This window comes from Zingiber officinale, chromosome 10B (assembly GCF_018446385.1).
Source record: "Zingiber officinale cultivar Zhangliang chromosome 10B, Zo_v1.1, whole genome shotgun sequence".
NCBI classification, from domain to species: Eukaryota; Viridiplantae; Streptophyta; class Magnoliopsida; order Zingiberales; family Zingiberaceae; genus Zingiber; species Zingiber officinale.
The window spans coordinates 9,467,764-9,537,542 of NC_056005.1; the positions used below are offsets into that span (position 1 = coordinate 9,467,764).

The 69,779-nt window shown below is 37.0% G+C and overlaps 7 protein-coding genes and 2 pseudogenes across 12 annotated transcripts; 6 read left to right on the plus strand and 3 right to left on the minus strand.

Moving 5' to 3' along the window:
* Window positions 1-4,665: 4,665 nt before the first annotated feature.
* On the plus strand, window positions 4,666-5,882 carry LOC122028929 (mitogen-activated protein kinase 4-like). The gene is made up of 2 exons (XM_042587902.1): window positions 4,666-5,094; window positions 5,202-5,882. Exons 1-2 carry the CDS (start codon window positions 4,666-4,668, stop codon window positions 5,880-5,882), a joined length of 1,110 nt encoding a protein of 369 aa, XP_042443836.1.
* Window positions 5,883-6,041: 159 nt separating this feature from the next.
* On the minus strand, window positions 6,042-11,044 carry LOC122029327 (AP-1 complex subunit mu-2). Its single transcript, XM_042588270.1, has 12 exons — window positions 10,898-11,044; window positions 10,578-10,773; window positions 10,301-10,447; window positions 10,152-10,214; window positions 9,899-10,075; window positions 9,697-9,800; window positions 7,364-7,471; window positions 7,120-7,216; window positions 6,912-7,009; window positions 6,644-6,785; window positions 6,411-6,533; window positions 6,042-6,333 (listed from the first exon to the last, which is right to left on the minus strand). Exons 2-12 carry the CDS (start codon window positions 10,704-10,706, stop codon window positions 6,235-6,237), a joined length of 1,287 nt encoding a protein of 428 aa, XP_042444204.1. The 5' UTR covers window positions 10,707-10,773; window positions 10,898-11,044; the 3' UTR covers window positions 6,042-6,234.
* A 313-nt stretch (window positions 11,045-11,357) lies between these two features.
* LOC122029326 (DNA replication licensing factor MCM4-like) lies at window positions 11,358-17,675 on the plus strand. The gene is made up of 18 exons (XM_042588269.1): window positions 11,358-11,489; window positions 11,600-12,301; window positions 12,396-12,524; window positions 13,992-14,073; window positions 14,167-14,299; window positions 14,381-14,452; window positions 14,581-14,709; window positions 14,824-14,937; window positions 15,045-15,257; window positions 15,325-15,423; window positions 15,554-15,714; window positions 15,791-15,887; window positions 16,052-16,213; window positions 16,632-16,712; window positions 16,793-16,871; window positions 16,965-17,101; window positions 17,175-17,225; window positions 17,340-17,675. The coding sequence occupies exons 1-18, from the start codon at window positions 11,462-11,464 to the stop codon at window positions 17,412-17,414; spliced, it is 2,544 nt and encodes an 847-aa protein (XP_042444203.1). The 5' UTR covers window positions 11,358-11,461; the 3' UTR covers window positions 17,415-17,675.
* Window positions 17,676-18,207: 532 nt separating this feature from the next.
* On the plus strand, window positions 18,208-19,759 carry LOC122029328 (annotated as a pseudogene).
* Window positions 19,760-20,025: 266 nt separating this feature from the next.
* On the minus strand, window positions 20,026-31,020 carry LOC122028886. Of its 3 annotated transcripts, none has more exons than XM_042587840.1 (12): window positions 29,339-31,020; window positions 29,096-29,227; window positions 28,895-28,967; window positions 28,581-28,620; window positions 28,060-28,132; window positions 25,817-25,882; window positions 23,526-23,603; window positions 21,955-22,127; window positions 21,352-21,398; window positions 21,016-21,250; window positions 20,531-20,931; window positions 20,026-20,405 (listed from the first exon to the last, which is right to left on the minus strand). In XM_042587840.1, exons 1-11 carry the CDS (start codon window positions 31,003-31,005, stop codon window positions 20,615-20,617), a joined length of 2,901 nt encoding a protein of 966 aa, XP_042443774.1. In that variant the 5' UTR covers window positions 31,006-31,020; the 3' UTR covers window positions 20,026-20,405; window positions 20,531-20,614. The 3 variants fall into 3 exon arrangements, with proteins under 3 accessions (XP_042443774.1, XP_042443772.1, XP_042443773.1); XM_042587838.1 differs by having other exon boundaries at window positions 29,096-29,230; XM_042587839.1 differs by having other exon boundaries at window positions 20,026-20,415; window positions 29,096-29,230.
* A 1,168-nt stretch (window positions 31,021-32,188) lies between these two features.
* On the plus strand, window positions 32,189-35,915 carry LOC122030541 (DNA replication licensing factor MCM4-like). Its single transcript, XM_042589752.1, has 15 exons — window positions 32,189-32,313; window positions 32,407-32,539; window positions 32,621-32,692; window positions 32,821-32,949; window positions 33,064-33,177; window positions 33,285-33,497; window positions 33,565-33,663; window positions 33,794-33,954; window positions 34,031-34,127; window positions 34,292-34,453; window positions 34,872-34,952; window positions 35,033-35,111; window positions 35,205-35,341; window positions 35,415-35,465; window positions 35,580-35,915. The coding sequence occupies exons 1-15, from the start codon at window positions 32,204-32,206 to the stop codon at window positions 35,652-35,654; spliced, it is 1,713 nt and encodes a 570-aa protein (XP_042445686.1). The 5' UTR covers window positions 32,189-32,203; the 3' UTR covers window positions 35,655-35,915.
* A 532-nt stretch (window positions 35,916-36,447) lies between these two features.
* Window positions 36,448-37,998, plus strand: LOC122030542 (annotated as a pseudogene).
* Window positions 37,999-38,628: 630 nt separating this feature from the next.
* LOC122028749 lies at window positions 38,629-54,838 on the minus strand. Of its 4 annotated transcripts, none has more exons than XM_042587617.1 (16): window positions 54,287-54,838; window positions 53,082-53,196; window positions 52,940-52,977; window positions 51,180-51,282; window positions 47,471-49,098; window positions 47,228-47,359; window positions 47,027-47,099; window positions 46,713-46,752; window positions 46,192-46,264; window positions 44,059-44,124; window positions 41,768-41,845; window positions 40,197-40,369; window positions 39,594-39,640; window positions 39,258-39,492; window positions 38,773-39,173; window positions 38,629-38,647 (listed from the first exon to the last, which is right to left on the minus strand). In XM_042587617.1, exons 1-15 carry the CDS (start codon window positions 54,529-54,531, stop codon window positions 38,857-38,859), a joined length of 3,363 nt encoding a protein of 1,120 aa, XP_042443551.1. In that variant the 5' UTR covers window positions 54,532-54,838; the 3' UTR covers window positions 38,629-38,647; window positions 38,773-38,856. The 4 variants fall into 4 exon arrangements, with proteins under 4 accessions (XP_042443551.1, XP_042443549.1, XP_042443552.1 ...); XM_042587615.1 differs by having other exon boundaries at window positions 47,228-47,362; XM_042587616.1 differs by having other exon boundaries at window positions 38,641-38,657; window positions 47,228-47,362.
* Window positions 54,839-59,146: 4,308 nt separating this feature from the next.
* On the plus strand, window positions 59,147-60,042 carry LOC122030330 (glutathione S-transferase U17-like). The gene is made up of 2 exons (XM_042589537.1): window positions 59,147-59,489; window positions 59,609-60,042. The coding sequence occupies exons 1-2, from the start codon at window positions 59,172-59,174 to the stop codon at window positions 59,990-59,992; spliced, it is 702 nt and encodes a 233-aa protein (XP_042445471.1). The 5' UTR covers window positions 59,147-59,171; the 3' UTR covers window positions 59,993-60,042.
* Window positions 60,043-69,779: the final 9,737 nt, after the last annotated feature.

Consider the following 69,779-nt stretch of genomic DNA (forward strand, 5'->3'; position numbering starts at 1 on the left):
CATTACTTATGCTCCTAAATGGGTTTAGGGCATTGCCAACGTTACAAGAACCTATAGGGTCACACACTAAGGACAATTAGATGAAGATTAGGTTCATATGATGAACCAAGAGAATTAGATTCATTTGATGAATCAAATTAGATTAAGAGTAATCCTAATTGGGCTAACTTGAGTTGGACTCAAGTGGATTCATGTATTCAATGAGTCTAATTTAGATTATGACTCATTAAATCAACTTAATTTAATGAATTAGATTCATTATATTAAGTTGGCTTAAATCAAATGGTTAGATTAGATCAACCATGGAAGAGATTTGGTCAAGTTTGACTTGACTTGAGAGGAAGATTAAAAATCAAGTTTGACTTGACTTTATGTCATCTCATTGGTGAGTTGGCGTTGATGTGGACCAATGATGTTACTCCACATCATCATGGGTGCCACCTCATGGAAGTTACAAAGCCATTTTCTTTAATAGCTTCACATTAATTGCACTTAATGTAATTTTTGGGAGTTACACTTTGAATATGGCCGGCCACTTTTGAATGGGAATGGAATTGATTTTCCTCATTCAAGTGCATTATTCCTTCTTCTTCCTCTTGGAGCTCTCTTCCTCTCCCTCTCCTCCTCAACTTGCCCGAACCACACATAGGTGCTAGCACACCTCTTTGTGTGTTTTTTCTCCACCTACGAGTCCGTGTGGATACTTCTAGAGGAGTATCTATCTTGATACTCTTGAGATCCGGCACTGTTTGGACGAGCGGGAACGCGAAGGGCTTCGTTTCAAAAGTATAACTCGTTTCATGTAGATCTAGGAGTAGATCTAAGTAGGAACTCGTACTTGTAATTTTGTTTTGAAATCTTTTCTTCGCACGAGATCCATTGGCTAGGGTGATTCGGGGTTTCCGCGACGCCAAAAAACGGTTTTCGCGGCCCAAAAAACCCAACAGTAGTTGCTGCTGGAAACCTTAGTCGGAGCAACGATGAAGCTACTGCCCTCTATGTAATTTATCCACAGTCAAAAGTTAGTATAGCTCATATCCTTAAACTGAATGTTGAATGTTGGAGATAATTCGTTACCTCAAATATGACAGTCGATATTTGGATACCCCGGTGATCAGTGCTCCTTGGAGGCCCAACGCTTGTGACGAGGATGACAGTACCCAATGCCCAGGATCGTCGGCTAGGGCTCTGCTCAGCAGTGCCTGTGGACAGCCGACGTGTCGACCGACTCCTGGTGAGACCGGCCGGGAAGATTTAGGCAGAGGGTTCAGGTTCGATGGCCGACCGTAGCTCAATCGTGAGAAGGGCCAGAGAGGATAAAGGCTCCCCACCACGAGAGGGAGAGGGAGGATGTAGTGGCATTAGCACTGCTCCGTGCGGACATGGCCGAAGCAAAAAGGGGAGCCGACGGATCGGGAGTCGGTAGTGGCATCTGATGCCGCGAGAGAGAAGACGGGGCAAGGGAGAGGGCGACGACTGCGGCGTCGTTGCCCAACCTTCGCGAAAGCAAGAGAGGTGGCGGCTAAGGAAAATCGGGAGAGAAGATGAGAAGGCGGTCGGCGCTCCACACCGAGTGAGGGAGAGGTGATCAGGTTCAGCGAGGGGAAGAGGAAGCGGCGTCGAAGCTAGAGCAGAGGAGGCGGAGACGGTGCGAGATTAGGGCATGGGAGAAACGAAGGAAAAGAAAAAAAAAAGAAAAGAAATAAAGAAATTAAATATTTTCTCGTTCAAATAGGGTAGCTTAAATAGATTTTTTCCTGTCCAATAATTTATCCTCTTAACATACTTCTTACAAGCACTGATTAAATCTTAAAAAATTATATAAATAATAGAATCATACACTAATATCAAAGATACTATATAGATTAAAGCATATACTATCTACCTCAATAGCTGTTCGTCCTATCTTCAAATCTACATCAAACTTAAATCCTACAATCCTACAAGTATCAGAAACAAAGCTCAAACTAAGTACCAGAGTATTTCTATAATAAAGTCAAATTGGTTTACCAACGTGTTGATTAACTCATTATTAATCCACTTAATTAATTGATTTACTAATTAATTCATATTAATAATTCAATATTAATCATAATGTTTTCTAATTAGTCAATTACCAACCTTTATATCAATTAATTAACCAATATAATAGTACATCAATTAGTTCTGATTAATTAATTAATTATTAACCTATTAATTCGGATTAATATAAATTACTTATTCAGTTATTAAACCAATTAATTAATTAAACATTAACAACATAGCTAAGTAATTACTTACCAACTAATTAAATATATTGAGCAATAACCTGAATTTATCTATTAATCAATCCATCTCTTAATTTAATCTAACAATAAATTAATCTATTGGTTAATCATTAATTAGTCCAGAATACTCAAATTAAATCACTCGTCACATATGTAATTAATCACTATTAATTACATAACGTTACTTAATCATCAAGCTAAGTGAATAAATTCATAATCAATTATTTACTTAATCCCATTAATTAAATCTGCTAATAATTTTATTGGACAATTAATCAATAATCTATACTTGTTAATAACCAACTGATTCATTAATTAATCCACTACTAATTAATTATCAACCCTTAAACATGTTCTAAAACTAATTATCAGAATAATTGCCTATCATGAAACTAATTAATCAAATACACAATTAATTTAATTACCTTAATAATCGTGACAGCGGTGAGGCCACAGGTCGGTGGCGACGAAAACAAAAGGGAAGAGAGTCCACGCGAATGAGGAGCGACGGCTACGGCGTGAGCACGCGAGGACAACAGGAGCATCTGCTCACGATGGCTTGTAGGGATTTCTAGCGTCTCCAGTGGAGGCGGAGGCCAACGCGATGACAATGCATCCCTACTCTTCGTGTGGGCAAAGAGTTGCGCCGATGATCAACATCACCAGCACCAACCCAACAGAGAAACAAAGGTTTAGAAGTCCGACCAAGGATCAGTTGAACGTTTATAGATAGTGATCCGACGGTAACGTTGGGGTAGTCAGGTCGTTTGTTTGGATGGCAGATCTGAGACCGACTACAGTAGGCCTTCTCGATCTACTTTAAGGTCAGCTTTGCACCTTCTTTGTCAGAAGGTAGGCACAGAACGACATAGTGGTCAGTGACCTCATAATAAAACTAAGGGCGGAGGGAGGGTGGAGGCAGCGGCGTGGTGGGGCGCGGAGAATTGGTCGGTGGGTCGGCGGTGGGGAGCGATGGCCGAGGTGAGGCGGGGTCTCGAAAGAACGGAGACAACCGTGTTGGCTCGGTGGAGCTCCGCGGTGTGGGGAGCTCATATTCGTTGATGGGTTACCATGACGAAATTTCAAACCTTGAGAAAATGTTAAAAGTGTAGAGGGAAAAGTGGTTTAACTTATTCAAATTTATTATTTCAATATTATAAATTTTTTGGTGACTTATCACGAAGTAAAATGTGATTCAAAATTAAAATTGAAATCATGTTTTTTTAACATATGAAGTTTAAAATAATATTGAATGTGTCAATTTTATTATAAAAATTAATTATCATATTACTTCATAATTAATAACAGTCCATATCAATAAAATTCACATATATTAATTTTTTATTATTCAATTGCAAATTTAGCATTGATTCTCATTACGAGTTATTCATCCATAATATAGGGTTATAAATATTGTTTTTATTAAAAATAATTAAAATTTTATAGTTTGAATTTGCATTATAAAATATAAAAAAAATTAGAGTAATTAAATGAATTTGAATCTCTACTAATATATAGCTTATAAAACTATTTAATTTACAATCGTTAACAAAGGAAAGGCGCGCCGTAATTTTAAACCTCAAATCCTACATTAAAGTAAATAATAATAATTTTTTAATCAAACTAAATTTAACAGAACCAAATCAATAAAAAAAACTTAATTATTTAATTAAGTATTTCATATAAAAATGATGACCCTAAAAACTCATTTAAAAAAATTCATTTTATAATCTCCTAAATTTATCCATGTAATTTTTTAAAATTTTAATAAAAAAAATTAAAAGTACAAAAAAAAAGTTAATAAAAAAATTATAAAATTTAAAAAATGTCGCGGTCACTGAAAGTGGAGTTCGGAAACGAAGCCTATTTAAACACATGCAATCGAATCCATATTTTACCCACCTTCGACTCCATTCGACTCCATCGCCGCCGCCGCCGCCGTTCCACTTGTCTTCCTGCCCACGGTCGGACCATCCCGACGACTCACAGCCGCCGTAACCAGTAAGTCGACTATTCGCCTTGCCATGAGACAGATGTGTGTGCGTTAATAGTTAAAGAAACATGCGATTTGACCGTTTCAATCGTATTCTTGATCCTCCCCATCATCGAACATGTTTCTTGTTCCGTTCTTTGCAAAGGCATATGTAAAAAGAGATCCAGAGAACGCAACGAATGTAAAAAAGAAAAGAATAATCCAGTTCTTGAATCATCACGTGTTCTTGTTCTGTTATTTCTTGGTGTTCTTGGTATATATTCTTGAAAACCCTAGTCGTTAGACTTTAATTATATCTATGACTTGAATTAAAGTCGTTCGACTTTAATTATATATATTCTTGAAAACCCTAATCTCTGTCTTAATTTCTGCTAATATTTTGTTGTTTTAATTGGATTACAGGTCATGGCTATGCTATCAAATAATCCCCCCGCCGATTTCGGGAACAAAGAAGAAATGAGATCTTACACCATCTCAAACACACTTTTCGAGATCGATGCCAAGTATGCGCCTATGAAGCTCCTTGGAGAAGGCGCTTATGGCGTCGTTTGCTCATCCATCAACCGCGAAACAAGCGAGAACGTCGCCATTAAGAAAATAAGGAATGTCTTCGAAGATCGCATCGATGCGCTGAGGACTCTTCGGGAGATGAAGCTTTTGGGGAAAATCAAGCACGAAAACGTCATTGAGATGAAGGATATCATGCTGCCTTCCACCAAGAGATCATTCGTCGACGTTTATCTTGTCTTTGAGCTCATGGATACTGATCTGGGGCAAATCATCAGATCACCTCAGCCACTTTCCGACGAGCAGTGTCAATGCTTCATTTTTCAGGTATGAATTATATAACAACGAAATTAAAGTAGAAGAATCACATTCAATATTAATTACATGCATGTTGCCTAAGGTACAATGAATTTAATTATTATTTGTGCATGCAGCTGCTTCGAGGATTGAAGTATCTCCACTCGGCGAACGTAATTCACAGGGACTTGAAGCCAGGGAACCTTCTGGTCAACAGTGATTGTGAACTTAAGATTGGCGATTTCGGACTGGCTCGCACTAAAAGTCCGAGGGGTGAAGGAATGAACGGCTACGTCGTCACGCGTTGGTATCGTGCGCCGGAGTTGCTCGTTTGCTCTGATAGCTACGACGCTGCCATTGATATGTGGTCAGTTGGATGCATCTTCGCTGCGATACTCGGCCGCAAACCTCTCTTTCCGGGCACTGACAGTGCCCACCAGCTCGAGCTCATTCTCAACACTCTCGGCGTTAACCATGATGCTGCTGATTTCGACTTCGTCACTTACCAGCCAATTCGAGACTACATCGACTCGCTCCCGGATAGTCCAGGCGTTCCCTTCGCCAGTATGTTCCCCGATGCCAATCCACTGGCCGTCGACTTGCTGAAGAAGCTGCTCGTTTTTAATCCGGCAAAGAGAATCAATGCTACGGAGGCATTAGAGCACCCTTATATGGCTCAGTTGTATGACCCTCTGCTCGACCCCGCTGCCAAGGTCCCCATTGATCTTGGCTTCGATGATGATCTCGGGGAAGACAAGATCAGAGAGATGATATGGGAGGAGACGCTCTGCTATCGCCCAGGAAAAGCTGCTCTCTGACTCTGACCGTTTGCATGTCTTGACAGAAGGGAAGACTTTGAGGCTAGCTGTTTTATGTATGTATTTAGCACACAGCTGTGCCACAACGTAGTTTTTGTGGCTACCTTTTTTCTTTCCTTTTCTTTTGACATGAACTTGTTGAACAATTGTAAAAAGAGATAGTCGAATACAAGAACATTTTATTTACTGACATGAAGGGAAAGGAAATTGGGAATAATTGTAATCAAGCTATCAATACATTCTCTGAAAAAAAAAATGAACAGAGAGCATTTTGAACAAGCTTTTAATCCTTACAAAAAAGCTTGAAATCTTGAATGCAAGTGCCGAACGGCAAGCAGTTGGGCGTTCTTAATTAGATGAGCCTCAGTTCATATTCTCCCGCCATTGTGATGTATCTCACCCAAGGTAGAGCTTGGTATCCACTCTTCTCGATGATTTTAAGGTAACGAACCTAAACAATCGATGACAATGATGCATTAACCGTAGGTTAACATAATCCAATAAAGTTATTGTGAAGGAGAAAAGTACCTGTATACCAGAGACGGTGAAATATGGGATCTCAAACTTCACACGTATAGGAGCTTTTTTCTCTGGAGTCGCCTCTTCCGCAGTGATACTGGGAAGACTAAATTCTGCCCTACACATGTATTCCTAAGTACAGAGGAGTTTACCAGTGTGGTCATGAAAACATGTACATGAACTTCACAGTAATTAGAGGCATCATTAACTTTATCCAGAAAAAAAAAAAAATTGCGTCAAACCTTGCCACCAGGAAAAGATTTTACTTTCCAGACCAATGCATCATTTTCTGGAGCATATGAAGCAGAACCCATGGATGTCCGAATGTTGGGATTGGTGGCATCTGAAGGCACAGGCAACTCAATTTCCACATTTGTGGCAGTGCTGTATGGCAAGGAAGTGGTGATCGAAATTTCTCAAAAATGAACACGATGAACTCTCATATGTAAAATGCAGAATAGAAGGTGTGATCATCTATATGATAATTCACAAAGGTCAGTGAGCCAGCACCTTCTTTCCTTGAACTGACTTCTTGCCTTAATTGTGATCTCCACGCGACTTCTTGAGTGCCTCTCAACTTGAGCCTCAACCCAGATTGGAGGTTTTACCTGAATGATCAGGACAACACCCACACAGGTAAAATAAATAATCTATAAATACAGGGAAGCCTAAACTTTCACAATTTTCTTTCCGAGTAAAAGAAACAATCCACGATAACCTGAGTGCTGAGTCTGTATGTCATTAGGTCAAAAGACCCATCAGGTGGTATGAAGGATATTGTCCTGTCATTCTCAAAACGTGCCAATCGCACACACCTTAAATGATAGTATAAAATCCTCAGTACTTAGACAAATAATGTCTCTATAATCAGAAGAGCAGTCGAATGGTCCTCTCAAATTTTCTTTCAAGAAAAACGGTAATAGAGACAGGGATAGAAAAAAGAAGGTTTCAAGACCGCTTACTGGTGAAACTTGATATCATCTAAATCTATAGCTTTTCCCTTGGTTGTCCTCCCTTGAGCTTCCAATAGTACTCGGTCATTCAGCCCAAGTTTACATTCAGGCATGCCACTGTAAAAATGGTGTGATCTGTTACTTTGAAACTTGATAATCAAAAAATAATTTCATACAAGAAAACCAAGCAAAAACACACATTCAAACAACTATTCAATCAAGTTAGCCAGATACGAATATCTTCAAGAGCTTCAATTGTGACATATGGCAAAGAAGCTAGCACCAAACTTTCATCTTGAATGAAACTAGTAGAGATTTGTATACAAGAAAAAAGTGCAATTATGATTTCAAAGGACAATGTTGAAAACGGATTCTGAGTCAAGTGGAAAACAAAAAACCATACTATGATGTTTGACATGTTTCTAAACACATGATTGATATAAATATCTGGTGTCACCTCGGCCAAAGTACAAAAGGTATCTGGAAGAAGATAAAGTCTTCTAGTAAAGGGGGATTGCTACAGGAAATAGGGATAATAAAATATGTTGATACAGAAACATTTAGGCCAATAAGGCCACTTACGAGGCAATGAGATAGCTAGCTGTATTGCTTACCTTGAAAGAACCAACATAAGAAAAATAGGGCTAGAAAGCCAGAGAGAAAGATGGAGAAAGTGAGTTACATAACCAAGATCCACAAATATCCTGCTACTGGTCAAGACACAGAAAAAAGATAAAGAATACTTTCATTTTTTAATCTTAGGAATTGCTAACATCTACTTTATAAAAATTACAACATTATGATTCCATTTAAATGGTTTCAAAGCATTAAAAGTTTTCAACAGTACAATTGCCGTATTTAAGTGAGAATATTATTGTTGCACATACATAATTTTATACACGTACAATTTCCATATCAAGGAGAGTTTAGATAAACCAACCAATCAAAGAAGCCTTTAATGGAAATTCTATACTGATTTTGTAAATTGGGTTTAAATGAACTTATAAACTCTGTAACCAATCAAATTATAAACAGTGATGACTGGATCCCACAGAAAGCCTACCAGCTACTTTTATTTTTAGGAGGATTCCTGGTCTGAATGACCACACACCACTGATGATTCCCTTCTTTAGATGCACTAGTGTTATTAAGAAAACTGGATACAGAACACAATCAATAGATTATTCATTTTCCAGATTCAAAGTTAAACCTCAAACACACGGAAAGAAAAAGACGATTGTAGAATGAGAATATTGATTCGACATAATAGATGCATATAGCCTATATTCACAAAATTCCATGTTTATCAACTCAAATAGAATGATAGCTCACCACACGACATTACTACCCTTTTTTGTGCAAACTAGTTATTTTGACAACTGAAACAGGACATGATCAATGCGTATATCTGGGAATATAATTTGGGAGATCTAAACCGAAAACCAAAACATAAAAATACAAGAATATAGAATCAGAAATTTCACTTAAATAATCAAATTTGTTTTTCATGTTCTTCACTTGAGCCACAAGTTAATTGGATAAATACATCCTATATTTAAGAAATTCTATGTTTATCAACCTAAAATACAATGATCACATCCCATGTGGCATACCTTCCCTCATGTAAATTACAGTTATTTTGACAACTGAACAAGGGGGAATCAATGCAAAGTCACTTGTGTAAACTCACATAAAGAAATAAAACCAATTATGAAGTCTGACACAGTTAATCAGAGATTTAGCCGTTCTATGAAAGAGAAAATTCAACAACTTGAGATCCAATATGAGATGAACTTTGACAAGCAGAATCTTGAGTTAAACTTCAATTATGGATGCAATGCTTGCAACTCTTAGTAGATCATTTTGCATCTGAAGTAGACAAGTCACAGGGCGGTGTACTATCTCTATGTATTCTCTTTGATAAAAAATGACATACGACATGCATTAGGTATGAAAATCATAGAAAAAACAGGGATGGTATCAAGCTGGGAACATATTTCGTTAACAGTCAGCATCTAAGAACAGTAAGCAAATTAGTCAATAAAATATATTGAATCTATAAAATAAAAGAATTAGGATTCAAAAACAAAGGACTAAAATAACACTCATCTAAACATATTCACATAAGTTTATAGTTCAGTTCTTTGATATAGTTTTTAATATTTGAGAGATTCACTAGTGTAGAATGTTGAATTCAAGAAAAAAAAATCAATTACATGTAACAAAAAAGTGAAAACAATAACAAAAACAACATTAGTGTGAACTTATGAATGACGATCTCAGAATAACAGAACCTAGAGCGGGCAATTAAAGGAGATCAGAGAAGCAAGACATTAGTTCACCTCAAGTATGTTCTCATCTTCAACGCCCCAATAACATCAGAACGGATAATCTGTCCATTGCTGTTGACAAGAATATTTACACTTTCAACAACATCCAAGAACACCTGACAAAAAAAAAAAACAAAAATGTCCACTCCTTTACACAAGGTCAATTTAATGTATAGTGATGAACAGAACCTGCAATGAAGGAACAATGATTTACTTCATTTTTCTTGTAACGAATGCCTTCACTGCGCCATGATACTGCATTTGTGACAGCCATTGGAGGCCTCTGTACGACTTCCATCCTATACGCATCCGTCTTAATGAATTCACTCAGAATCTTAGCTTCAGTGTATTGAGGGAAACCAAAGTCCATCATCTCATCAAGCAACTCATACTGTTCATAACACAGTTTGGTAACACGCGAACAAGACCAAGTCAGAAAATAATAATAAAAAAAGATTTTCCCTTACCACAACTACAAAATTGTCTCTCAAGGATTCTTCCTCCAGCTCCTCGAAATAATGTTTAAACACCTGCATCGATAAGAATTCAAGGAAAAATACATGAACATAATTCGTATGAGGAACCGAAAGTTATATCACTACAAAGGAATCCTCACATCAATGACGCGATGTAGGAAGAGAAGGATGCTAGCAGCATTACAATTCTGCCTCGCAGCGGTCATTAGGAAGACATTATTGTGTTGGACGAACATATAACTGATCCCACCATCGAACACCACAGGCGACTGCGACTCCGAGTCCCCCTATAACGCCAAAGCAGGTGCTCAAGTTTTCAACTTTGAGCCAAATAAACGAACAGCGCGAGCCAAATCCGGAATTTGGAAACGGATGTAGATGGGAGCGGAGAGAAATAGGGTATGGAAAGGGTGTCACCTCCTTTTCGATGAGCTTGGTGAAGAAGCGTTCGGCCTGTACTGCAGATACGTCCCCGCGGTAATCCCGCCATATGAGGACACGGCCCTTGATGTCGAGGAGGAACAGCGCCGAGACGGCGCCCGCCATCGAAGCACGGCGACACGAGATCTCTTCGGATCAGAATCGGATCGGAAGCAGCGTCGGGTATACAGATCTGGCGTCACATCACATCACCGAGACCATTGAAACCTCCCGATCAAGCAATCGAAGCAGCGATCGATCGAAGAAAAAGAAGAAGAAGATAATTGATCAATGAAAGAAGATCAGGGAAACCAGACCAGAGAAAAACGGATTGAGAAGTCGTCGAATCGCTCGCTTCCTCTTGCTCATCTACTTTTGAGTCCGTGAGATGGGAAATTGACGACGAAGTGGTAACGTTACTCGACCGCAAATTAATCGAACCGGAACTCGAATTCGACCTAGTTTCTGCCGCGAGATACAGTGAGGAAAATATTAAATACCAGGAATTTATTTATAAACGTTTGCAAAATCTTTAATTCCCCCTTAATTTATAATTTAACGCTTCATTTACAATGTCCTCCACGGTTTTTTTTTCTTCGGAAATTGATTTTTAATTGACACGTGGAGGATTAATATTTTTCTTTTAAAATTCAATATGTGAATGCCGATATTTAAATCGCTATTGAAACGGGTGACTTAGCAATGCCCAGTCCAGTTGCGGATCGCACCCGATCCGATATGTAGTATTGGATAGCAGTTCGGGTTAACGGAGACCGCGGGGTCTTTTTGGCGGGACAGTGTGTTTTTTCCCGCCATAACCACTCTACTTTTCCCCACTTCACAATTCTCCCGCCTCATCTCCGCGTCGAGAATCAACCGCCATGGCTTCCTCCGATTTCTCACCCTCCGGTGAACTCTCTCTCTCTCTCTCATCTGTGATTTGTGCGTTTTGCATCGATGTCTGGTCGTCTCGATTGTGTTTGTCTTCTGAAAAGTTAATTCGATTTGCTTCGTTGCAGGAGCTTCGTCCCCCGATGGCCGGTCGAGTCCAATCGCGAACACTAATTCCTCCCCTGCTCTTGGACCCGCCGGGCGTAGCAGCCGGCGACGGCGTCGTACCCCCTCCACCACACCCTCCCCCTCCCCCGGTGCCCTACTGACCCCATCCGCCACGCCGTCCGCTAGCGGCCCTCCCTCTTCTACCCCTTCCAGCCTCCGCCGCCGGTGGACACGCCGTCACCCCGCAACCCCCTCCACCCCTATGTCCGCCGACGAGAACCTTCCTCCCTCGTCAGACGCCGGGGATGACGACGCGGTCGACCACGATGACGCCGATTCCGCTCCCGTGTTTGTCTGGGGTACCAACATCAGCGTGCAGGACGTGAATGCCGCCATTCTCCGGTTCCTCCGCCACTTTCGTGACCCGAGGGAGGCTAGCAGGGGGAACGGCCTGCTGGACGATGGAAAGTACATGCGGTCCGTCCACCGCATCATGGAGCTTGAAGGTGGGGAGTCTTTGGACATCGACGCCCATGACGTGTTCGACTACGATCCTGATCTCTATACCAAGATGGTTAGGTACCCGCTGGAGGTCCTGGCCATCTTTGACATTGTGGTCATGGATTTGGTCGCTCGAATCGATCCACTGTTTGAGAAACACATCCAAACTCGAATCTATAATCTCAAATCCTCCGTCTGCATGAGGAATCTCAATCCTTCTGGTATATCCGAACTGCTCACGTGCTTTACCAATCTCTTAACTTTAGTATCTAATGAATGATTTAATTATTCAAATTTGCGTTTCTGTTGATCCAGACATTGAAAAGATGGTGTCTGTGAAAGGGATGATCATCCGTTGCAGCTCTGTCATACCAGACGTCAAAGAGGCTACATTTCGTTGTCTAGTCTGTGGTCATTACTCAGATCCCATTCTTGTTGACAGAGGTAAATACATTTGGCGTGCTACTGGTATACTTTAATTCTATTGTTGTCTCATTTCTATTGTCAGCCATAATCATACCATCAGTAGTCGTCATTGGAGATTAGATGACGTGTTTCATGTGTTTTAAATCTAGGGGATCAAAATCCTATGGTCATGCGTTCTTGCCAGTTTTTGAAATGCCATAGTGATCCGTGATATTGGCTTGCAAAGTGAGCCGTCTCACATTTTTTTTGTATTCAATAGTAGTTTAAATATGAACATGTTTTACTATATTTATACAATCTGTGCTCTGGAAAATATGTGTCCAATCTTCCTTCGATTTTGCTATCTCACAGTGATCATAAATGCATGGATATGAGCTTTAAGCAGTTTCTAGATGTTTTCTTCTCCACTCTGTGAGGATCACCCTTTTTTTTACAATGTGCTATTGTAGGTAGGCTGTGGTTGCCATTTATCACCATTTCATCTACAAATTTAAGTTTTATTGATCCAAAGTTCAAACTTATGGTTATAGGCATCTTGCACCAGATTGCAAGAGGTTGGTTGGTGTAAGGCTCAACACTGTTCCACCAGGTCAAGTACAGCTCATGTGCTAGGCCAAGCACAGTCTATTGCAAGCCTATCACTGCCCATATTCTATTTTTTTATTATCCTTTCTTGTCAAAAAAATAATTTCAATACTAACTTTTCTTAATTTTTTATGAATATCATTGTATCATTATTTTTATTTATTTATTGGAAATTAAATTTGTTTTATAAAGTTTTTATTGTTAAAATTTTGTCCTGATGGGTCGATCACCTAGCTCGGCCTTAATTGTGCTTAGGCTCATGCTAGGCCTAGGCAAAGACCATCTTGGTGATGCCTAGCAAGGCTTGTTTGGAGTTGATGCTATACTGGCCATGGGTGGACTAGGCCAGGCCCTCTTGTCCTGAGCTTTCCATGCTGTACTGACATCATTATGCTAGAGATATATTGTAGCGGATTCACATTTATTTTTTTGATTGAGTTTATTCAGAATATTAATAACAAATCTGATTCTTTGCTAGAATGCTGATTGAGCTATCTGCACGCGCTTCTATTTTCTCTCCTATCTTCCTCTTGCTATCTTGTATCACTCACCCTTCAGCAGACCCAACTAGAACTTGTGGTGCTAGCTATTTTGGTTTTTTGGATACTCATGTGAATACTGTTTTATGGAACGATATAGTCATTAAGTTACTCTTGCAACACCTCAACATCATTAAGAGCACTGGTTTTGCAAAAAAAAAAAAAAAAAAAGATTTATAATTTTGAATAGGCTAAAAAATTGATTATGAATACTATTTGTGGATTCATGATATTTTCAAACAATTATGGATCCATATTGTTACATAGTTTATGTTTAATATGTTGTTCTGTATTGCTTGGCAATCTCTTTGCTTCACTCTTTTCATTTGGTTTATGTTGTTTTTTCCTCTTTTTGAATTAGGGAGGATAAATGAGCCAACAAGGTGTGTAAGACAGGAATGTTTAGCCATGAACTCAATGACACTGGTTCACAATCGATGCAGGTGCCTCTTTCCCACATGAAGTTGGTTTTATCGGTGAAACTAAATGAAACATCAAAGTAATTATTCATAATGGTTGAATTGCAAAATAAACAGATTTGCAGATAAGCAGATTATCAAGTTGCAGGAGACACCTGATGAAATTCCAGAAGGAGGGACCCCACACACTGTCAGCATTTTGATGCATGATAAACTTGTAGACTCTGGAAAACCTGGAGATAGGGTTGAGGTTGGTGGAAGGTCCATAAAATAAGATATTTATATACAACTTTTATCTCTTGAACTACCAATCTCCTTTTTATCATTGTAGATCACAGGTATATACAGAGCAATGAGTGTTAGAGTAGGACAAACTCAGAGAACTGTGAAGTCTACATTTAAGGTAATTCTGTAGTCTGTCAAAGTATTAGTTTCTGTGTCTATCTATATTATTAAGTTTATCTGATTTGACTCTTAGTTGAGTACAGACTAGTGAATTCACAATGTATCTTTCTATATTATTAATTGCAGACTTACATTGATTGTCTTCACATAAAGAAGACAGACAAGTCTCGTCTCCTCCTTTCTGATCAAATGGATTGTGATAATAGTACCACTAACAAGACTGTTGAAGATGAAAATGCTGATTATCGGGACAAGGTGTTGATTTACAAAAACATTATGAATCTTCTTGATTTGTGAAAGAATTATGAAGTCTCACTATGTTGGAGATCTCTATAACAACTAATGGAATTTGTTTGTTGAATCTTTTAGATTGATAAAATAAAGGAGCTTTCAAAATTGCCAGATATCTACGACAGGCTTACGAGGTCTTTGGCACCTAACATATGGGAATTGGATGATGTGAAAAGAGGTCTACTTTGCCAGGTTGTTTCTTTTATTCTTTTCACGTCTTTAGACTGACAGAACAGAAATATCAATATGTATTTATATACACATAAATCTAGCTGACTGTGGCTTAATTCTCACATTAGCTTTTTGGAGGCAATGCCCTAAAGCTTGATTCAGGAGCAAGCTTCCGAGGTGACATTAACATTTTGTTGGTTGGTGATCCTGGAACCAGTAAATCTCAGCTGCTCCAGTATATGCATCAGTTATCACCTCGTGGAATATATACAAGTGGGCGGGGGAGCTCTGCAGTTGGTCTAACTGCTTATGTTTCAAAAGACCCTGAGACTGGTGAAACTGTAAGCAGGAACTGCTGTTTATGCTGTTATTTTGGAAGTTAATTTTGACCTCTAAATCTATGTCCAGGTACTGGAAAGTGGTGCACTTGTCTTAAGTGACAGGGGGATCTGCTGTATTGATGAGTTTGATAAAATGTCTGAAAATGCACGCAGCATGTTGCATGAGGTACTCATACATTTGAACAATACACAGTCTATCTTCTCTTGAGCTTGTGGAGAAATTGTCTGCATTAGCACTTTAACAATTTACTCTTCTGAAAATATACTGAATATCTTTGTTTTCTGGATGCAAGCAGGTGATGGAACAACAGACTGTATCAATTGCAAAGGCTGGAATAATTGCTTCATTAAATGCTAGGACTTCAGTATTAGCTTGTGCAAACCCTAGTGAATCTCGGTACAATCCTCAGCTCTCTGTGATTGACAACATCCATCTTCCTCCAACTTTGCTTTCAAGGTAAGAAGGCATTTTAGTAGTCCAATTGAAATTTTTTTTCACACTTTGCCATTGACGCACAATCCTTTTTTGCCAGATTTGATTTGATTTATCTAATTTTGGACAAGGCAGATGAACAAACTGACAGACGTCTAGCCAAGCATATGGTTGCTTTGCATTTTGCAGATCCAGAGGTTGGATGTTTTCTTTATTTTTGATGATCTGCAATTGAAAAGCTTATTTTGTTTTAGCAGGCATAAAAGAATTGAAAGCTATATGAATTTCCAATAACTTTCTCAAGTTCTTTATGTTTTGATATTTTCTTGGTGGGTTTTTATTATGCCTTTATAATATGCAGACGCAAGTGCAAGAGTTTATTGACCTCCCTACCTTAGTTGCATATATCAGCTATGCTAGAAAGCATATTCATCCACAGATATCTGATGAAGCTGCTGAAGAGTTGACACGCCGATATGTGGAAATGAGGAAAAGAGGAAATGCACCAGGAAGCAGGAAGAAGGTATTTAAAGTTACTATTTTTTTCTATATAAAATTGCTCTGCTGAACTATTCTAATTAAACAGAATTGTTCTGCTGAAGTGTTCTAGTTAAACCATGATTACTATTAAGGCAATATATAGATTGTGACTTTTCTTAAGAGCTTAAGGCAGCGTTTGGTTTATAAATTTTCTATTAGAAAATAAAAAACATTGTTTAGTTGGCAATTTTCACATTTATTTTCTAGAAAAGGTATCATTTTATGGAAAAATAGAGAATGTTTAAAAGTCATTTTCTAAGAAAAGGGAAAATACATGTTTTTCATACAATAAAAATAGAAACCAAATTATTGTTTTATCTTGCAATTTAGCAGTCCATGGTTTTGGTATACTTCCCCTTGATTGTGATTTGTTTTCTCATATCATTATAATCCAATGGTAGGTTATCACAGCAACAGCTAGGCAAATTGAAAGTTTAATCCGCCTTGGTGAGGCACTTGCACGTATGCGTTTTTCAGAATGGGTAATCAGAGTTATGAGATTGTATGTCATTTCAGAATTTTGTAGAATTGTGTGCTTAATGGGCTCTGATGATACTTGCAGGTTGAAGTGCAAGATATAGCAGAATCTTTTCGATTGTTGGAAGTTGCATTGCAGCAGTCAGCAACAGACCATTCCACTGGTACTAACAATTCAAAACAATAGGTTTCATTTATCCACTATACTTAGTTTATGACAGTAATGCCAACCACTAACAATGTACTGGTTGCTAAAGGAACAATCGATATGGATCTTATCATGACTGGAATATCTGCAAGTGAAAGGATTAGACGGGAGAACCTAGTTGCAGCCATGCGTAACCTTGTGATGGAGAAATTGCAAATTGGAGGTCACTCCGCTCGATTAGTAGAGGTATATTAATTCAAGTAGTCTTACCAGCTTATCACTGTGTTTTCACTTGCTAATCCAGAGTCAATATGTACAGTTGCTGGAGGAGGTCAATAAGCAAAGTTCCATGGAAGTTCACCTCAATGATGTAAGTTGAACCACAATGCATCCATTTATTTATTTAGAGATGGACAATAAGTATGGAAATCAAAACTTAGTATTTTGCATTCAATGTTAATTTAATATAATCCTAATTTGATAGGTGCGGACCGCCCTTGCAACTCTGGCCACTGAGGGAGTTGTTCTTCTTCACGGAGACAGCATAAAGAGGATATGATGAAACCACTGAGGAGAGCTACTTGTTAAGTTTTTCAGAGATAGATCACTAACTCAATCAGGTCCCATGTTCCATCGCATGCAAAACAAGCCAGTTCATCTCATTGTCTAATGTATTTACTTTAGAGTAACTTCTTTATATTACTATGTCTTCCCTTTGGATTATAACTGTGTCAAGAGCTTAATGCTGTGTTTTTCATTGTTTTGAAAAAGATAATGTAAAAACTGCAAGTTTTCATCTTATTTGAGTAACAAAATGGGGGGAAAAATTGTTTAGAATCGAGAGAACAATGAAAGTAGAGGAATAACTCAAGTTGGAAGCAAGGTCGCCTCCCTACTAATAAAATAAATGCTCCATTGCATATCTTGGGAGTATTAAAGATAGACAAAGCAAAAGTTAAAATCAACAATATTTTATAAATATCTAGTGTTTAAGGGTTCAATAATGATGCATTTTTAGGGTTCTTACACATCTCATTAATAGATTCCTAGCTTTTTCAGCCAACTACAATTCAGTTTCCTATTCTTGTGTTGTATCGATTCTTAGAGTGTACTTGTCCAAGAAGACTAGAATGGCATTGAACTCATTCAATGAGAATCTATTGTTTTTCAGATAGCTACATTTCAAATTCAAATTTGCAGCCTGGATATTTACAGCATGAAAACTGTCACTACCAAAAACAAAACGTCGGCTATCTGTAATTTATTGAAGGTACATAATTTGATCTACGCATTAGATGCATGATTCAATTATTAAAATGACTCCTTTAGTTTTTCAGTATTTAAAGATAAGTCTTAATTTTGATGAATTAACGGTTAATTTTTTTTTCGGTTGATCTCAGTTAGATTGATGGTTGTCATCATAAAATTAAGAATTAGTAGATGTAAATTAGATATGGAAACCACCTAAGAAGACTTTCTTTAAGCTCCGTAAATATAATAACATCTCGACGACGACGCAATCCACAACATCAACAACATGGCACTTGTGGTGGCTTCCCTGACCGTCTCCTCCCTTCTCGCCGTGTCTCTCCTCTGCTCGTTCGCTGCAGGTAGTCGCTGCACCCGCAGTTCTACGACCGATCGTGCCCGAAAGCCCAGGCGATCGTCGAGGCAGTTGTAGCCAAAGCCGTTGCAAAAGAGGCTCGAATGGCCGCTTCCCTGCTCCGCCTTCACTTCCATGACTGCTTCGTTAAGGTTCGATCGGTTCAGTTTTAACTTCCATGGCCTGCGCATGCATGATCATTCGTTTGCGATCGAGCTCATTTGGCAGGGGTGTGACGCATCGAATTTGCTGGACAGCAGCGGGACCATAATCAGCGAGAAAAGGTCGAACCCGAACCGCGACTCCGCGAGGGGATTTGAGGTCGTCGATGAGATCAAACATGCAATGGAGAAGGAATGCCCGGCAACCGTCTCCTGCGCCGACATATTAGCGCTTGCCGCCAGGGATTCTACTGTCTTGGTGAATCGATCTTTCCATTTGGAGGATATCAAATAAATTTCTTTGAATTCAGTTTAATGTTTTTTTGTGTGTGTGTTTTTTCTGGGAAAAAAAAGGTTGGCGGGCCGAGTTGGGTGGTTCCATTAGGGAGGAGGGATTCCTTGGGAGCAAGTATCAAGGGTTCTAACAACAACATTCCGGCTCCCAATAACACCCTTCAAACCATCATCACCAAGTTCAAGCTCAAAGGCCTCGACCTCGTCGATCTCGTCGCGCTCTCGGGTTGAAAGAATTCTCTCTTGTATTTTATTTTCATAATAAACTGAGACTGTTAGAACTGTCATCTTGAAAATTGTTGTTAATTGTTGTTGTTGTTGATAATGATGATGGTTATAGGTGGCCACACGATCGGAGATGCGCGGTGCACCAGCTTCCGGCAGAGACTGTACAATCAGACGGTAGACGGCCGGCCGGACTCCACCCTCGATCCGGCGTACGCCGCCGGCCTGCGGGGCCGCTGCCCGAGGTCGGGCGGCGACCAAACGCTCTTCGCCCTGGACCCGGTCACCCAGTTCAGGTTCGACAACCAGTACTTCAAGAACCTGGTGGCGAGCAAGGGCCTCCTCGGCTCCGACGAGGTCCTTTTCACGGGCGCCGCCGCCACCGCGCAGCTGGTGAGGAAGTTCGCGAGGAGCAACGCGGCGTTCTTCGACCAGTTCGCCGAGTCGATGATGAGGATGGGCAACATCGCGCCGCTGACTGGGGGCAGAGGAGAGATCAGGAAGAACTGCAGGAGGATTAACAAATAATTAATTAAGAGCGCCGTTAGCTACAATTGTTTGGTGATTAATAACTGCTTATTGTTTGTTTGCTCGTCCGAATGCACCGGGAGTTAGGACTTTCGATTTATCCGGTTTGTTTACTCGTCCGAATGCACAGGGGTTAGGACTTTCAATTTATCCGAGAGAGAAAGATAGTTCCTTTCTTTGTGAGAGAGAGACGAGAAAAACGAAGGAACCTTCGACACTTTGACTTTAATCGAGATGCCGTTTAGCTGAAAGACGAATAACCATGGCTCATTATTAGACAATCACTTATTCACAAACTAATTGTTTTCATTTTGAATTGGATAATCCAATTTTATCAAATACCTAGTGACAAACTCCCATATTTCTTTCAATTGAGAGCTTGAAAGCTTTATTTAACGATGATAGTGATAGCAACGACTAGGAAGTATAGCTAGCATTTCTCTCTACTTTCATTAATTTACTAAGATTCCAATACAATTATGACTACGATATAAACATCAGTGAGCTGTAGAATAACCACGATAAAGGAGGGTCCAGGAACTTTGACAAAAGGTAACACCAAGAATCTCCTCCTTAGGAGGATTAGACAGCACCACTTATTTTGACACAAAGCAGTGCCAAGGTGTTCCTTGAAGTGCTGAATTGATCTTCCAGGAAACTGTGAATTTGAAGACTATCCCTTCAGTCCTCGTGATAGGAGATTCCATGACAGAGTCGCGCATAGGTTCAAATCAAGAGGCTGCAACCATCTAGTTATGTGAGTACTTTAGATTGTATCTAATTATGTATTGGACATAAAGCTTAAAAAAGGATTAACTGACAACCATCTAGCTGAGAATGAGTTGGCTAATACAATAAACAGACCTTTGAAATGGGAGGCGGATGTCTTGCAACAAGGGTTTCTCACCAGAAATAAACTTCTGAAGTTGACTTGTTTGTGAAAATAAGCTACACCAAAGGAATCTGTTGGCATCTGAGGATTCCAGCAGTTCCTCCATAACACAACCATCTTTGGCTCCCCTTGTTCTTGTTCCACCTCACTCTATGAATGGCCAAAATTTTTGGAGGGAATACTTGAAACTCTTCTTCGGATCCTTTAGTTTTGGTCTTGCTTTTAACTGATAGCCCTTGCCCTTTATTAGCTATGGTCAACTGATTTGTCATTTGGCCTGGTTCGTTTTTCTTTTTATTGTCTCTGGATTTCTGTGTGGCCTTTATCTGTGGAGCCTGAGCAGCGCTACATATGGATAGAACAGCACCATCACCTGACGAACATGATGCTTGAAAATGAGAATAAATACCAAAAAAGCTAGTCGACCAGAAGATATATTTTTTTCTTTGCTTTGTACCTGAAATTTGAGAAAGTGCTAGTTCTGTCTGTTCATTATCAAAGGCTAACTGGGCGCCGCTGTTTGCAGTCCCCAAGCCCTTAGAAGATTTCTTTCGTGGAACTGGAACCTGTTGAAGTGGTGCAGATGACGGAGTGTAGATCTTAAGAGAACCATTCTCTTCTAGGAGTGAACCACAGAGAAAATGAGGTGTACGCCCTCGACTAGGATCTTTGTCCACAAACCTAGTAGTAAGCTAATGATGAAGAACAAAGCCAAAAATGTTAAAAAACTATTTTGCACATTTAATCAAGATGTAGGCATAAACTGTGAGGCTCCACAGTTAATGCAAGTCACCTGGAAGCGAATTGTACGACCATCTGCACAGCAGTAAGCAACAAAACCTATACATTAATGATAAACAAGTTACAGTTAAAACAATTTGAAAATGCTTCGAACAAAAAAACATGGAAGATCCAGAGAAGAGGAGACTTCAACAATTAATGAGCCTAAACATGCCAATCACAATGCTTTATAGTAGCTAATTTAGGTCATACAATGAATGAAAGTAACCAATAGTGAGTATACTTTTTTAATTATTGTCTCTATAAACCAGATAACTAAAGTAAATAGGTGGATATAAAACATGTCTATACATTATCATCATATCAAGAGCATAGCTTTCCCCATAATCTCACAAATAATCATTACAGCATCAACAATTATAGGCAAGTAAATAGTCAGTTTGACATGGATGGAACTAGAAGTTCCCATTAGAACCAAAAGACAAAGGAAGGTTGTTATAGTTATCTTGCTGGAGGCCAATCCAAAAGGCATTACCAAGAGTTACTTTCAGTTCATATCCATGTAAAAAAAAATAAAATGCAAAAAAAAAATCTATGCCTCAAATGTTGCTAGTAACTGGGATCCATATCTATAAAACATAATTATTGTTGATACCAGTAGATTCTGAGACATGAACACTCCAAATTGCGAATAGTGAGAATGAGAAGCTATGAAGTCCCTGATACTTTGAACCAGCAAAGGGTTGCCCAGAAACAGGAACATCATTTGCTGCATTGCACAAGCTGAGGATCCTCATAGTTCCATCATCAAGCCCCATGACTATACATCTGCAAAAGAAGCATGGCCTCAGAACTCAGAATACATTTATCCACTAAATCACTTGGGCATTGTGTTACATGTGAATCAATAATATTATACTGTATATTTATATATGATTAATAATAATCAAATTAATTTCATTTTAAAGAACACAATGTTGCTAGTAAGGTATATATAGAAAATTTGTTGCATATAGCACCTAATGTAAAAATAATCAGTTGATAATTTAATACCTTATATATGACTTCAATGTATTTTGTTGGTTGTATGAATCACTATATTATCTCCCAAAAAAAGTAGACTAGACTTGAAGATGTGAGGGGCTAGAGATGGACTAAGATTCTGTATTTAACATGACAAAGAATCATTTAAAAGATATGAATATTACTAGGGATGTAACCTAACATAGAGTTCAAGAGTGAGATAAGATTCAAGTAGTCATCCTCAAATAACTGGGATGGAAAGCTTGTTATTTTGTTCTCCTTAATTCTTTCAAGATCAGTTAGTCTATTGTAAAACATCATCATCCAAGTAACTTTATTCTTTATGGAGGACCATGTGTGGAGTTATTTTTGAGGACTCAAGTTTTAGTATTGATACTATATTGCATCTGAATAATAAGCAATTACAACTGTGGTGCTATAACGCAAGAGTGAGGGAAAGAATCATTTTTCGATGTTTCTTGGGTTGGTAGGAGTGAAGATAACAACCAATGCTCATCTTAAATTTGGCGTACTATTTACACCTTATTAATATTGTGTGTCCATTGTATGTTGCTCTTTTCAGCTTCCAAACACTGGGCACCCTACAGATCTTGCATCTTTCCTTGATTGTTCTATCATGGCATATGTTCTGTTGATACAAATTTCCATTTTTAGACTGTAGCAAAACTTTAGACTATGCAATCTTGGGTTGTGCATAAGGTTTTGAATTGTGCTGTAGTTGTAGCGACTCAAGGGTGGCAGTGATGAAATTGTTTCTGTACTGGTGTTAATGTAATTGTTTCTATACTGGTCGAGTATGTGGAGATGTGCCTGTAAAGATGGAGTATTTTCCTGTGCTTCTTCCATAGAATCAAAATGAGTTTTACAGTTTGTTCCTTCATTTTCTTTTAAAAAATGATGCATGTGCTATGCACAAGAGGGTAATCTGTAGTCCCCAAACATTTATCTGGGTAATCTGTAGTCCCTAAACACTTATCTGATCTAGTTATGCATTACCCAAAGCACAGAAATGCTACGTAACATTTCCTGAATCAACCATATATGTTGGCTACACTATGGATTGAAACAATATGGAAAAAAAATGTGATATCATAAGTAGCATTCATGGCAGCTACAATAAAGAGAAAAACATCAGAAAATCTAAAAATTATATTACTACATTGCATAAAAATAAAAAATCACCTCGGGTCTTTTACCCAATCAAGACTGAGTACTGCTCTTTGTATAGGATTAAGTTCCCATAATGGACGGTATGGATCGCTACAGGAGACAACCATTCAACAGAACTTGAGTTAGAGAACTTAATATGATGTAAGAAAGAGAAATACATGGTACATTAATGTAATTTTCACCCTAAAATTATTTTTTTATTGCACCTTTTTTCATATGCATTACCAATACTCAGTTACAAATGTTTTTACCATGACAAACTATGTTTAAGTAAATCAACAAAAATATATAACTCAAAGTTATGAGCAAAAAAAAAACTTGGGGCACAACTAACATGTAACATTGCACACGTCATATGCTATTGGCAGAGAAATCATTTTAATTCAAAAAATTGAAGTTGAAGCTTATTAAAAGGGAAGCTTCTTTTTATACCATATAAGTTGGGAAAGCAGTCATTCCTAGAAACAATGCAACTATATAAAATGAGAAAATTTACTTGAATTTTTGTAAGTACATTAATGAGCCTTATGGCACTACCTGTCATTAGTGGGACATAAGTGTCAACTCTGATCATCTATTTGATGACTTTCATATGATGAAAGCCCTCATAACTGCCCAAACTTAACCAGTTATCTTTCTCAATTATAAGCATAACTTGAAATCACAATAGTTTATAGATTGTACAATAAAGCATTAATCTTGTTGATACCAGAATAATATTGAAGGCCAAAATGTTCAATTTGTACCAAGTCATTGAATATTGCTTCAAAAACCAGTCAAGCCAGATAGGCCTGATCCCAGGCCAGGTCCGAACCGGACAACAGGCCGGATACCCATTGACTCGGTTGCCAAGTACCCATAGGGTACGTGTTGACCTAGTTGCCAAGCCAGAACCATAACCAGCCAGGCAGGGGACTGAGCCGGTTACGGTTCCAGCCCAATAAGAACCGCATAATCCCAGGCCGGATCCAAACTAGACAACGGGCCCGATACCCGTTGACCCGGTTGTCAGGTGGTTGTTAAGTACCCATCAGGTATGTGTTGACCTAGTTGCTAGCCAGAACCATAACACTGGGCCGATTAAAAACTGCAGAACCGGCGGTTAACCGCCGGTTCGGCAAGTTTTTTTAATTTTTTAAAATATATTTATAATATTTAAGTTGTATTAATGGTGTGGTTCAATTAAGCTATTCTACCTTTCTATTTAAACTATTTTTTTTACACATTTGACTTGAATTCTTTGATATGGGACTATTCTACCTATCTATTTAAACTAACTTTTTAACCTATTTGCATTGAAGTTTTGATGTAGGAGTATTCTTTGTATTAAAGCTAATTCACAATTTATTTATGCAGGATTATTCTATCTTTAACTTATTAAATTTATGAATCTTATTTAACTTTCTTAATTACTCAATGATTTTATTTTATTTATTTAATATTGAATTTATAAAAAAATAACATTTTTTATAAAAATTATTTAACTTAAATAATATTTTTTTTATGAAAAAGAAATAAAATTTATTTAACAATATATATATATATATATATATAAACTCGATCCAGAATTATAACCGTCAATAGGTCGCTTCCAACCATTGAATTTTTTATAAATTTATAATTTTAAAATATTTTTTTAAAAAAATAATAATAATCTTGAACCGTCTTTGACCATCGTGAATCGTGAACCAAACCATGAACTGGCGGTTCACGAACTGTAACCGTCTTGGAGGGTTAAGGTTAAGGATTAACGTTTAAGAACCATCGAACTGGTAGTTCCGAACTATGATCGGGTCTAAATCTAGATGCTTATATCATTTCATAGATCATAAAAAATATAAGAAAAGAATAGACTAATCAATTAAGTAATATGAAATTAGTCTTAGATATTTGCATGCATCTACCATTTGTGAGATTGCACCGTTACAACATTTACCGATTTTCATTATGTAACATGAGAATCCCTTCAAACAAGTCTGACCAACTAAGAACCAGTAGTTAAGACCAACTATAATACTAAATTACCATACAATGATTATTCACAATAAAAGAAAATAGTTTGAAATGTACAGTAGTGTGTTTACAACAAATACTCTTGAAAGTAAACTATCATATAGATTAAAAACATCATCCAAGGCATAAAAGAGAAATTTTCTTAGGTGCAATAAACATTCCTACACGCTTATGAAAGATAAGATGATCATCATCAGTTACATGTGATCCTATCATCTTAATAAGAAGTTTAACTAAAGAATGGCCAGAGACCTAGAGATGTAATACTAAAAGATGATGAGCAAACATACCGTAAATCCCAAAACTTCAATCCTTCATTTCCAGCAGTCACAAACACATTCTCACTCTTTGCATGACTGTACAATAAGCAACTGCATTAATGGCTATATCGCTTAGCAAAAAAAGAAGATGAAACAATAAGTACGATACTGATCAATCATTGGTCTGGCACTAAAAGTTACTTCTGCAGTATAAGGATGTGTAGTCAAAGGTGATTAGATGCATTACGTGAGTCAAAACTTGTACTAGGTTTGATATCCTTCTGCAGTGTAAAGCTTAAGTAGATATATTAGCAATAGACATTCCAATTACAATGCAATCAAAGGTATGATGATAACCTTAAAAGGAGGGTTTCCAACATTGTTAGAAGAATATTTGGATGCCAATTGGATAATCAATCTCAAGGATCAATTGTCCATTAGTAGGTGGATTCTCCTACTCCCACAACCTTCCTCATTTGACTTCCTGTTTGACCTACCTACACTATGAGGTAAGTGCACACTTGTACATGTCTATTCTTTCCAATTTGGAGCCTGATCAGAAGAGGGAAAGAAATGGTAGGGTTCTACTGAGGAAACTTGCTTAGTTATGCTACACTGGAGCTTTTCTTCTTTTATTTAATCTTAGTCAAAAGTGGGCTGGATTAGAGAGCTCAACAGAGCAGAGCATCAGTAGATAGCTAGCTCACTAGAAGGGAAGTGTGACTAGCATTCCGATGAATAATGAATGATACAAAAGTAGTGAATAATGAATCAGATGATCCCACCTTAAATAGGCATGAAAAATGAGCATGGTAGATGTTGAATTCCAAAAGTGAATGATACATATGTTGTTCCAGCCCAGGTTAAATCTCCGCTCATTAAGTCTCTAGCAATATGGCATAGTTCTCTAAGGTTGTACTGTAGTGATAAAAGATATCCATCTATTGCACTCAAGGTTTGAAGTGCCGTTCCGTGCCGCCCGGCACGGACGGTTTTTACCGTTCCGCCGGGCGGCCGAAACCGGCACAGGAGGCGTCCCCGTCTCGGCGGGGCCGGAGGAGACGCGGGACGCCTCCTTCAGCGCTGGAGGAGACGCAGGACGCCTCCGGCAGCGTCCCGCGGCACATTCGGCAGCGAAGGCGTCGCGCGCCTTCTGTGGCGCCGAAATCGTCCGGCAGGGTCGCCGGACGCTTCCGGCGACGGCGACCCTTCCAGCGCCGCCGGACGCCCCCCGCGAGATCGCGATGATCGATCGCGGGCGGGCGCGATCTCGGGTACGCATTTTTTTTTTCTGTTTTTAATAATTATTTATTTTATTTTATTAATTTAAACAATTCTTAAGGAGGATGGGTAGAGGATGTGTGATATTTTGAAGAGGCTTTTATAAACCTAGTTAAATTATCCTAATAAAATATATAAAAAAATATATTTAAAATTAAAATAAATTAAATAAATTTTATTAATTAATATACTGAAAAAAATAATATTTTAAATTTCATTTAAAAATTTTAAAAAATATATAATAATTCTTATTTATATTCTAATATATTTTTATAATTTTAAATTTCATTTAAATTTTTTAAAAAATGTAAAAAAATTCTAAAAAAATTAAAAAATTCTAATAAATTATATTTATATTCTGATTTTTTTTTTTACTTGATATTTTTTACTATTTAAAATATATATTATTTAATTAATAATTAATTAAATAAATAATTTATATAATTATTATTAATATAAAATAATATCTTGTATTATTATTATTATTATTATTATTATTATTATTATAGATACTTCCATTTTAATTTGAATTATTGATATATCAATTCTATTTAAATAAAATTATTTTTAATTATTTTTTCTAACAATATTAAATTATTCAATAATTGAGAACTTATAATAAATCAATATACAACTTATTTTTATATACACAATAAACATATTTATCTTATCATTATTATAGATAAATAAAAAATACCGAAACTATATCGGCACGGCACGATACGATACCGAAACCGTATCGTTCCGACCTGAGACCGAAACCTCGGCACGGTTCGAAATTTTAAACCATGATTGCACTAACTTTAAACAATAGAAGACCAAGTTGCCAGCATAAAAAAACATTTGAAACTTTCAAATATCAATTTTTTAACCATGAGTAGTGTTTCCTGTCAAAGATAATTAAAATATCAAACAATTCCATAAGTTTAAAGAGATCAGAGTTCTGCTGGGGAAATATAGAATCTAAAAGAACTAATTAAACTACTGAGTACCTTGTCTCTGGAGCCCAAGCGAGAGCTCTTATAGGGGCAGAATCTGCCACGAAACAAAGCAAGGGCCTGGCATCTGTCAAAAAATATTTGAGTTTGGGAACTAAATATTGTTGCTGCTAAAAGATTAAAATGGTAAAATTTAGAGTTTTTGGAAAATGTTTTATCAAAGGCACTAAGATTTCTTGTATTTGGACAGAGGAACAATACAATCCTCATGTTCATTCTCATTATGATATTTCCAAGATAATGTAAGCTGGATTGAGGGACTATCAATCATGCTGCAATCAGAGAGAATCTTAAAAAATTCCAGAGCAGAGAACAGAATTTAACAAGTCATTTTTAAACTCAATAGCTAGTCATTTGTTCGGAGAAAAAAAAAATTGTCCAGAAAAAAGACACAAATCCAATATGATTTATATACTCCTTGTAAGTTTTTCAGATATCTTTTAGCAGACATAACCCAACTTGTTGTAGCATGTAACATGGAACAAAACTTAAAATCACATAACCATGTTTAATACCTTGAGTGGAACATTGTGTGGAAAATTTCCATACGAGGACCTGAAAGTATAATAGCTACTTCAGTTCCCATTGAAACAGCTAAGCAAAAGAAGATAACCATTATAGAAGTTTTAAAATTCAAGATTCAAATGCAACTTACGTAGTGTCACTATAAAACCAGAACTAACTACCAAGTAAATTAAGCTTAAAGGTTCAAGATAATCTACCAAAGAAGACTGAAGTTTGAACACAAATATAGATTACCATTTCAATGTTCAATTTATAAATGAAATGTAATGGAAAAATGCATGCAGTAAAATGTTATTCCTATTACCGTCCCATCATGGCATCCAGCTAAAATTAGATCGTGGGGGAAAGCTGGTGACCACTCCATGGACAAAGGAATGCTGAAAAAGAAAAGATAAAATGCAATGCTTAGACATGAAGAGAGAGCCCAAAAGTTAATAAAGCATCAAACTGACATTTTTAAATTAGCAACAAATATTTGGTTAGTTGGGATGTCATAACAGTCTACCTTTGCCTATCTCCACGTTTCACCGTTGAGCATCTGAACCAAGGTGTTAATTTTAAAAAACGAGGATCTGTACCTTTCTCATTTTTAGAAGTAAATAAAGTTTTGACCATCCCAGGCAGAGGAATTTCCCACCTGCTTCAAAAGAAGAAATGAAAAGGGAACATCAGAAGAGAGAGAAGGACAATAAGATATTGACTTAAGATAAATGATGAAAAAAATGATCAAGTCAAATTATTGGCATACACTTCCAGAGAACCATTTCCCAGCAATACTGCTAGATATCCCATACATTCTTTGCTAGTGGTATTCCCATTTGTTGGCCTCCATTTCACATCCCATGCAACTTTTCCATTGTGTGCCAAACAAAACACTACCCTCGGCAAAGTAAGGCCTTGTGCAATAGAAGAGCAAACTGTTTCCTCTTTAGATATAGTCTTTTCTAGGGGGATTGAATTTTCAGAATGATTTTCTTGGTTCGGCGAACAATCATCTGGTAGCTTCTGGTCTCTACAAAAATCAGACGAGACCGGATTCTCAACCCCACACCTTTCTTCATTCTTTTTGTTATCTTCTCCGCTTTGTTTGATACCAAATGATACAGAATTCAACTCTTCTTGATATTTATTAATAGTTCTACATGTCTCATCTGTATCTTTTGTCAGTTCAGTACACTTTACCAGATCGAATGTATCCAACTTCAAAACTGGTCTCTTTCTACTCTTTGCTTGGATAGTTTCCCCTTTACATTGTGCATCTGCTGATTTGTTATGTGGTTCAGTAGAGGAAGATAAGGCATTCTCTACTGTCATGGAGCTTTCAAGTCTACTTAGGTATGGCAGTACAGTGACTTCAGTTTCAGATGGAGCTACAGACGGTGAAGCAAAATTGTCATTATGGGCATGTTTATCCCCAGATGTTCCCCTAGGCTCTGGCACACTAAAAGCAAGTTTCTTCCTAGGTCTTCCCCGACGCTTTGCTTGAGTATCTGTCACGTTATATTTTTCAGGAACAGAATCATGCAAAGATAATGAATTGACTTGTGGCCCAGTCAAAGACAGTGCATTATCCTGTGTCATAATAACATTGTTGCAGGATGCAGATAATTCCTTCCCATCTACAGCGCTAGGTTCCTTTGAAGAACACTGTACAGTGTCACCAGTACTTAATGCAAGACATGATGCTGCAGAAACAGATGCACTTAGCATTGGTTTCTTTCTGGGCCTTCCTCTCCTCCTTGGTTGCATAAGTTGTTCTGTGCACTTTATAGAAGATGAAAAAGACAAGTTCATTGTTGAAGAAGTGCATCTGGAATCAACACAGGAATACCCAACCAAATCAGATGTGCCCCCATTCCCATTCGAGATACTAGATGGTTCTTCCTCGCTATCTAGATCAACTGTGCCCAGAGTATTTTTCTTAGGTACCCTTCTGGACTTTCTAGTAGATGTTACAGTCTCACTAATTGAAGTTTCTGCTAAACTTCTTTCTGGACTCACTAAAGGATTTAGTAGAGATAAGTCCTTCAAACCATTCTGATCAAGTGTACCTAGCAACTTCTTGGATCCTGTGAAAGTATATTCTTCATCACTTGAAGAAACCGGTCTTTTCCTAGGTCTCCCCCGGGGTCTCGGAGCGGTTGGCTTTTCTTCAACAGGTTTCTTTCGAGGTCTTCCTCGAGGTTTGCCTGTGCCTGACTTTGGCTTGACAGGTTCCTTTCTTGTTCTTCCCCGACCTTGGGTTCTCATTAAGGGGATCTCAATATCTTCATCACAATTCAAGAGACACCAAATTTGAATCACACCTCTACCAAGCAAAGGAGCACCTATCTTGTGATAGGCAGAAGTAGAAGGGTGAGCAGCAACAGCAAGATACTGCTTGACAAAGAAAAAAAAAGATCTGTAGTCTGTCATGCATAAATATAGAATAAAATTTATATGCATCTTGAACCACATAATCATTAATTAGTAGTATCAAATATATTCTCTTTTTTACATTAGCATTCCTGCTCCTAATCTACTCATGACCTGACAGCTTCAAGCCATTTGACAGGAAATCCGTAGAATACTAGAGAAACAGGAAAAAACAATAATCAATTAGTATCACATTACATACCCCCTGATATACTGGTCAACTGGAAGATCCCATTTATCAGAGTTAGTCAATATTCAACAAACTTGCTAAACTTTAATTTGACCCCCAAAGTTGCCATCAACAATAGCACCCTAGGAAGCTACTGGAGCTAACCTTGCCCATAGTTGTTCAATTTTATTTTAGAAGAAGGCCCCCATCAGTCAACCTAGCTTTGTAAACTTGAGTCATTTGTGCCACTCAAGAATCAGACTACTAGTGTGTATTTCTTCAAGTCATAAAAAAGATGCAAAATATACCAAAGATGCAAAATATACCAAAATGCTTTCCGATTTAGCACGTCACAGTTTGTTTTTAGTTGGTGATGCACTTGTATTTTTTTATCATAGTCCAATTACCATTATGGCCTTCTTATTGAGTTGGCTTAGGTAAATCAATCTGGAGAGTCTTGAATGTTCAAAGCTGCTAGAGTGAATTTCAAAATATATAATAATTTTCATAATAAACCTTAAAAATATTGTTTCAATCCTTGAAACATACAATAATGGGAGTTGTGTAAAAGAAAGTAAAACAAATCCTATGATTTTTATTAATTTCCTTGGTTGTTTGTTGTTTAATGTTTGAATCTAAGTAATAATATTGATAGGAATTCTACACATAAAAAAGGCCATCTTGACACACTGAAATTCAGACTTCAAACTCGCTCTAAGACTTTTACTAGCGTCAATATTTTGAAACTTGTGCAAGTAGTTTGTATGTAGTGGAATCACCGCATAGTACATGTGTTATGCAGGAATATATAAAGTGTATTTATGTGATCATCATTCATCACTTTAGAAAAATTATTTCAATTTGTTAAATAAAAGGTCCACAAAATCATTTATAAAAGATGCTATTTATTTGATAAACAACTAATGAAAAAATACAGAGAAACGGATCCATATTGTTACATAGTTTATGTTTAATATGTTGTTCTGTATTGCTTGGCAATCTCTTTGCTTCACTCTTTTCATTTGGTTTATGTTGTTTTTTCCTCTTTTTGAATTAGGGAGGATAAATGAGCCAACAAGGTGTGTAAGACAGGAATGTTTAGCCATGAACTCAATGACACTGGTTCACAATCGATGCAGGTGCCTCTTTCCCACATGAAGTTGGTTTTATCGGTGAAACTAAATGAAACATCAAAGTAATTATTCATAATGGTTGAATTGCAAAATAAACAGATTTGCAGATAAGCAGATTATCAAGTTGCAGGAGACACCTGATGAAATTCCAGAAGGAGGGACCCCACACACTGTCAGCATTTTGATGCATGATAAACTTGTAGACTCTGGAAAACCTGGAGATAGGGTTGAGGTTGGTGGAAGGTCCATAAAATAAGATATTTATATACAACTTTTATCTCTTGAACTACCAATCTCCTTTTTATCATTGTAGATCACAGGTATATACAGAGCAATGAGTGTTAGAGTAGGACAAACTCAGAGAACTGTGAAGTCTACATTTAAGGTAATTCTGTAGTCTGTCAAAGTATTAGTTTCTGTGTCTATCTATATTATTAAGTTTATCTGATTTGACTCTTAGTTGAGTACAGACTAGTGAATTCACAATGTATCTTTCTATATTATTAATTGCAGACTTACATAGATTGTCTTCACATAAAGAAGACAGACAAGTCTCGTCTCCTCCTTTCTGATCAAATGGATTGTGATAATAGTACCACTAACAAGACTGTTGAAGATGAAAATGCTGATTATCGGGACAAGGTGTTGATTTACAAAAACATTATGAATCTTCTTGATTTGTGAAAGAATTATGAAGTCTCACTATGTTGGAGATCTCTATAACAACTAATGGAATTTGTTTGTTGAATCTTTTAGATTGATAAAATAAAGGAGCTTTCAAAATTGCCAGATATCTACGACAGGCTTACGAGGTCTTTGGCACCTAACATATGGGAATTGGATGATGTGAAAAGAGGTTTACTTTGCCAGGTTGTTTCTTTTATTCTTTTCACGTCTTTAGACTGACAGAACAGAAATATCAATATGTATTTATATACACATAAACCTAGCTGACTTTGGCTTAATTCTCACATTAGCTTTTTGGAGGCAATGCCCTAAAGCTTGATTCAGGAGCAAGCTTCCGAGGTGACATTAACATTTTGTTGGTTGGTGATCCTGGAACCAGTAAATCTCAGCTGCTCCAGTATATGCATCAGTTATCACCTCGTGGAATATATACAAGTGGGCGGGGGAGCTCTGCAGTTGGTCTAACTGCTTATGTTTCAAAAGACCCTGAGACTGGTGAAACTGTAAGCAGGAACTGCTGTTTATGCTGTTATTTTGGAAGTTAATTTTGACCTCTAAATCTATGTCCAGGTACTGGAAAGTGGTGCACTTGTCTTAAGTGACAGGGGGATCTGCTGTATTGATGAGTTTGATAAAATGTCTGAAAATGCACGCAGCATGTTGCATGAGGTACTCATACATTTGAACAATACACAGTCTATCTTCTCTTGAGCTTGTGGAGAAATTGTCTGCATTAGCACTTTAACAATTTACTCTTCTGAAAATATACTGAATATCTTTGTTTTCTGGATGCAAGCAGGTGATGGAACAACAGACTGTATCAATTGCAAAGGCTGGAATAATTGCTTCATTAAATGCTAGGACTTCAGTATTAGCTTGTGCAAACCCTAGTGAATCTCGGTACAATCCTCAGCTCTCTGTGATTGACAACATCCATCTTCCTCCAACTTTGCTTTCAAGGTAAGAAGGCATTTTAGTAGTCCAATTGAAATTTTTTTTCACACTTTGCCATTGACGCACAATCCTTTTTTGCCAGATTTGATTTGATTTATCTAATTTTGGACAAGGCAGATGAACAAACTGACAGACGTCTAGCCAAGCATATGGTTGCTTTGCATTTTGCAGATCCAGAGGTTGGATGTTTTCTTTATTTTTGATGATCTGCAATTGAAAAGCTTATTTTGTTTTAGCAGGCATAAAAGAATTGAAAGCTATATGAATTTCCAATAACTTTCTCAAGTTCTTTATGTTTTGATATTTTCTTGGTGGGTTTTTATTATGCCTTTATAATATGCAGACGCAAGTGCAAGAGTTTATTGACCTCCCTACCTTAGTTGCATATATCAGCTATGCTAGAAAGCATATTCATCCACAGATATCTGATGAAGCTGCTGAAGAGTTGACACGCCGATATGTGGAAATGAGGAAAAGAGGAAATGCACCAGGAAGCAGGAAGAAGGTATTTAAAGTTACTATTTTTTTCTATATAAAATTGCTCTGCTGAACTATTCTAATTAAACAGAATTGTTCTGCTGAAGTGTTCTAGTTAAACCATGATTACTATTAAGGCAATATATAGATTGTGACTTTTCTTAAGAGCTTAAGGCAGCGTTTGGTTTATAAATTTTCTATTAGAAAATAAAAAACATTGTTTAGTTGGCAATTTTCACATTTATTTTCTAGAAAAGGTATCATTTTATGGAAAAATAGAGAATGTTTAAAAGTCATTTTCTAAGAAAAGGGAAAATACATGTTTTTCATACAATAAAAATAGAAACCAAATTATTGTTTTATCTTGCAATTTAGCAGTCCATGGTTTTGGTATACTTCCCCTTGATTGTGATTTGTTTTCTCATATCATTATAATCCAATGGTAGGTTATCACAGCAACAGCTAGGCAAATTGAAAGTTTAATCCGCCTTGGTGAGGCACTTGCACGTATGCGTTTTTCAGAATGGGTAATCAGAGTTATGAGATTGTATGTCATTTCAGAATTTTGTAGAATTGTGTGCTTAATGGGCTCTGATGATACTTGCAGGTTGAAGTGCAAGATATAGCAGAATCTTTTCGATTGTTGGAAGTTGCATTGCAGCAGTCAGCAACAGACCATTCCACTGGTACTAACAATTCAAAACAATAGGTTTCATTTATCCACTATACTTAGTTTATGACAGTAATGCCAACCACTAACAATGTACTGGTTGCTAAAGGAACAATCGATATGGATCTTATCATGACTGGAATATCTGCAAGTGAAAGGATTAGACGGGAGAACCTAGTTGCAGCCATGCGTAACCTTGTGATGGAGAAATTGCAAATTGGAGGTCACTCCGCTCGATTAGTAGAGGTATATTAATTCAAGTAGTCTTACCAGCTTATCACTGTGTTTTCACTTGCTAATCCAGAGTCAATATGTACAGTTGCTGGAGGAGGTCAATAAGCAAAGTTCCATGGAAGTTCACCTCAATGATGTAAGTTGAACCACAATGCATCCATTTATTTATTTAGAGATGGACAATAAGTATGGAAATCAAAACTTAGTATTTTGCATTCAATGTTAATTTAATATAATCCTAATTTGATAGGTGCGGACCGCCCTTGCAACTCTGGCCACTGAGGGAGTTGTTCTTCTTCACGGAGACAGCATAAAGAGGATATGATGAAACCACTGAGGAGAGCTACTTGTTAAGTTTTTCAGAGATAGATCACTAACTCAATCAGGTCCCATGTTCCATCGCATGCAAAACAAGCCAGTTCATCTCATTGTCTAATGTATTTACTTTAGAGTAACTTCTTTATATTACTATGTCTTCCCTTTGGATTATAACTGTGTCAAGAGCTTAATGCTGTGTTTTTCATTGTTTTGAAAAAGATAATGTAAAAACTGCAAGTTTTCATCTTATTTGAGTAACAAAATGGGGGGAAAAATTGTTTAGAATCGAGAGAACAATGAAAGTAGAGGAATAACTCAAGTTGGAAGCAAGGTCGCCTCCCTACTAATAAAATAAATGCTCCATTGCATATCTTGGGAGTATTAAAGATAGACAAAGCAAAAGTTAAAATCAACAATATTTTATAAATATCTAGTGTTTAAGGGTTCAATAATGATGCATTTTTAGGGTTCTTACACATCTCATTAATAGATTCCTAGCTTTTTCAGCCAACTACAATTCAGTTTCCTATTCTTGTGTTGTATCGATTCTTAGAGTGTACTTGTCCAAGAAGACTAGAATGGCATTGAACTCATTCAATGAGAATCTATTGTTTTTCAGATAGCTACATTTCAAATTCAAATTTGCAGCCTGGATATTTACAGCATGAAAACTGTCACTACCAAAAACAAAACGTCGGCTATCTGTAATTTATTGAAGGTACATAATTTGATCTACGCATTAGATGCATGATTCAATTATTAAAATGACTCCTTTAGTTTTTCAGTATTTAAAGATAAGTCTTAATTTTGATGAATTAACGGTTAATTTTTTTTTCGGTTGATCTCAGTTAGATTGATGGTTGTCATCATAAAATTAAGAATTAGTAGATGTAAATTAGATATGGAAACCACCTAAGAAGACTTTCTTTAAGCTCCGTAAATATAATAACATCTCGACGACGACGCAATCCACAACATCAACAACATGGCACTTGTGGTGGCTTCCCTGACCGTCTCCTCCCTTCTCGCCGTGTCTCTCCTCTGCTCGTTCGCTGCAGGTAGTCGCTGCACCCGCAGTTCTACGACCGATCGTGCCCGAAAGCCCAGGCGATCGTCGAGGCAGTTGTAGCCAAAGCCGTTGCAAAAGAGGCTCGAATGGCCGCTTCCCTGCTCCGCCTTCACTTCCATGACTGCTTCGTTAAGGTTCGATCGGTTCAGTTTTAACTTCCATGGCCTGCGCATGCATGATCATTCGTTTGCGATCGAGCTCATTTGGCAGGGGTGTGACGCATCGAATTTGCTGGACAGCAGCGGGACCATAATCAGCGAGAAAAGGTCGAACCCGAACCGCGACTCCGCGAGGGGATTTGAGGTCGTCGATGAGATCAAACATGCAATGGAGAAGGAATGCCCGGCAACCGTCTCCTGCGCCGACATATTAGCGCTTGCCGCCAGGGATTCTACTGTCTTGGTGAATCGATCTTTCCATTTGGAGGATATCAAATAAATTTCTTTGAATTCAGTTTAATGTTTTTTTGTGTGTGTGTTTTTTCTGGGAAAAAAAAGGTTGGCGGGCCGAGTTGGGTGGTTCCATTAGGGAGGAGGGATTCCTTGGGAGCAAGTATCAAGGGTTCTAACAACAACATTCCGGCTCCCAATAACACCCTTCAAACCATCATCACCAAGTTCAAGCTCAAAGGCCTCGACCTCGTCGATCTCGTCGCGCTCTCGGGTTGAAAGAATTCTCTCTTGTATTTTATTTTCATAATAAACTGAGACTGTTAGAACTGTCATCTTGAAAATTGTTGTTAATTGTTGTTGTTGTTGATAATGATGATGGTTATAGGTGGCCACACGATCGGAGATGCGCGGTGCACCAGCTTCCGGCAGAGACTGTACAATCAGACGGTAGACGGCCGGCCGGACTCCACCCTCGATCCGGCGTACGCCGCCGGCTGCGGGGCCGCTGCCCGGGGTCGGCCGGCGCCCAAACGCTCTTCGCCCTGGACCCGGTCACCCAGTTCAGGTTCGACAACCAGTACTTCAAGAACCTGGTGGCGAGCAAGGGCCTCCTCGGCTCCGACGAGGTCCTTTTCACGGGCGCCGCCGCCACCGCGCAGCTGGTGAGGAAGTTCGCGAGGAGCAACGCGGCGTTCTTCGACCAGTTCGCCGAGTCGATGATGAGGATGGGCAACATCGCGCCGCTGACTGGGGGCAGAGGAGAGATCAGGAAGAACTGCAGGAGGATTAACAAATAATTAATTAAGAGCGCCGTTAGCTACAATTGTTTGGTGATTAATAACTGCTTATTGTTTGTTTGCTCGTCCGAATGCACCGGGAGTTAGGACTTTCGATTTATCCGGTTTGTTTACTCGTCCGAATGCACAGGGGTTAGGACTTTCAATTTATCCGAGAGAGAAAGATAGTTCCTTTCTTTGTGAGAGAGAGACGAGAAAAACGAAGGAACCTTCGACACTTTGACTTTGGTAATCGAGATGCCGTTTAGCTGAAAGACGAATAACCATGGCTCATTATTAGACAATCACTTATTCACAAACTAATTGTTTTCATTTTGAATTGGATAATCCAATTTTATCAAATACCTAGTGACAAACTCCCATATTTCTTTCAATTGAGAGCTTGAAAGCTTTATTTAACGATGATAGTGATAGCAACGACTAGGAAGTATAGCTAGCATTTCTCTCTACTTTCATTAATTTACTAAGATTCCAATACAATTATGACTACGATATAAACATCAGTGAGCTGTAGAATAACCACGATAAAGGAGGGTCCAGGAACTTTGACAAAAGGTAACACCAAGAATCTCCTCCTTAGGAGGATTAGACAGCACCACTTATTTTGACACAAAGCAGTGCCAAGGTGTTCCTTGAAGTGCTGAATTGATCTTCCAGGAAACTGTGAATTTGAAGACTATCCCTTCAGTCCTCGTGATAGGAGATTCCATGACAGAGTCACAGATAGGTTCAAATCAAGAGGCTGCAACCATCTAGTTATGTGAGTACTTTAGATTGTATCTAATTATGTATTGGACATAAAGCTTAAAAAAGGATTAACTGACAACCATCTAGCTGAGAATGAGTTGGCTAATACAATAAACAGACCTTTGAAATGGGAGGCGGATGTCTTGCAACAAGGGTTTCTCACCAGAAATAAACTTCTGAAGTTGACTTGTTTGTGAAAATAAGCTACACCAAAGGAATCTGTTGGCATCTGAGGATTCCAGCAGTTCCTCCATAACACAACCATCTTTGGCTCCCCTTGTTCTTGTTCCACCTCACTCTATGAATGGCCAAAATTTTTGGAGGGAATACTTGAAACTCTTCTTCGGATCCTTTAGTTTTGGTCTTGCTTTTAACTGATAGCCCTTGCCCTTTATTAGCTATGGTCAACTGATTTGTCATTTGGCCTGGTTCGTTTTTCTTTTTATTGTCTCTGGATTTCTGTGTGGCCTTTATCTGTGGAGCCTGAGCAGCGCTACATATGGATAGAACAGCACCATCACCTGACGAACATGATGCTTGAAAATGAGAATAAATACCAAAAAAGCTAGTCGACCAGAAGATATATTTTTTTCTTTGCTTTGTACCTGAAATTTGAGAAAGTGCTAGTTCTGTCTGTTCATTATCAAAGGCTAACTGGGCGCCGCTGTTTGCAGTCCCCAAGCCCTTAGAAGATTTCTTTCGTGGAACTGGAACCTGTTGAAGTGGTGCAGATGACGGAGTGTAGATCTTAAGAGAACCATTCTCTTCTAGGAGTGAACCACAGAGAAAATGAGGTGTACGCCCTCGACTAGGATCTTTGTCCACAAACCTAGTAGTAAGCTAATGATGAAGAACAAAGCCAAAAATGTTAAAAAACTATTTTGCACATTTAATCAAGATGTAGGCATAAACTGTGAGGCTCCACAGTTAATGCAAGTCACCTGGAAGCGAATTGTACGACCATCTGCACAGCAGTAAGCAACAAAACCTATACATTAATGATAAACAAGTTACAGTTAAAACAATTTGAAAATGCTTCGAACAAAAAAACATGGAAGATCCAGAGAAGAGGAGACTTCAACAATTAATGAGCCTAAACATGCCAATCACAATGCTTTATAGTAGCTAATTTAGGTCATACAATGAATGAAAGTAACCAATAGTGAGTATACTTTTTTAATTATTGTCTCTATAAACCAGATAACTAAAGTAAATAGGTGGATATAAAACATGTCTATACATTATCATCATATCAAGAGCATAGCTTTCCCCATAATCTCACAAATAATCATTACAGCATCAACAATTATAGGCAAGTAAATAGTCAGTTTGACATGGATGGAACTAGAAGTTCCCATTAGAACCAAAAGACAAAGGAAGGTTGTTATAGTTATCTTGCTGGAGGCCAATCCAAAAGGCATTACCAAGAGTTACTTTCAGTTCATATCCATGTAAAAAAAAATAAAATGCAAAAAAAAAATCTATGCCTCAAATGTTGCTAGTAACTGGGATCCATATCTATAAAACATAATTATTGTTGATACCAGTAGATTCTGAGACATGAACACTCCAAATTGCGAATAGTGAGAATGAGAAGCTATGAAGTCCCTGATACTTTGAACCAGCAAAGGGTTGCCCAGAAACAGGAACATCATTTGCTGCATTGCACAAGCTGAGGATCCTCATAGTTCCATCATCAAGCCCCATGACTATACATCTGCAAAAGAAGCATGGCCTCAGAACTCAGAATACATTTATCCACTAAATCACTTGGGCATTGTGTTACATGTGAATCAATAATATTATACTGTATATTTATATATGATTAATAATAATCAAATTAATTTCATTTTAAAGAACACAATGTTGCTAGTAAGGTATATATAGAAAATTTGTTGCATATAGCACCTAATGTAAAAATAATCAGTTGATAATTTAATACCTTATATATGACTTCAATGTATTTTGTTGGTTGTATGAATCACTATATTATCTCCCAAAAAAAGTAGACTAGACTTGAAGATGTGAGGGGCTAGAGATGGACTAAGATTCTGTATTTAACATGACAAAGAATCATTTAAAAGATATGAATATTACTAGGGATGTAACCTAACATAGAGTTCAAGAGTGAGATAAGATTCAAGTAGTCATCCTCAAATAACTGGGATGGAAAGCTTGTTATTTTGTTCTCCTTAATTCTTTCAAGATCAGTTAGTCTATTGTAAAACATCATCATCCAAGTAACTTTATTCTTTATGGAGGACCATGTGTGGAGTTATTTTTGAGGACTCAAGTTTTAGTATTGATACTATATTGCATCTGAATAATAAGCAATTACAACTGTGGTGCTATAACGCAAGAGTGAGGGAAAGAATCATTTTTCGATGTTTCTTGGGTTGGTAGGAGTGAAGATAACAACCAATGCTCATCTTAAATTTGGCGTACTATTTACACCTTATTAATATTGTGTGTCCATTGTATGTTGCTCTTTTCAGCTTCCAAACACTGGGCACCCTACAGATCTTGCATCTTTCCTTGATTGTTCTATCATGGCATATGTTCTGTTGATACAAATTTCCATTTTTAGACTGTAGCAAAACTTTAGACTATGCAATCTTGGGTTGTGCATAAGGTTTTGAATTGTGCTGTAGTTGTAGCGACTCAAGGGTGGCAGTGATGAAATTGTTTCTGTACTGGTGTTAATGTAATTGTTTCTATACTGGTCGAGTATGTGGAGATGTGCCTGTAAAGATGGAGTATTTTCCTGTGCTTCTTCCATAGAATCAAAATGAGTTTTACAGTTTGTTCCTTCATTTTCTTTTAAAAAATGATGCATGTGCTATGCACAAGAGGGTAATCTGTAGTCCCCAAACATTTATCTGGGTAATCTGTAGTCCCTAAACACTTATCTGATCTAGTTATGCATTACCCAAAGCACAGAAATGCTACGTAACATTTCCTGAATCAACCATATATGTTGGCTACACTATGGATTGAAACAATATGGAAAAAAAATGTGATATCATAAGTAGCATTCATGGCAGCTACAATAAAGAGAAAAACATCAGAAAATCTAAAAATTATATTACTACATTGCATAAAAATAAAAAATCACCTCGGGTCTTTTACCCAATCAAGACTGAGTACTGCTCTTTGTATAGGATTAAGTTCCCATAATGGACGGTATGGATCGCTACAGGAGACAACCATTCAACAGAACTTGAGTTAGAGAACTTAATATGATGTAAGAAAGAGAAATACATGGTACATTAATGTAATTTTCACCCTAAAATTATTTTTTTATTGCACCTTTTTTCATATGCATTACCAATACTCAGTTACAAATGTTTTTACCATGACAAACTATGTTTAAGTAAATCAACAAAAATATATAACTCAAAGTTATGAGCAAAAAAAAAACTTGGGGCACAACTAACATGTAACATTGCACACGTCATATGCTATTGGCAGAGAAATCATTTTAATTCAAAAAATTGAAGTTGAAGCTTATTAAAAGGGAAGCTTCTTTTTATACCATATAAGTTGGGAAAGCAGTCATTCCTAGAAACAATGCAACTATATAAAATGAGAAAATTTACTTGAATTTTTGTAAGTACATTAATGAGCCTTATGGCACTACCTGTCATTAGTGGGACATAAGTGTCAACTCTGATCATCTATTTGATGACTTTCATATGATGAAAGCCCTCATAACTGCCCAAACTTAACCAGTTATCTTTCTCAATTATAAGCATAACTTGAAATCACAATAGTTTATAGATTGTACAATAAAGCATTAATCTTGTTGATACCAGAATAATATTGAAGGCCAAAATGTTCAATTTGTACCAAGTCATTGAATATTGCTTCAAAAACCAGTCAAGCCAGATAGGCCTGATCCCAGGCCAGGTCCGAACCGGACAACAGGCCGGATACCCATTGACTCGGTTGCCAAGTACCCATAGGGTACGTGTTGACCTAGTTGCCAAGCCAGAACCATAACCAGCCAGGCAGGGGACTGAGCCGGTTACGGTTCCAGCCCAATAAGAACCGCATAATCCCAGGCCGGATCCAAACTAGACAACGGGCCCGATACCCGTTGACCCGGTTGTCAGGTGGTTGTTAAGTACCCATCAGGTATGTGTTGACCTAGTTGCTAGCCAGAACCATAACACTGGGCCGATTAAAAACTGCAGAACCGGCGGTTAACCGCCGGTTCGGCAAGTTTTTTTAATTTTTTAAAATATATTTATAATATTTAAGTTGTATTAATGGTGTGGTTCAATTAAGCTATTCTACCTTTCTATTTAAACTATTTTTTTTACACATTTGACTTGAATTCTTTGATATGGGACTATTCTACCTATCTATTTAAACTAACTTTTTAACCTATTTGCATTGAAGTTTTGATGTAGGAGTATTCTTTGTATTAAAGCTAATTCACAATTTATTTATGCAGGATTATTCTATCTTTAACTTATTAAATTTATGAATCTTATTTAACTTTCTTAATTACTCAATGATTTTATTTTATTTATTTAATATTGAATTTATAAAAAAATAACATTTTTTATAAAAATTATTTAACTTAAATAATATTTTTTTTATGAAAAAGAAATAAAATTTATTTAACAATATATATATATATATATATATAAACTCGATCCAGAATTATAACCGTCAATAGGTCGCTTCCAACCATTGAATTTTTTATAAATTTATAATTTTAAAATATTTTTTTAAAAAAATAATAATAATCTTGAACCGTCTTTGACCATCGTGAATCGTGAACCAAACCATGAACTGGCGGTTCACGAACTGTAACCGTCTTGGAGGGTTAAGGTTAAGGATTAACGTTTAAGAACCATCGAACTGGTAGTTCCGAACTATGATCGGGTCTAAATCTAGATGCTTATATCATTTCATAGATCATAAAAAATATAAGAAAAGAATAGACTAATCAATTAAGTAATATGAAATTAGTCTTAGATATTTGCATGCATCTACCATTTGTGAGATTGCACCGTTACAACATTTACCGATTTTCATTATGTAACATGAGAATCCCTTCAAACAAGTCTGACCAACTAAGAACCAGTAGTTAAGACCAACTATAATACTAAATTACCATACAATGATTATTCACAATAAAAGAAAATAGTTTGAAATGTACAGTAGTGTGTTTACAACAAATACTCTTGAAAGTAAACTATCATATAGATTAAAAACATCATCCAAGGCATAAAAGAGAAATTTTCTTAGGTGCAATAAACATTCCTACACGCTTATGAAAGATAAGATGATCATCATCAGTTACATGTGATCCTATCATCTTAATAAGAAGTTTAACTAAAGAATGGCCAGAGACCTAGAGATGTAATACTAAAAGATGATGAGCAAACATACCGTAAATCCCAAAACTTCAATCCTTCATTTCCAGCAGTCACAAACACATTCTCACTCTTTGCATGACTGTACAATAAGCAACTGCATTAATGGCTATATCGCTTAGCAAAAAAAGAAGATGAAACAATAAGTACGATACTGATCAATCATTGGTCTGGCACTAAAAGTTACTTCTGCAGTATAAGGATGTGTAGTCAAAGGTGATTAGATGCATTACGTGAGTCAAAACTTGTACTAGGTTTGATATCCTTCTGCAGTGTAAAGCTTAAGTAGATATATTAGCAATAGACATTCCAATTACAATGCAATCAAAGGTATGATGATAACCTTAAAAGGAGGGTTTCCAACATTGTTAGAAGAATATTTGGATGCCAATTGGATAATCAATCTCAAGGATCAATTGTCCATTAGTAGGTGGATTCTCCTACTCCCACAACCTTCCTCATTTGACTTCCTGTTTGACCTACCTACACTATGAGGTAAGTGCACACTTGTACATGTCTATTCTTTCCAATTTGGAGCCTGATCAGAAGAGGGAAAGAAATGGTAGGGTTCTACTGAGGAAACTTGCTTAGTTATGCTACACTGGAGCTTTTCTTCTTTTATTTAATCTTAGTCAAAAGTGGGCTGGATTAGAGAGCTCAACAGAGCAGAGCATCAGTAGATAGCTAGCTCACTAGAAGGGAAGTGTGACTAGCATTCCGATGAATAATGAATGATACAAAAGTAGTGAATAATGAATCAGATGATCCCACCTTAAATAGGCATGAAAAATGAGCATGGTAGATGTTGAATTCCAAAAGTGAATGATACATATGTTGTTCCAGCCCAGGTTAAATCTCCGCTCATTAAGTCTCTAGCAATATGGCATAGTTCTCTAAGGTTGTACTGTAGTGATAAAAGATATCCATCTATTGCACTCAAGGTTTGAAATGCTGTTTCGTGCCGCCTGGCACGGTCGGTTTTTACCGTTCCGCCGGGTGGCCGAAACCGGCACGGGAGGCGTCCCCGTCTCGGCGGCGCCGGAGGAGACGCAGGACGCCTCCGTCGGCGCCGGTCGCCGGACGCTCCGGCGACGGCGACCCTTCCAGCGCCGCCGGACGCCCCCGCGAGATCGCGATGATCGATCGCGGGCGGGCGCGATCTCTGCACGCATTCTTTTCTATTTTTAATAATTATTTATTTTATTTATTAATTTAGACAATTCCCAAGGAGGATGTGTGATATTACGAAAAGGCTTTTATAAACCTAGTTAAATTATCCTAATAAAATATCTAAAAAATATATTTAAAATTAAAATAAATTAAATAAATTTTATTAATTAATATACTGAAAAATAATATTTTAAATTTCATTTAAAATTTTTAAAAAATATATAATAATTCTTATTTATATTCTAATATATTTTTATTATTTTAAATTTCATTTAAATTTTTAAAAAATGTAAAAAAATTCTAATAAATTCTATTTATATTCTGATTTTTTTAAATTTTTTTTAAAATTTTTTTACTTGATATTTTTTACTATTTAAAATATATATTATTTAATTAATAATTAATTAAATGAATAAATAGTTAATTTATATAATTATTATTAATATAAAATAATATCTTGTATTAATTATTATTATTATTATTATTATTATTATAGATACTTCCATTTTAATTTGAATTATTGATATATCAATTCTATTTAAATAAAATTATTTTTAATTATTTTTTCTAACAATATTAAATTATTCAATAATTGAGAACTTATAATAAATCAATATACAACTTATTTTTATATACACAATAAACATATTTATCTTATCATTATTATAGATAAATAAAAAATACCGAAACTATATCGGCACGGCACGATACGATACCGAAACCGTATCGTTCCGACCTGAGACCGAAACCTCGGCACGGTTCGAAATTTTAAACCATGATTGCACTAACTTTAAACAATAGAAGACCAAGTTGCCAGCATAAAAAAACATTTGAAACTTTCAAATATCAATTTTTTAACCATGAGTAGTGTTTCCTGTCAAAGATAATTAAAATATCAAACAATTCCATAAGTTTAAAGAGATCAGAGTTCTGCTGGGGAAATATAGAATCTAAAAGAACTAATTAAACTACTGAGTACCTTGTCTCTGGAGCCCAAGCGAGAGCTCTTATAGGGGCAGAATCTGCCACGAAACAAAGCAAGGGCCTGGCATCTGTCAAAAAATATTTGAGTTTGGGAACTAAATATTGTTGCTGCTAAAAGATTAAAATGGTAAAATTTAGAGTTTTTGGAAAATGTTTTATCAAAGGCACTAAGATTTCTTGTATTTGGACAGAGGAACAATACAATCCTCATGTTCATTCTCATTATGATATTTCCAAGATAATGTAAGCTGGATTGAGGGACTATCAATCATGCTGCAATCAGAGAGAATCTTAAAAAATTCCAGAGCAGAGAACAGAATTTAACAAGTCATTTTTAAACTCAATAGCTAGTCATTTGTTCGGAGAAAAAAAAAATTGTCCAGAAAAAAGACACAAATCCAATATGATTTATATACTCCTTGTAAGTTTTTCAGATATCTTTTAGCAGACATAACCCAACTTGTTGTAGCATGTAACATGGAACAAAACTTAAAATCACATAACCATGTTTAATACCTTGAGTGGAACATTGTGTGGAAAATTTCCATACGAGGACCTGAAAGTATAATAGCTACTTCAGTTCCCATTGAAACAGCTAAGCAAAAGAAGATAACCATTATAGAAGTTTTAAAATTCAAGATTCAAATGCAACTTACGTAGTGTCACTATAAAACCAGAACTAACTACCAAGTAAATTAAGCTTAAAGGTTCAAGATAATCTACCAAAGAAGACTGAAGTTTGAACACAAATATAGATTACCATTTCAATGTTCAATTTATAAATGAAATGTAATGGAAAAATGCATGCAGTAAAATGTTATTCCTATTACCGTCCCATCATGGCATCCAGCTAAAATTAGATCGTGGGGGAAAGCTGGTGACCACTCCATGGACAAAGGAATGCTGAAAAAGAAAAGATAAAATGCAATGCTTAGACATGAAGAGAGAGCCCAAAAGTTAATAAAGCATCAAACTGACATTTTTAAATTAGCAACAAATATTTGGTTAGTTGGGATGTCATAACAGTCTACCTTTGCCTATCTCCACGTTTCACCGTTGAGCATCTGAACCAAGGTGTTAATTTTAAAAAACGAGGATCTGTACCTTTCTCATTTTTAGAAGTAAATAAAGTTTTGACCATCCCAGGCAGAGGAATTTCCCACCTGCTTCAAAAGAAGAAATGAAAAAGGAACATCAGAAGAGAGAGAAGGACAATAAGATATTGACTTAAGATAAATGATGAAAAAAATGATCAAGTCAAATTATTGGCATACACTTCCAGAGAACCATTTCCCAGCAATACTGCTAGATATCCCATACATTCTTTGCTAGTGGTATTCCCATTTGTTGGCCTCCATTTCACATCCCATGCAACTTTTCCATTGTGTGCCAAACAAAACACTACCCTCGGCAAAGTAAGGCCTTGTGCAATAGAAGAGCAAACTGTTTCCTCTTTAGATATAGTCTTTTCTAGGGGGATTGAATTTTCAGAATGATTTTCTTGGTTCGGCGAACAATCATCTGGTAGCTTCTGGTCTCTACAAAAATCAGACGAGACCGGATTCTCAACCCCACACCTTTCTTCATTCTTTTTGTTATCTTCTCCGCTTTGTTTGATACCAAATGATACAGAATTCAACTCTTCTTGATATTTATTAATAGTTCTACATGTCTCATCTGTATCTTTTGTCAGTTCAGTACACTTTACCAGATCGAATGTATCCAACTTCAAAACTGGTCTCTTTCTACTCTTTGCTTGGATAGTTTCCCCTTTACATTGTGCATCTGCTGATTTGTTATGTGGTTCAGTAGAGGAAGATAAGGCATTCTCTACTGTCATGGAGCTTTCAAGTCTACTTAGGTATGGCAGTACAGTGACTTCAGTTTCAGATGGAGCTACAGACGGTGAAGCAAAATTGTCATTATGGGCATGTTTATCCCCAGATGTTCCCCTAGGCTCTGGCACACTAAAAGCAAGTTTCTTCCTAGGTCTTCCCCGACGCTTTGCTTGAGTATCTGTCACGTTATATTTTTCAGGAACAGAATCATGCAAAGATAATGAATTGACTTGTGGCCCAGTCAAAGACAGTGCATTATCCTGTGTCATAATAACATTGTTGCAGGATGCAGATAATTCCTTCCCATCTACAGCGCTAGGTTCCTTTGAAGAACACTGTACAGTGTCACCAGTACTTAATGCAAGACATGATGCTGCAGAAACAGATGCACTTAGCATTGGTTTCTTTCTGGGCCTTCCTCTCCTCCTTGGTTGCATAAGTTGTTCTGTGCACTTTATAGAAGATGAAAAAGACAAGTTCATTGTTGAAGAAGTGCATCTGGAATCAACACAGGAATACCCAACCAAATCAGATGTGCCCCCATTCCCATTCGAGATACTAGATGGTTCTTCCTCGCTATCTAGATCAACTGTGCCCAGAGTATTTTTCTTAGGTACCCTTCTGGACTTTCTAGTAGATGTTACAGTCTCACTAATTGAAGTTTCTGCTAAACTTCTTTCTGGACTCACTAAAGGATTTAGTAGAGATAAGTCCTTCAAACCATTCTGATCAAGTGTACCTAGCAACTTCTTGGATCCTGTGAAAGTATATTCTTCATCACTTGAAGAAACCGGTCTTTTCCTAGGTCTCCCCCGGGGTCTCGGAGCGGTTGGCTTTTCTTCAACAGGTTTCTTTCGAGGTCTTCCTCGAGGTTTGCCTGTGCCTGACTTTGGCTTGACAGGTTCCTTTCTTGTTCTTCCCCGACCTTGGGTTCTCATTAAGGGGATCTCAATATCTTCATCACAATTCAAGAGACACCAAATTTGAATCACACCTCTACCAAGCAAAGGAGCACCTATCTTGTGATAGGCAGAAGTAGAAGGGTGAGCAGCAACAGCAAGATACTGCTTGACAAAGAAAAAAAAAGATCTGTAGTCTGTCATGCATAAATATAGAATAAAATTTATATGCATCTTGAACCACATAATCATTAATTAGTAGTATCAAATATATTCTCTTTTTTACATTAGCATTCCTGCTCCTAATCTACTCATGACCTGACAGCTTCAAGCCATTTGACAGGAAATCCGTAGAATACTAGAGAAACAGGAAAAAACAATAATCAATTAGTATCACATTACATACCCCCTGATATACTGGTCAACTGGAAGATCCCATTTATCAGAGTTAGTCAATATTCAACAAACTTGCTAAACTTTAATTTGACCCCCAAAGTTGCCATCAACAATAGCACCCTAGGAAGCTACTGGAGCTAACCTTGCCCATAGTTGTTCAATTTTATTTTAGAAGAAGGCCCCCATCAGTCAACCTAGCTTTGTAAACTTGAGTCATTTGTGCCACTCAAGAATCAGACTACTAGTGTGTATTTCTTCAAGTCATAAAAAAGATGCAAAATATACCAAAGATGCAAAATATACCAAAATGCTTTCCGATTTAGCACGTCACAGTTTGTTTTTAGTTGGTGATGCACTTGTATTTTTTTATCATAGTCCAATTACCATTATGGCCTTCTTATTGAGTTGGCTTAGGTAAATCAATCTGGAGAGTCTTGAATGTTCAAAGCTGCTAGAGTGAATTTCAAAATATATAATAATTTTCATAATAAACCTTAAAAATATTGTTTCAATCCTTGAAACATACAATAATGGGAGTTGTGTAAAAGAAAGTAAAACAAATCCTATGATTTTTATTAATTTCCTTGGTTGTTTGTTGTTTAATGTTTGAATCTAAGTAATAATATTGATAGGAATTCTACACATAAAAAAGGCCATCTTGACACACTGAAATTCAGACTTCAAACTCGCTCTAAGACTTTTACTAGCGTCAATATTTTGAAACTTGTGCAAGTAGTTTGTATGTAGTGGAATCACCGCATAGTACATGTGTTATGCAGGAATATATAAAGTGTATTTATGTGATCATCATTCATCACTTTAGAAAAATTATTTCAATTTGTTAAATAAAAGGTCCACAAAATCATTTATAAAAGATGCTATTTATTTGATAAACAACTAATGAAAAAATACAGAGAAAGAAACAGAATTTGCATATGATTTTAGGAAAAAAAATATCTAGTGATCATATTAATATGCTAAACAATATGTATCATAGTGTAGTTACTAGTGTTACTATTTTTAGGAGAGTGACAAATGATTTTCATATAACAAAGTTCTAGCTCTCTATCCTTTTACATTAGTACTAGATGAACACTAATCATATTCCAAGAAAAATCTCAAAGTGTATGTTAGTTGCCTGTGATATTATGCTAGTTCATGAGTGTGAATAGATTAAAATTGAAGTTTAAATTGTGCAAGAGACATTAAATTAGGTGTTAAGTAAAACTAAAATATGTGAGATGTAGCTTCACCATAATAAAGGAATGATAGTTAAGATTGATGGACGTGATTTTTTATAACTAAAAGTTTTAGTATCTTAAATTTACTATTCATTAAGTACAGAAGCCTCTTACAGATATTTTAGTAAAACTAAAATATGTGAGATGTAGCTTCACCATAAATTTGTTGTTACTATTGTAAAGTATCATGGGAAATTAAATGCCATAATAGTAGTGCAAACAAGAGAAATCCATGAAAGCAATTGGTGATTAACAAGAATTGAGCTTGCAAAGGGAAGGATCCCAAGAGTTCATAAGTGCATATGTGGTATAGCTCATATGAGATTAGTTAAAATGAAATACAAGAAACTGAACAGGGAACAATAACTCGGATATAATCAGCGTTTTCTCAGCTGCCAAGAAAAGGCAACACATTGAAGGGAAGGAATAACTGAGATGATGGATGGCAATGTAATTCACTATAATACTAATCCAAAATCATTTTTTTCATTAAAATAATAGCAAAATAATGAAGAACCATTAATCCAATTAACATGAGTGCAGAATGAAGTCATTAACAACTGAACTAAATATATAAAGTCATAAAAAGAACAAGCATAAAAAGGATACCTCACATTTAATTTTGCAGTCCTCCTGTCCTTGTTGTTCCTGATTACGGGGACACCAGTCAAGAGCCCAAACAAGTCCACCAGCATGCAAAATGAAGTCATTGCTGCAAAATAATTGTCTTTCATTAATGGAAAGAAAAGTGGGATATGGAGATGACAAAAACTAATAGCTAAAAGTCATATTGAGAATTGATTAAATTCAAGGGTTTATAGATCAATGTATGGTAATAAAATTCCAGCAAATAAAGGGCAACTCAGTGCACGAAGCTCCCACCAATGTAGGTCCGGGAAATAGTCTAGCTTTGCAAGAGGTTGTTATTGAGACTCGACACAGCAACAACTTTACCGTTGCGCCAAGACTTCCAGCCAAGAGATCTACCAGGGAAACTTAATAGATCCCACCAAAAGTAATGGTTAAAAATTAGGCTTAAAAATAGAAGAATATTAAAACCTACAGAGATCAATAAGAAAACTCCCATAAGAAGGCAAACTGCTAGGAAACCAGAACAACTATATGCAAAGAAAATGGGAAAAGTTCAGATATGAACACGAGGACACTAGTCAAGAGCCCAAACAAGTCCACCAACATGCAAAATAATTGTCTTTCATTGATGGAAAGAAAAGCTAGATATGGAGATGACAAAAACTAATAGCTCAAAGTCATATTGAGAATTGAATAAATTCAAGGGTTTATAGATCAATGTTTGGTACTAAAATTCTAGCAAATAAAAGGCAACCCCGTGCACGAAACTCCTGCCAATGCAGGGTCCGAGGAAGGTCTATTGTACGCAATCTTACCAAGCTATAAATTATTTCCGAGACTCAAACCTATGACCTCTAGGTCACATGGCAACAACTTTACCGTTGCGCCAAGGCTGTTGACCAAGAGATCTATTAGGGAAACTTAATAAATCCCATTGTCCTCCAATCTAATATCAAGAAACAGTGTGTAACCAAAAGTAATGGTTAAAAAATACATTTAAAAATAGAACAATATTAAAACCTATAAAGATCAATAAGATAACTCCCATAAGAAGGCAAACTGCTAGGAAACCAGAGCCACTAATCACTATATGTGAAGAGAATAGGAAAAAGTTCAGATATGAACCATATGACATTGCACCGGAGGAAACCCTGTATGCTGTAGTCCATATAAAACTAAATTTTCATTGAACTTAGCACAGGAGTGTACACACAACTTTGCAAGTTACCCCCCCCCCCCTCCAAAAAAAACACACTTATTAATAGAAGCTATGGGGCTACAATCAAAGTAAGGTACAGTAGCTGAATTTCTTGTGTTTTATCTTGCTTTTGTCAATAGTAACCCATATTAACTATTAATAAATTTATTTTTGCTAGCAAAAATAGGAAAAGAGCTCAGAGTCTGTAACATGGCATCCTGATGCTGGTTCATACAGTCTGTCAGCATGAATTAGCACAAATCTCATACCAATCAAATCACTAACTGTCATGGTATATACAATAAGTTCCTTGCTTGTGACTAAAATTCATTAAGCAATTGTATGTCCAAGCGAAGAGAATACACAATGATTCTAACCTTCTATAAGTGACTCATATATACAGACAAATTAAAAATTCTGGATATATCATTTTAGTAAGTGACCCATATATCGCTTTAGATCAAACGTGACAGATATTACTGATCAATTAATTAAAAAATACATAGAAAAAGATGTCACCATTAACATACAGAAAATGCAACAAAATCGGCAAATAATTAAAGACAAACACTGAGACTACCTGTCAGACTGCTTAGTCTCCTCAGGTAATCTTGTCATCTGCACAAAATTAATCCATGAGTAAGAGAGATGCCTGAGTTCAGTGAACTAAATTGCTACAAGATAGTGAATTAAAGAAATGGAACAGGACTGATTATACCGACCTTTGGAACGGAAGCAGCTGAAAATTGAGGCAATCTTATATCTTTAGGTAAATCTTTAACTTGTTCACTTGTAAAATTGATGATTTTTGGATCGTAGTAGAAATACTTCCACTCTCTGTGATAAATAAACACTAATGGTGTCATTGCCAAAGATTAGCATGTTCAATTGAAATTGAAGTCAAAAATAACAACGAAGGCTAATGTCTATTCAAATATTAGAGATGTTACTAGTGATGGATTTGGCCACATACTGACCTAACAGACCCAGCTATGAACCTATGTCAAATAAATACTATTTAGGATATTTGGGATGGCTTTTGATATGGTTTTGCATAGTGATGTTAGAGCTCCGAATTTCTCATCAGTGGAGCATTTTGGAGCTATGAGACACCGTGGGAGTGCGTTTGAACGCTGTAGGACACTAAAATATTTGTTGAAGGGATAGTTTTCTAAATTCTACTCGAGCAGAGGCTTCTATATCAAGGGAACTTTAGAGGTGAAGTTTTCTATTTTTCACCATCATTGTTGAGAGACAAGTGTAGGTAGGGTTGAGAGACCTCTTGTATAAGGGGTGGACGTCCATTTCTCTAAATTATTTTTTATATTTTGCTTTTGACTTAGATTCTGTTTGTAGGCATAGGCTATGTTAAATCATGTTATATTGTTTATGATTTTCTTTATTAGTTTGTGTTTTTCTATCAAAGAATACAAAATTTTCACCACATAAGCTTACGGTAGAGATTATGAGTAAATCAGGAAGCAAGCACTCGACGTAGAGGCCCATCTAGATGGGCAGTGTTCTTAGGCCCGCTTCTCACTGAAGGGAAAATCCCCATTGCACAGTTGAGACTCGAACCTAAGATCCCATGGTTATCCGTTGAAGGGCCTAACCATTGCACCATTGCTCCATGGGCTCCAGTAGCACCATATTTGAATATATATATATATATATATATATATAAGAGAATCATTTAAGGTGAATTTTAGTAAGTACTAAAGACATTTGTGATCCCAATGATTAGTTACCTGACAAAGTAACAAGAAATGGTGAAAAAAAAATACTTTGAAGGAGTATCAGTTATGAGTATCAAAATCAAATTCGATAACCACAATGCATCTCATTTCTTTAATCCATCTCTCCAAAGACTTATAACAGTCGAGAAGCTAAGCCCTGAAACCCAGTGCGGGATTGAAAAGGCACTCACTTGAGGAAGGTAACCATGGGAGAGAAGCGCTCGATCTCTCTGGAGTCGAAGTTCTCCTTTGCAGACGTTCCACATAGATCGCCAATTTTGTCCATTGCTGCGAAGAAATTCTCAACCGAGTAATCGAATTCGGCGACATCAACCTGAGGATCCAAAATCTGCTCCATACACTCGACAGACTCCCTCCTCTCTGATTTCTCAACATGCTCCGCGCTTCTATCCCTCGGTTCCGTACCTTGGCCCATCTACGCCTCTCTCCTCCCTTCTATTTCCCTTGACGGTTCTTCTTCCTGCAACTGTTCCCGTTGGTCACGCCCACTCTGTCCTCCCTTGGTGCACGGCAACAGCTGAGGACGGAGCGAGGCGGAACAGAGCGACGGTGGCGGATGCTCGAGGCTGCCGCAGCAGCGGACGTGCGAGGTGGCCGCGGCGGCGCCAGGCGACCGCGGCGGCAACCGTGAGAGACGCGCGGTTGTGCAAACAAAAAGTTAGGTTTTGTATTACCTTCCTGAGCCTTGCCTTGACCAAGAGACGGGTAGGGGAGAAGCGAGAGAGTTATATCACCAGAAAAAATATAGATATATAACTAATATATTTTTAAAATAAAATCATTTATACTTCTGTAGTAATTTTATTTTTTATATGTTTATTATATTTTTTTTTCTCACTAAATAAAATTTTAAAATTTATTAGTAATTTTCATAAACACATCAATATCAATTAGGTATCTAGAATTCAAGACTCAATTTCGATATATTATTAAAAAAAAATCATTAATCAATCAATGATCTAGAGTTCAAGATTTAGCTGCAACATATTATTGAGAATTTTTTTTATGAATCAATTAAAAATCTAGAGTTCTCTTAATCTCACATTTTTGAATTGACAACGCTACAAACAGAAAAAATTTTATAAATACCTTAGACCGACAATGTTAGAAAACATACTTTTCTCAGCTTTTATAAATTAAAAGGAGAAGTTCGTTATATGTCTATGCATGTGTACTTACATTTACCTTCCTCCATATTTGTGGGGGGCGGCATTAGGGGACCACTAAGATACCAGATCTATCTTTTTAAACCCTTCGCAAACTTTAAAAAAAATAAAAAAAAAACATCTATTCATTTTTGAGAGTTCTATGGACTTTGACCTAACACGTCTCTCACTTTTCAGTCGCCATCGCCTCTCTTTTCCCTTTCTCCACGATTTTGCCTTTTCCTTGCTCCTAGATCGACCTCCTCCGTCGTTGAATCTGAGCTTCATCTGCTAATCAAGCGCTCTCTTTCTGTTTCCTTGGCTCTTCTTCGATCTCTCTCGCAAGTAGGTGAATATCTATTAGGATTACACCCTTTGACTTTGTTGTTTTGGTTTGTTTGGAAGAAATCATTGTGTTTTATATTTTTTTGAATCTTCTGCTGGTAGCATCCACTCTCGTATGAGCATCAACTACCTTGATTATTGCGTGGTCGCTAATTTATATGTGCATATTTTATTTATGGACGTATTTTGTATGTATATGTGATAGTAGAAATTGATCCTTTCTCATATTTTTCTTTTTCTGTCCGTTGGATGAATTTTTAGTGTGCAACATGGGATAATCAGTTTTTCTTCACGTCAGGTAGTAGATAACTATAAGTAGTTATTTGATTGGCACAGAAGTCTTGAAAAAATGATCTATTATCTTCTTGTAAAAATGACCTATTGCCACAAAAAAATATTAAAATGTGTGAAATAAAAAAGAAAATGATAAAAGTAATCATGAAGAAATTATACTTTAATTTAGTTTTTTGTTATTTATTTTTTATAGTTTTCAAATTAAAAAACATATGAGAATAATAGTTTTCTTGATGATAGTCACATTTGATGAGAGTATTAGATAATAAGTAATATTATTAAATTATAAAATCTATAAATTTTCATGAAAAAATTTATAAATATCTATAAAAATCTAAAAAAAAATTATAGAACTCCATAAATTTTTTTCACAACTTTATACAATTCTATAAAAAATCAATAAAAATCTATCATTAAAAAAAATTAAAGAAAATCGTTAAATCTCTTCATTAAATACGTCTAGATTTTAAAAATATTATCTAAAATTTATGTTGATAGTAAAAATTACTAGCGAAAAGTTGGTCAATAAATCTAATAAATAAAAATTAATTTATTCATTTAATTTTCAATAAAATTTTAGTTTTACAATTTTATAATAAAATTCTTGATAAAAAATTTTGTTCCATAAATTAAAGATGGATTTTCGAAAGAAAAATGATGCCCATTTTAGATTTATATAAATATGGATTTATTACGAAATTAACAATCCTTCTTTTAATAAACATGATATTAAAAATGATGGAATTTAAAACAAATTTAGAATATATATATATATATATTTATTTATTTATAAATAAGAATAATTATAAATTATTGGGTGAATAAAATTTTTGTCAATGTGAAATCCTATGTTAGAATATATGATATATAATTTTATTTTATATATCGATTAGCCTCCATGCAAATTTTATCCGCATACTTGCAATGGATAATCTATCCATCTGGTGGCCTTAGTTAAATTATTTATTACAGAAAAAATCCTTAAATATATTAGAAACTGAGAAGTGTCAATGTAGCATTGTTCAATCACAAAGAGATTATTTTCTTGATTTGAAGAAATGATTATAAAATCAACTTGATGGTATTGTGTTCATCTAAAAATTTATTAAATATTAGTGATTATGCAGACACTTTGCGTGAGCAGAGAGGAATAAGAATTAAACTATAGAAAATATTTTTAATTTTTAAGTATTACTTTATTTTTATTTTATTATAGGATAAAATTTTAATATTTTTATAATTTTATATCTATAAGGGGTACTTATTAAAAATTAAGATGGAACAACTATCCCATTAAAACTATATAAATGGATCCGTCTTTAGTGTAGTATAATATATGAATGTAAGAATAGTAAAATCATCTTTGTAAAAAACTTAATTTAATTTTTTATATCAAGTATTAAACTGATAAGAATAAATAAAGATAAAAATTATTTTGATAAATAAATAATGATGACTACCCACCATGGGAAGCGTGAATTATGGGAAGGTTACAGATTATTGAAAAGTAAAGAAGTATTTCGCCCCCACAATGTAATAGAATACTAACATATATAGTCAGCTACAAATAAATACATAATCAACAATTTGAAAAATTAGAACAATTTATCATTTGAATTAGAGTAATTAATCAACAATTTTAAAAGATTATATATATATATATATATATAATGGTATATTCGAGTTTGATGAAACTTTGATAATAATGACCCCTATAATTTTAACAATAAACATCGTGACTTTTTTGAAAAAAAAAATTAAAGAGTGACTTGTTTTTTTTGAAGAATCAGAAATAAATATTTTATTTTTTATATTGTAATTCTTTAAATTATTTTATAAAAATGCTTTAAGTCTTCCTTAAATTTTTATGGTTACCATCCGCCATCAAAGTAAATCGAGTTTTCCACCCGCCACTAGAGTAAATTGAGAAATGCGTGTGATGTGGCCAGTCTAGAAGCGTAACATCCTTTGATTACACTTTCCATTTGGAGGAAAAATTCTTACAAATATATCATAGTTGAGGTTCAAATCGTAAATATTTGGATGATAATATGGATGTCTTACTGCGACACCATGACATGAGGATAATTTTTTTATTTTTTTTTTGTTACTAGCACTTCAACTCTTGTATTGCTTCCCCTCCTCCATGGCTAATGACGAATTAATTGATGCCCTCACGAATGTAATCGAGTTGGCTTGGCTTTAGTGTCGATCGTTGATCTCTTGGCTTTAGTGATTCATATTCACCATGATAAGCAAGGTAAGGGTTTAGGGTTCTAATTTCTGTGTTTCTTTTGACGTTAGTGTTTTGAGACTATTTAAATCAAACGAGTTACGAAAAATATTTCAATATAAAATGTTTTATGTATATTTTTGTTACTAAGTTAAATTGATTTTTTTTTTCATATTGCAATGCGGTATTTGTATAATCAAATCTCTAATTTATTACAACGATCTTAAATATTTTCTAATTTATTTTCATTTATTACAAATATATCAGTCTTAAATATTTTATATTTTTAAAAAAAATTTATTATAAATACACCCGACTTATATATTTCCTATTTTTAAAGATTTTTAATTTATTTCCATTTATTATAAATATATCAATCTTAAATATTTTCTATTTTTAAAGATTTTCAAATTCCTTCTTTTATTGTCAATGATCTAATCGAAAATTTATCAATTTATTTTCTTCAATATTTTTATAATATTTATTTAATTGTCTGCATTATTCTATATTACACTCCATAGTAATATCAAACCATTTAACCATTTAAACCGAGCCAATTCATTTCCGGGCCAAAACTAGACTCCATCAATTCTGAGACATCTTCAATAGACTTTTTTTTTTTTTAATGGCACATCAATATAAAAGCTTATCAATCTTATATTTTTTTTTTTATTATTTTTGCATAATTACTTACTAACCCCATCCATATTATTAATTTTGAATTAAAAAATAGTTTTGAAATATAACTAGCTCACATTACAAATCTCATGCCTTTTTTATATTTTCTTCATTTTATAAAACTCTTTTAAAATCTACCATGGAGATGGCCTAACGTTGGAAACTATTTTAATCGGTTCAATGCCGGTCAAATTTTCGAGAACACGTTGTCGCTTGCCTGATATCTCATCCGATGACGTCATCTCTTCGTCATACCATTGCCGACTATATAACTCAGACGCCCACCACGATCTCCCTTTCATAGACCCACGACCATTCTTCCTTCGAAGGCATTCGGAGAATATCCAGTAATAGTTATTAATGGCGGACGTGAAGCTCATCGGTTCACCGCTAAGTCCCTACGTGCTGCGAGTGATGATTACTCTGAGCCTGAAGAAGGTGGAGTACGAGTTGCTGCAAGAGAAGTTCGGCGAGAAGAGCGAGTTGCTCCTCAAGTCGAATCCCGTTTACAAGAAGATCCCCGTCTTCATCCACCACGACCGCCCCATCTGCGAGTCGGCTGTCATCGTGGAGTACATCGACGAGGTCTGGCCAGAGTCCGGCTGCGGCGCCATCCTCCCGGCTGACGCCTACCACCGCGCTCTCCACCGCTTCTGGACCTTCTACGTCGATGACAAGGTTTGTCGTCTATCGTTATGTGCAAAATCCAGAAACAGAGAAGACCCGTATACATAGTTGATTTTGCTGTGAATTTCTCTTATATTTTGTCTGCTAATTGATGATTCTGCGCTATACAGTTGTTCCCGTCGTTGGTCGCCATAGGACGGGCTGCGACAGCGGAAGGCAAGGCGGAGGCGGTGGAGCGGGTCCGCGCAGGGCATCTGCTTCTGGAGGAGGCCTTCGTGGAGCTGAGCGAAGGGAAAGCCTTCTTTGGCGGCGATCGCCTCGCGTATCTTGACGTCATGTTCGGGTGTTTTGTGAATTGGATCAAGGAGGTGGAGGAGTTTCTGAGCGTGGAGCTGCTGGATGAGGCGACGACGCCGGCACTGCACGGGTGGGCGGCGAGGTTCCGCGAGCACGAGGCCGTGAAGGAGGTGATGCCGGACAGAGGGACGGTGCTCGAGTTCTTTAAGTTTCTTCATGCAATGTGGGCGAAGGAAGCTGCTGACGCAAAGAATTAATTAACACTTGGGATAGAACAGAACATTTGAGATCGGGGAGGATGAATAAGGCGAAGGCGTGCCCTTTTAACTTGATATGAAAATTTTGTCTGTTTGAATTTTCTGTATTCGAACAATTTAATAGTTGGGCTCTTTAAGTTCTATTTTGCTAAAAGTTTAAATATCAATTTTCCCCCCTAAACTGACGCTATGTTTGGGAGGACATCAAGTGAGAGGGAATGGAGAATTTTGATCCTTATTTGGTGATTTGTCTAAAATCACGGTGAAGGCTGGATCGTCGGCAATTAACTTAAAGTTGAACGGAAGAAGACCTCGAACAAGAAACACCTTATAAAACATTGATGTGCCGGTTCAAAGAGGGTGTCACATGGCGTCAATTTAGAAGTCAGCAAAAAGAATGACGTGGTGGTCAACATAACGAATGAGGTGATGGTTACCATCATAGCTGCGGTCAATATAAACCTTGTTTAGATGACCAATTATAATGTCTCCTGATTGGGTTGTCAAGGTGTACCTTGTCTAACCAATCTATAGTTGTACCTCCCTATCAAGCTTTCAGCAAATTGATTGAACCAATCGGGAAATGTCATGCGCTCGCATATGCCCACGGGTATATCCTTAAGGCTCTATATGATCAATCTCCTATAGCTAAATCATCGACCAAAAAATGTATACCCTCTTTGATTAGGGGGAATGTTGTTCTGGCACTATTTTATGAATTAATGTTTCCTACATTAAATACATATTATTAATCCTTTAGTAGATGGGGAAAGAGATAGAGCAAAACAATAATCTCCCTCATTAATTATGCAACTATTATAGCTTCATTACTTAATGCATCATCATTGATTAGAGGAAGAAGAAGTGCCCATTAAAAAGGTATAAAAGGATAGCGCTAAAGAGAGAAAGGGGATTTTTTTTTCTTCTTCTAAAAAGAAATTGGATACTCATCTCTGGTGGCCATGTTTTCAACAACAGTCAATTTTTACAGCTCACACACTGACGAGTCAATCCCGAGTATCTTGGAGCAGGATCGAACATGAAGTGCAAGGAAGAGAAGCATAAGCAAGCAAGCCGAGGGGTCCTTGGTATAGCTACTCCGACACTCAAATGAATGAAGCATATGAAAAATGGCCAATGAACAATGGAGAGAATTGAGATTATGTGAAGTAAAAGCATACATGCGCTTACGGGGACAAGACTCTTTTATAATACCTTTATAATCGTTGCATTAATTATATATCACATCAGGACAAGGAAAATATCAAATCACTATATTCTTGTTGTATTGTGCAGTCCTATTACTCATATCCTATATTTATATATTGCTATTGTCGCACGTGCTTTTGACAACTCAACGCGTAACATTAATTATGGAATAAGCTTATGGGTCGATAACCCGTTAGGATTTTTAAGCATGCCCCAAATAGTGGACTATAGGGGCCCAATCTCTGATCATGGGCTGGGGGTTTGCTCATTTTATAGGGAATTGAGGGGTGCTAAGTTTCCAAAGTCAAGAAAATCCGATCAGGAAGTTATAGAAGAATTACCGATTTGATCGTGAACTCAGAGAAAGCATAGCTCTGGGGGAATAGTGGAATTCGACCAACTATCATTCAATGTCATGCCCCCAAAGAAGTCCTTATCAAAAAATTTCGGCAACATCTCCCCTGTACCGGTGACAATATGAGACATTCATACATACAAAATACATCAGCCACATACGGCTGGAATATACACACAACCACGCAGTTAATAATGCAACCCACACGGCTGAAACATAACACAACGGAAATCACAAAATAACGGACATGAAACGAACAAAACAACTAGCTGCGAGCCGGCTCAGCTTGACACAACATCATCAAACCAAATACAAGATAGCACAAGACAAAACTCCAAGTCCACATCAAACTATTACAATGTCAAGATCACAAATCAAACTGAAACCAGAAGATTGTCCTCGAATGTGACGTGGGAGTGGCGAACAGGACCTCCAAGTGACTCCATAAATCCTTTACCTGTTACCTGGTGAAATAAACCAGTTTATGGGATGGTGAGCACTAAGACTTAGCGGATAATAGACAGATAGTGCATGAACATAATAGAGTACTAGAGATACAAAGGTATACAGTATCGTAGGGAAAATAACAGATACTACAGTGATATCATAATAAGTGTCCATACCTGAAACCATATCCTAGGCTAGTAGTAGAAGGTCAGGTGTAACAAAGACCTGCTACAGTACTGTTCATAACTAAATGGGTAACATGTGAGGTATATACATATTATCAATAAACAAACCAGTGTCTAAACTCATATCTCAGGTATATATCTCAACCTATGTGAGCATATCAGCATAAGTAAGCAACAACCGTATAAGTAAGTAGCAACAACATAAGTAAGTAACAACAACAATAGGTATAATAATAATAGCGTATGCACGGATGGTCACTCCCGCCCACCCCTCTATACCACAACCCCTGTATGGTCGAGAGGTCGGGACAATGACAGACTGTACACCACTCCAGCTACTACTATTCTTGAGTGGCCGAGGGGACAGTTGCATAGTATCTAACTAGCTACATCTGCGGCGAGGGTCTCTGCTGCTCGCAACTCCAGCTATTACTACCCATGAGTGAGCGAGTGGGAGCATGTCAGGATAAGCGGCACACTCCAACTATCACTACCCAGGAGTGACCGAGTGTACGACCCTAGCCAACGACCCTCTCAACCATAAGGGAGACATGGTCGTCGGTATACATGCAATGACATGATGCGAAAAATATAGCAATCATCATATATATATAAACAGAAACCGGTATGCTACATGAATCCAGCATGCTCAATAAGAAACATGAATAAATAACAGTCAAAGCAAGTAAACATGGTATTTGGTATTAATATATCCAATATCTGGTGTCTGGTATCTGCTAAATATCATAGATAGCAACGAGAGACTGTATAGATACAAAAACGAGTAGCTCAAACATGAGTAGAAGTATCAAACGCAGGAACAATAAGAGTGAAGTCAAGATGAACACAGTAATTATCTGAACATTTAGCTCATGCACCAAGATCAATGTGCTGAAGAGATAAAAGCAAAAAATATCCACCTTTAATTGTAGATCGTGCTAGATAATGTCACGTCGAGATGTGTCTCCGACTAGTATCCTGCAACACAGAATACATAATAATACTAAGTTATATCATAAGCCAAATAGCTAATTCTAATTCTAATCCGATTAAGAAATCAACATTTTAATTCCCTTTACTGATCCAACACTACCTTCACAACAAATATAATCTTCTTCTGAATTAATCCTACTCATAAATGGACTAGTTCTAAGTTAATTTACAACACTCCTTTAGAAAGGAAACTATCCATTTATCCCACTGTAAATGGCCAATGCAATCCACACCACTACTCCTTCCATTTCTATCCAGAATTTCACAGCCCGCACAAGAGATGAAATCATCATGAAAATTCTTCTTAAAGCACATCAAATCTGTCAGAAATTACCATAGCCAACACAAGAGATCAAAACTCAATGGTTAGCCATTCTAATCACCACAACTCTATCCGGAAATACCACAACCAACACAAGATAACAAAGTTCAATAAATAGCTCATCCAAACCCCGTAGATCTGTTTAGAAATTCCACTCCAACTCAAGAACCACCAGCACATGAAACAAAAATCCAAACATCATCGAATTGAAATCTCCACTTCCGTAATTAAATCCAGCATTCAAAGGAGCATTCTGTCAGGCAATACAAAAGCATAAAACCTATCAACACTCGCAGATCTGTTCCAACAAATCAAAACCCTTACGAAAGAATGAAACCTATCAATAGGCGTCACATCATACCTTGCGGCCATAAGAGTGACAACGAAGGGCTCAGCAACTCCCTCCTTCCCACGGCGGCGCCGGCGATCGAATGTCGATCATGGTGGTCAACAACAACGAGATCGCGAGGGAGGGCACCGGCTGGATTGTGAAGAAGGAAAGGGTCGGCGAATCGGCTTGATGGAGACCGAGTGAGGGGGAGGGCGTTGGAGATCGGGAGGGGAGAGGAGAGCGACTCCGCACCGGCGGCGTCGGCCAGTAGGCAACGATGAAGAGGATGTTGGTGCAACATCCCTCAGGTCAAGGTTGACCTTGTTGACCAAGTCTGAGTCTTGGTTTGGGTTTCGATGTTTGACAATGCAAGGTTGATTGAAGAAGAGTCAAGTAGGTCAAGGATGACCGGATACTTGACTGGGAAGTCCTAACTCGGATGTTAGGCAGAAGGAAAGACCTAGTGAGTGAAGCTAGGCAGGAGGAAAATCCTGGTGAGTGAAGCCAGGTGAAAGACCTAGTGAGTGAAGCTAGGCAATTGGGAAAGTTCTAGTGAGTGAAGCTAGGCAAGAGAAATCCAGATGGGTCAAGGTTGACCAGACATCTGGTGAGAGTCCAAGTAGGTCAAAGAGATTGACCGGATACTTGACACGAGGAAGAAAAGTCCAAGTAGGTCCAAGGGAGTGACCGGATACTTGGCACGAAGAGAAAAGTCCAAGTGGGTCAAAGGGATTGACCGGACACTTGGTGGGGAGTCTTGGCAGGTCAAGGGAGTGACCAGATGCTAGGCATGATATACCAATAGGTCAAGGTTGACCGAATGTTGGATCAAGAGGAGGACTCCGAAGTTGAGAGATGCTCAACTTCCGAAGAAGAGGAAGTTCAAGAAGCTTCATCCTCAAAGGAGTGCAATCAAAAGAGCAAGGAAGGAGCATATTCCTTGTTTCATGTACAAGGGGATGAAGAAGAAGGTGAAGCCTCCACCTCTAGGATTGAGGGGGAGCAATCTTCATTGACACCGGAGCAAGAGCAAGAAGAATCCTCCACATCCGGGTCAAGAGAAGATGAGGATGAAGAAGCTTCCATCTCCGCAACTCAAGCAAAATCGAATGGAGGAATATCTTCCGATCAAGAGCAAGTTTCTACCTCCGGATCAAAAGGAGAAGATACCACCCCTACAAGCAAAGGTATGAACATTTCAATTAATAATAAAAATCATATCATGTGCTTTGAATCTAGGGAACATGGGCATTATAAAAATAAATGCCCTAAATTGGCTAAGAAGAAGGGCCAAGTGGCACAAAAGGGCAAGGTGAAGCCCAAGGAGACCATCCCCAATACAAAGAAGTGCAAGGAGCATATTATATGCTTCTCTTGCAATCAAAAGGGGCATTACCGAAGTCAATGCCCCAAGGGAAAGAAGATGGTCAAGGCTCAAGGAGGAAGCTCAATTCAAGGGGGAGCCTCCAAGGTAAAAAGAAAGGTAACTTTCATTGAGCCTATTCGCTTGCATAATGGTAAAAAGCATGCTAATTCAAGTTTATATCATTTTAATGCTATTTACCATGAAAATAGGAGACATGATAAAATTAAAGAAAATCATGTAGCTTATCATGCTAAGACTACCACACCTAGGATTAGGAAGATAGATAAAAATCTAGGCAATCACACTAAGAATCATAGTTATAAGCCTAGAAACAAAAATGCTCATGGGTGTAATGAAAAATCAAAATCTAAGGATTTAATGATAGAAAATCAAGTCTTGAGGTCAAGGCTTGATAAAATGGAAAAGACCCTAAAAAGGATGGAAAATATCCTAAAAGGCAAAATGAGCATAGCCTAGGTCTAGGAGCACAAAGGTCATCCAATGGCCATAGAGGTTTGGGATACAAACCTAAAATCAAAAGGGATGTACCTACTTACCATAGGGTTCCATATACCTATGGAACCAACCCTAAGTCTAGAGGTCAAGTCAAGGATATAAGGGAAGATATCCCTAGAAGTATCTTTGCAACCAAAGTGACTAAGACTTCTAAGAAGTCTAAGAAAGTCACTAACAAGGCCACAAGGGAGGCTATCCCTAGAGTTGACCTAGAAAATGTGACCAAGGCTTCTAAGAAGCCCAACAAGGTCACTAGGAAGGTATCTAGGGAAGTTATCCCTAGTGAGTACCTAGAGCATCCAAGGAGCACCAATAGGTGTTGGGTTCCTAGGAGCATCTTCTCTACCCCATAGATGGGCTAGAGAGTGTCAACTCCGATTAGAAGGGTAGTTAACCCAACTTTGAGGAAATTGACACTCAAGGAGCATTTTCAAGATTTATGTTAACCTTTGAAAATGAAATGGAATTATTATTTACTCCTTGAAAGAGTAAAATGTGCCTAATGGTGGAAAAATTGATTTTATCTTAAAATGGCATAAATTGGGAAAACCTAGAGAAATACCAAGTTAGGATTTTGGTATTCTCTTAGAAATTTAAGGCAATCCGGGCCTTGATTTATGTGATTACTCTTGAGGAAAAATGGAATATGCCAACATTTGAGGATATGCTTAATTTTTAAGTGGCATAAACAAATCAAGAGAAATAGAAATGTCAATTTAGGTTTTGGCATTTCTTTGAAGCATTTAGGGCAATCTAGGTTTAACATTTTAAGTTGAAACAAGTGATATATTTTGAGTTAGCTAAGTGGTTAAAGATACTTAGAAAGGTAATCTAGGTACATTTTATTTATGCTAAACCTTGCCATGATTGTTTACCCATTATATGCCATGGCATCATGTTTTATTTTTTTTCATTCATGTTTTATTATGAAAAATTCAAAAATACCATGTCATGACATTCATACATCATGTAGTTATAGGATATTTTCTTTTGAAAATTATTTCCTTTTGATGTATGCCATAACATAATCATGCATTAAGTTTAATTCCTTGTAATTAAGGACAAATGACATTTAACAACACTTATTAACAAGTGACATCCTAGATTGATGTCTAATATCTCTAAAATACCTAGATAGATATGCATGATCCCTAGAATAGGGCAAAACCAAAATCTCACATCTCACAAGGACTATAAGGTAACAATCTCCCCCTTTTTAATGTTTGACAATACCAACACTATCACTTACAATACCACATGTAAGTTAGGCTAATCTCATAGCCTAAACCTTCTTCATGCCACTAGGTAATGAATACATAAGTTAAGCCCTTCATTCTCCCCCTAAGAGAGCAAACTCCCTCTAGGTGATAAAAGCCTAACTTACTCCCTTTCAGAAGAGAGGCTCACGATCAAGGCAAAGGGAAAAAGAGGAAATCGAGAGGAGTGGGGTTCGGCAGAAGATAAGTGTGAGGAAAGCTTTAAGTACTTAGGTCTAATTTTATTAATACCTAAGTTGATTCCTCAAACAACTCCCAACTTAATAGGGATATCCAAACAGGCTTGCTCATAGCCCAATAATTGATCCCCGTAAATATGTCACACAGTATCCGTTTAAATTCCAGAACATCTCTAAATATTCCCAGAAAATCTAATAAGATTATTTCTCACACAACCTTATTATTTAATTATTATTTGGGTGTTGTATTTTATATTCAGAGCCCTGAAGTCAAGGGGGAGTAGAGCCCTAGAGGTGGTGGGGAATAGAGCTTTGGAGTCAGGATTGCTTGACCGACCGATCGTCTTTGATAGTTCAACTGGTACTTCACTCGAGTTGACCCAATTTAGAAATTGACTTCCACATCACCCGAAGCTTGACTTCCTGATCCTATGTGGGAGCTTCCTATATCCGTCATATCATAAATTTCCCCCTCTAGTCTAGTAGAAGGAGACCTGAGCTTGACTGACTAGATATTAGCAAAAATTAATTTACTAATTGGCTTAACTTGTAAGGCTGATGTCATCTTGATAAACTTGCCTTGGTATGATCGAGTGCCTTAAAACTAGGCAAGTCAGACTCCATAAATGTGTGATGATATGTGTGATGGCTCATCCACATTATGATTATCTTGTCCCATCTATCATAAATGTTGGCTTATATACAGTTGCCATGTTGCTCAACCATACCAAGGTTTCTTATTCGAGGCAGTTGTTGGGATTATGTCGATTCAACATTTTGATCGGATGGCTGACTTTGATAAGTTCAAATAGTACAAGGCTGATGTTTAAAAACGTCATGATAAAAGTATCAAGACACTACGTTCTGATCGTGGTGAAGAATACCTTTTAGGAGAGTTTAGGAGCTATTTATTAGAGGTCGAGATTCAATCCCAATTGTCTGCACTTGGTACACCCTAACAAAATGGTGTGGCGGAACGAAAGAATATGACTCTTATGGAAATGGTTAGATCAATGATGAGTTATTCAGAATTACCAAATTCGTTTTGAGGATATGCTCTGGAAACGGCAGCGTACATTCTGAACTTGATTCCTTCTAAGTCAGTATCCTCTACTCCTATAGAATTGTGGAATAAGCGTAAGCCTAGTTTAAAATACATTCGGATTTGGAGTAGTCCAGCACATATGCTGAAGGGAGACGCTGATAAGTTGGAATCACATACAGAAGTTTGCTTGTTCGTGTGATATCCTAATGGAAAGAAAGGTGGTTTGTTTTATAGTCCTAAATCAGAAGGTCATTGTTAGCACCAATGTCTGATTTTTAGAAGAGGACTATGTAATGAACCACAAGCGCATGAGTAAAATTGTTCTTGAGAAAATAAGAGAGGACACTTCTACTTTAGTACCAATGGTACAAGATGAGATACCACAAATAACTGCAACACGTGTCACAAATGATGCACAATTACAGGTAGTGCCTCGTCGTAGTGGGAGGGTTGTTAGGCAACCTGATAGATTCATGTTTTTGGGAGAGTCTTCGGACTTGATCCCTGGTGAACATGAAGTTGATCCCTAGATATATGATGAAGCACTCCAAGATAAAGATGCAGCATCTTGGGAAAGTGCAATGAACTCTGAAATAAAATCTTTATATTCTAATCAGGTCTGGGAGCTTGTAGAACCACTAAATGGTGTAAAAACCATTGGATGTAGATGAGTCTACAAAAGAAAAAGAGGAACAGACGGGAAGGTAGAAACCTTTAAAGCGAGGCTTGTTGTGAAGGGGTATACTTGGAAAGAGGAAATCGATTATGAGGAAACTTTTTTGTCGGTAGTCATGCTCAAGTCTATCCGGATTCTTTTATTTATTGCTGCTCATATGGATTATCAGGTTTGGCAAATGGATGTCAAGACAATTTCCCTTAACGGAAGTTTTGAATAAAACATTTATATGAAGCAACCAAAGGGATTCATTGCGAAGGGCAAAGAGCATCTTGTATTTAAGCTCAATCGGTCCATTTATGGATTGAAGCAAGCTTCAAGATCTTGGAACATCCAGTTTGATGAAGTGATCCAATCTTATGGATTCATTCAGTGTCCGGATGAGTTGTGTATACAAGAAAAGTGACAGAAATGTGGTGATATTTCTTGTACTATACGTAGATGATATTTTGCTCGTTGGCAACAATGTCACAGTGTTGTCAGACGTAAGGGTATGGTTATCTAAGCAGTTTGATATAAATGACTTGGGAGAATGTGGACATATTCTTGGGATCAAAGTAATAAGGGATCGCAAGAAAAGGATGTTGTGCTTATCCCAAGCTTCATACATCGATACTATCCTAGCTCGTTTTAGCATACAAAACTCCAAGAAAGGTTTTCTACTTGATCCGGCGGTTAGAACAGGGAACCCCCATTCTGAGATGCCAATGTCACGCGGGAGTCAAAAGGCCAGGTGGTCGACTGGAGAAGGATGAGCCGACCTCCCAGCCGGCCGACCGATGAACAGCCGATGGCAAAAGTCGCCCCGACAGAAGTCGGGGTTCCGACGCTCAATATAACAGTAGCAAAGAGCCGAGCTGAAGGCCTAAGAGAAGGTGATATACTG

What these genes read in the sequence shown, in the direction of transcription:
- LOC122028929 (XM_042587902.1), top strand. Translation starts at nt 4,666, where the DNA reads ATGGCTATGCTATCAAATAATCCCCCCGCCGATTTCGGGAACAAAGAA. An exon ending in GTCAATGCTTCATTTTTCAG is followed by an intron (nt 5,095 to 5,201) that starts GTATGAATTATA and finishes TTGTGCATGCAG; the next exon opens with CTGCTTCGAGGATTGAAGTA.
- LOC122029327 (XM_042588270.1), bottom strand. Translation starts at nt 10,706, where the DNA reads ATGGCGGGCGCCGTCTCGGCGCTGTTCCTCCTCGACATCAAGGGCCGT. An exon ending in CCAAGCTCATCGAAAAGGAG is followed by an intron (nt 10,448 to 10,577) that starts GTGACACCCTTT and finishes TTGGCGTTATAG; the next exon opens with GGGGACTCGGAGTCGCAGTC. An exon ending in TCCTACATCGCGTCATTGAT is followed by an intron (nt 10,215 to 10,300) that starts GTGAGGATTCCT and finishes TTATCGATGCAG; the next exon opens with GTGTTTAAACATTATTTCGA.
- LOC122029326 (XM_042588269.1), top strand. Translation starts at nt 11,462, where the DNA reads ATGGCTTCCTCCGATTTCTCACCCTCCG. An exon ending in CACGCAGCATGTTGCATGAG is followed by an intron (nt 15,424 to 15,553) that starts GTACTCATACAT and finishes GGATGCAAGCAG; the next exon opens with GTGATGGAACAACAGACTGT. An exon ending in CACCAGGAAGCAGGAAGAAG is followed by an intron (nt 16,214 to 16,631) that starts GTATTTAAAGTT and finishes ATCCAATGGTAG; the next exon opens with GTTATCACAGCAACAGCTAG.
- LOC122028886 (XM_042587838.1), bottom strand. Translation starts at nt 31,005, where the DNA reads ATGACAGACTACAGATCTTTTTTTTTCTTTGTCAAGCAGTATCTTGCT. An exon ending in TTGAAGTTTTGGGATTTACG is followed by an intron (nt 23,604 to 25,816) that starts GTATGTTTGCTC and finishes TGTCTCCTGTAG; the next exon opens with CGATCCATACCGTCCATTAT. An exon ending in TCATGTCTCAGAATCTACTG is followed by an intron (nt 21,399 to 21,954) that starts GTATCAACAATA and finishes ATTAATGTATAG; the next exon opens with GTTTTGTTGCTTACTGCTGT.
- LOC122030541 (XM_042589752.1), top strand. Translation starts at nt 32,204, where the DNA reads ATGTTGTTTTTTCCTCTTTTTGAATTAGGGAGGATAAATGAGCCAACA. An exon ending in AACCTGGAGATAGGGTTGAG is followed by an intron (nt 32,540 to 32,620) that starts GTTGGTGGAAGG and finishes TTATCATTGTAG; the next exon opens with ATCACAGGTATATACAGAGC. An exon ending in AGCAACAGACCATTCCACTG is followed by an intron (nt 35,112 to 35,204) that starts GTACTAACAATT and finishes TGGTTGCTAAAG; the next exon opens with GAACAATCGATATGGATCTT.
- LOC122028749 (XM_042587615.1), bottom strand. Translation starts at nt 54,531, where the DNA reads ATGGGCCAAGGTACGGAACCGAGGGATAGAAGCGCGGAGCATGTTGAG. An exon ending in AAACGTGGAGATAGGCAAAG is followed by an intron (nt 47,100 to 47,227) that starts GTAGACTGTTAT and finishes TTTCTTTTTCAG; the next exon opens with CATTCCTTTGTCCATGGAGT. An exon ending in TTGAAGTTTTGGGATTTACG is followed by an intron (nt 41,846 to 44,058) that starts GTATGTTTGCTC and finishes TGTCTCCTGTAG; the next exon opens with CGATCCATACCGTCCATTAT.
- LOC122030330 (XM_042589537.1), top strand. Translation starts at nt 59,172, where the DNA reads ATGGCGGACGTGAAGCTCATCGGTTCACCGCTAAGTCCCTACGTGCTG. An exon ending in CCTTCTACGTCGATGACAAG is followed by an intron (nt 59,490 to 59,608) that starts GTTTGTCGTCTA and finishes TGCGCTATACAG; the next exon opens with TTGTTCCCGTCGTTGGTCGC.